This window comes from Gorilla gorilla, chromosome 11 (genome assembly GCF_029281585.2).
Source record: "Gorilla gorilla gorilla isolate KB3781 chromosome 11, NHGRI_mGorGor1-v2.1_pri, whole genome shotgun sequence".
In the NCBI taxonomy this organism is placed as follows: domain Eukaryota; kingdom Metazoa; phylum Chordata; class Mammalia; order Primates; family Hominidae; genus Gorilla; species Gorilla gorilla.
In genome coordinates, this window is record NC_073235.2 from 121,532,354 (window position 1) to 121,599,705 (window position 67,352).

The 67,352-nt window shown below is 52.2% G+C and overlaps 2 protein-coding genes and 2 long non-coding RNA genes across 6 annotated transcripts; 2 read left to right on the forward strand and 2 right to left on the reverse strand.

Moving 5' to 3' along the window:
* Positions 1–21,085: 21,085 nt before the first annotated feature.
* Positions 21,086–35,823, forward strand: WNT6 (Wnt family member 6). Of its 2 annotated transcripts, XM_004033224.5 has the most exons (4): positions 21,086–21,325; positions 32,263–32,483; positions 32,721–33,055; positions 34,620–35,822. In XM_004033224.5, exons 1-4 carry the CDS (start codon positions 21,246–21,248, stop codon positions 35,079–35,081), a joined length of 1,098 nt encoding a protein of 365 aa, XP_004033272.1. In that variant the 5' UTR covers positions 21,086–21,245; the 3' UTR covers positions 35,082–35,822. The 2 variants fall into 2 exon arrangements, with proteins under 2 accessions (XP_004033272.1, XP_055235578.1); XM_055379603.2 differs by lacking the exon at positions 21,086–21,325 and having other exon boundaries at positions 32,155–32,483; positions 34,620–35,823.
* On the reverse strand, positions 27,907–34,768 carry LOC109025820 (uncharacterized). The gene is made up of 5 exons (XR_008677490.1): positions 34,688–34,768; positions 32,296–32,473; positions 29,450–29,504; positions 28,335–28,576; positions 27,907–28,080 (listed from the first exon to the last, which is right to left on the reverse strand). It is a non-coding gene; the product is annotated as an uncharacterized lncRNA (long non-coding RNA).
* A 6,189-nt stretch (positions 35,824–42,012) lies between the features above and the next one.
* On the forward strand, positions 42,013–55,409 carry WNT10A (Wnt family member 10A). The gene is made up of 4 exons (XM_004033225.5): positions 42,013–42,590; positions 43,639–43,901; positions 51,480–51,859; positions 54,261–55,409. Exons 1-4 carry the CDS (start codon positions 42,478–42,480, stop codon positions 54,756–54,758), a joined length of 1,254 nt encoding a protein of 417 aa, XP_004033273.4. The 5' UTR covers positions 42,013–42,477; the 3' UTR covers positions 54,759–55,409.
* A 346-nt stretch (positions 55,410–55,755) lies between these two features.
* LOC109025881 (uncharacterized) lies at positions 55,756–58,554 on the reverse strand. Of its 2 annotated transcripts, none has more exons than XR_002004831.4 (3): positions 58,223–58,554; positions 56,189–56,392; positions 55,756–56,053 (listed from the first exon to the last, which is right to left on the reverse strand). It is a non-coding gene; the product is annotated as an uncharacterized lncRNA (long non-coding RNA). The 2 variants fall into 2 exon arrangements; XR_008677491.2 differs by having other exon boundaries at positions 56,189–56,403.
* Positions 58,555–67,352: the final 8,798 nt, after the last annotated feature.

The following is a 67,352-nucleotide window of genomic DNA, read 5'->3' on the forward strand; positions in this document are numbered from 1 at the left end:
GTTTTCTGGAACTGATGAAAAATAACAATGTCTATCTTTGAGAAGCCTATGAATCCATAGGGGGATAAATGAGAAGAAACCATACCTAGAAACATTGCAGTGAAAAATGCAGAAACCAAAGAGAGAAAAAAATTTGAAAGCAGCTGGAAAAAAAGACAGGTTACTTCCAAAGAAATGGCAGTCTAATAGCTGACTTCTCAATAGAAAATGGAAACCAGAAAATGGTAGAATATTTTCAGTGTGCTGAAAGTAACAACCAACTTGTAATTTTAATACCGAGGAAATTTACAAATAAGATAAAAAATTTGTTTTATGATCAAAACAAAGTTTATCACCTCAACGAAGAAAAATTCTGAAAGAAGAAAGTGATCATCTCACATGTTGGATGTAAGAACTAAGAAGAACTAAGAAGAATTAAAGAAGAAGAAAAGTGGTAAAAATGTAGATAAATCTACATGAATACTAACTGCAAATACACACACACAGACTCACACACATATTTTATTTATATATATATTTATGTATAAGATAAAAATTATGTTTTTGGGGGGTAAATAATTAAAATATTGCCAACTATAATATATAAATTAGGGGCAGGGGAAAATGGAGTTAAAGTATTTGAAAATCCTAATGTTATCTAGGAAGAGGAAGTGATTTTGATTAACTTTTTATTTTGATATATTAATCATCCAGACTTCTGTGGCTTCTGTCTCCCTTTTACGCCAGCCAACAGAAACTTTCCATCTACTTCTTCAGATCAGCTACTTGAAAAAACATTCCCACAGCTAACCTACTGGTCCCTAGTAATACTCATCATTTCCTTATATCATAGTTCTCTCCTTCCCAGAGTCCCAGGGTGTGGGTGTGAGGGACAGAGCTGGGTTACAGTGACGGTCAAGTGCAGCCTCACTTCTCACCTGGATTTACAGCCTCTAATATCCCAGCTCTGCTGCCCAGTAAAGCCTTCTCTACCAGATGTCTTTTATACACAGTGACTTTGCCTCAAGGGCCCATCCTCCTTCCTCCCGTATGTCCCCTCACTCCTCCTTTTCCTCCTCTTCCTCTTTCTCCTCCCTTCTTCCTCCTTCCTCCTCCTCCTCCTTCTTCTTCTACTTTTTCTTCTTCTCCTTCTCCTCTTCCTCCTCTTTCTCCCTTTTTCCCTCCTTTACCCCAGTTTGACCTTCAGGAAATTCCACTCCACCAGCTGCACATGTTTAAACGCCAATAATAGGCCAATCTCAAGTTCTCTACCACAGAGCTTCTGGGTAGCTTGCAAACCAGAGTGGACATATGTCTTTAGCAGTCTTATTTTACCTAGAGCCCTCAGAGAACCTTTCTTTGAGAAGAGTGTTGCCTCATTCTATCAGGGAGGGTTTCAACAGAGCTCCTGTTCTGCCCAGCCAAGAAACATTGCCACACTAGGCGTGTGACTTTCAGCAAATCATCTACATTCATTGAGCCTTGATTTCCACATTCCTAAAATGCGAATAATAATGTCTACCTGACAGAGTTGTTTCAAGAATTAGAAAGAACGAATATGAAAAGAGTCTGGTACAGGGGATGTGGAACGTGGAAACCCTTGTACACTGCTGATGAGCATACAAATAGGCACAATCACTTTGGAAAACTGGTGTTATCTACTAAAGCTGAACAGATGCCTATCCTATGACCTAGGAATTCTCTTCCTGGATATGCATCCAACAGAAATGCATTCATCTGTGCACCAAAAGATATATACTAGAATGTTTAGAGCAACACTATTCATGACTGGTTCAGAGAGAACATATTCCCAAACTGGAAACAGTTTAAATGTCCCAGTAGTAGAATGGACAAATACATGTTGGTATTAATCAACTCATATAGAATAGTAGGCAGTCATGAGAATGAGTGAACGACATACAAGTATATGCAATAATACAAATGAATTGCACAATGAAAGATGCCAGACACAAAATAGCATATGCTGTCTGACTGCATCAAATCCAGACAAAATTAGTTTATAATATTAGAAGTTATAATGAGGCCAGGTATGGTGGCTCATGCCTGTAATCTCAGCACTTTGGGAGGCCAAGGCAGGAGGATCATTTGAGGTCAAGAGTTCAAGACCAGCTTGGCCAACGTGGTGAAACCCTGTCTCTTCAAAAAAAATACAAAAAATTAGCTGGGCATGGTAGCGCATGCCTGTAATCCCAGCAACTCGGGAGGCTGAGGCAGGAGAATCACTTGAAACCAGGAGATGGAGGTTGCAGTGAGCCGAGATCATGCCACTGTACTCCAGCCTGGGCGACAGAGTGAAAATCTGTCTAAAAAAAAAAAAAAGTTAAGATGGGAGGAGGAAAGGGTGGTGTCTGGATGGGTCACTGGGAATGAAATGTATGCTGAAGACACAATTACAACGACAGTCCTCCCTTTAGTTGCCCAAATTTGGCAAAAGACATAAACCTACAGATTCAAGAAACTGAGAAAACGCCAAACAGAATAAACCCAGTGAAACTTGTGCCAAGGCACATCATAGTAAAACTTCTGAATCTAAAGACAGAAAAAAATCTTGTTTTTTTAAACCTTTCTGTTACCTTAAGATTTCTTTTTGTCTTTTTGTTGTTGTTGTTAAGAGAAAAAATCTTGAAAACAATAAGACAGAAAGGACACCTTGCCTATAGGAGAAAAACAGTTCGAATGACAACAAATTTCTCCCCAGATATCATGAAAGCCAGAAGGAAGCGGCACAACACATTTTTTTTTCCTTTTTTTTTGAGATGGATTTTGGCTCTTGTTGCCCAGGCTGGAGTGCAATGGCACCATCTGGGCTCACTGCAACCTCCACCTTCTGGTTTCAAGCGATTTTCCTGCCTCGGTCTCCTGAGTAGCTGGGATTATAGGCGCCTGCCACCAGGCCCAGGTAATTTTTGTACTTTTTAGTAGAGATGGGGTTTCACCATGTTGGCCAGGCTGGTCTTGAACTCCTGACCTGGTGATCTGCCCGCCTTGGCCTCCCAAAGTGCTGGGATTACAGGCATGAGCCACTGCGCCTGGCCTGACACAACATTTTTTAAGTGCAGAAAGAAAAGTACTGTCAACTCAGAATTCCACGTCCAGTGAAAAATTATTTTTCAGGAATGAATGAAAAAACAAGATTTTCAGATAAAGGAAAATTGAGAGAATTTGTCACCAGCAGATCTCCCCTAAAAGAACAGATAAAGGAAGTTCCGTAAACAGAAAGGTAAAGACACGTAAAGGAAGGTAAGGTTTCTATACTTCATTTGTCGTGGTACTATGCTCAACCAGTAGACTGTGATAATTTAAGTCTATATATTGTAATACCTAAAGCAATTACTAAAAAAGCATAAAGAGATATACTCCAAAACACTACAGATAAACCAAAATGGATTTCCAAATAAATGTTCCAGTAACCCCTTTTCACAACAAGGTGCCAAAAGTGAAGAAGAAAGCTCCTGCCCCTCCTAAAGCCAAAGCCAAAGTGAAGGCTTTGAAGGCCAAGAAGGCAGTGTTGAAAGGTGTCCACAGCCACAAAAAAAAAAAGATCTGCACGTCACCCACCTTCCAGCGGCCCAAGACACTGAGACTCTGGAGGCAGCCCAAATTACCCTCAGAAGAGTGCCCCAAGGAGAAACAAGCTTGCCCACGATGCTATCCTCAAGTTTCTGCTGACCACGGAGTCTGCCATGAAGAAGATATAAGACAACAACATACTGTGTTCATTGTGGATGTTAAAGCCAACAAGCACCAGATCACACGGGCTGTGAAGAAGCTCTATGACATTGATATGCCTAAGGTCAACACCCTGATTAGGTCTGATGGAGAGAAGAAGGCATATATTTGACTGGCTCCTGATTACAATGTTTTGGATGTTGCCAACAAAATTGGGATCATCTAAACTGAGTCCAGCAGGTTAATTCTAAATATATGTATATCTTAACGTTTCACCATAAAAAAGTGTTCTAGTAACTAACAAGGAAAAGAAAACAGAAAGATAAAACAGAGGAAACAAACAGAAAACAGAAAATAAAATGGCAGGTAAACCATTAGACATAAATGGTTTAAATGCATCAATTAAAAGACAGAGATTGGTAGAGTGGAATAAAAAACATGACCAATTCTATATTGTCAACAAGAAATTCACTTCAAATATAAAAATACAGGCAGATTGAAAGTAAGCAAATGGAAAAATATATCATGCAAACACGTTCATCAAAAGAAAGAAGGTACCACTTGGTTGAGTTTATGGGGGAAAAAGAAAAGAGGAGTGGTTATATTAATATCATATAAAGTAAGGCCAGGTGCGGTGGCTCACGCCTGTAATCCCAGCACTTTGGGAGGCCAAGGCGGGTGGATCACCTGAGGTCAGGAGTTTGAGACCAGCCTGGCCAACATAGTGAAACGCCGACTCTACTAAAAATACAAAAAATTTGCTAGGCATGGTGGCGGGTGCCTGTAATCCCAGCTACTCGGGAGGCAGAGGCAGGAGAATCACTTGAACCCAGGAGGTAGAGGTTGCAGTGAGCCAAGATCCCGCCATCGCACTCCAGCCTGGGCAACAAGAACAAAACTGAGTCTCAAAAAAAAAAAAAAAAAAATCATATAAAGCAGTCTTGAGAAAAAAAATTCCAGGGACAGAGAGGGATATTACTTACTAATAAAAGGGCCAATCTTATCTACAAAGAAGACATAGCAATTCAATCTACCAAGAAGACACAGCAATTCTAAATGTGTTTACATAAAACAGCAGAGCTGCAAAGCATGTGAAGCAAAAACTGATCAAACTGGAAAGAGAAATAGACAAATCTACAATTCTAGCTGGAGACTCCAACACCCCTTCATCAACAATTGATAGAATAAATAGAGAGAAATAGAAGAATATAGAAAAACTCTAGCACCGTCGACCAACTGGAGCTAACCAACACCAACAGAACACGACACCCAACAACAGCGAACATACATTCTTTTCAAATGCCTACAAAATATATATCAGATACACCACATCCTGGGGCATAAGACAAACCTTAACAAATTTAAAAGAATTGAATTTGTGGGCATGGTGGGCCTGTAATCCCAGCTACTTGGGAGCTTGGGAGGCTGAGGCAGGAGAATCGCTTGAACCCGGGAGGCGGAGGCTGCAGTGAGCTGAGATCGCGCCATTGCACTCCAGCCTGGGCAACAAGAGTGAAACTCCATCTCAAAAAAAAAAAAAAAAAAAAAAAAAGAAAGAAAAAGAAGAAAAGACGGAGATGGGAAAAGACGTTTCTTTAGTAAGGTAGAAAGATATCCAGGACATATTATTAGGTGGGAAAAGTAAGGTGTGGAGCAGTAACAGAGTATGCTACGTTTGCATAAGAAAGGGTGGGCATGGCCGGGCGCAGTGGCTCATGCCTGTAATCCCCGCACTTTGCAAGGCCAAGGAGGGTGGATCACAAGGTCACGAGTTCAAGATCAGCCTGACCAACATGGTGAAACCCTGTCTCTACTAAAAATACAAAAATTAGCTGGGCATGGTGGTGCGTGCCTGTAATCCCAGCTACTCAGGAGGCTGAGGCAGGAGAATCGCGTGAACCTGGGAGATGGAGTGAGCCGAGATTGCACCACTGCACTCCAGCCTGGGCGGCAGAGCTAGACTCGGTCTCAAAAAAAAAAAAAAAAAAAAAAAAAGAAAGGTGGGCAGAACGCTTATACACTGCTGGTGGGTGTGTGAATTAGTTCAACCATTGTGGAAAACAGTGTGGCCATTCCTCAAAGACCTAAAAACAGAACTATCATTCAACCCAGCAATCCCATTACTGGGTATAAAACCAAAGAAAAATAAATTGTTCTATCATAAAGACATATGCACGCATATGTTCATTGCAGCACTATTCACAATAGCAAAGACATAGAATCAACCTAAATGCCCATCAGTGGTAGATCAGATAAAGAAAATGTGGTACATATACACCATGGAATACTATGCAGCCATAAAAAAAGAACGAGATCATATCCTTTTCAGCAACATGGATGGAGCTGGAGGCCATTATCTTTAGCAAACTAACACAGGAACAGGAAACCAAATACCACATGTTCTTACTTACAAGTGGGAAATAAATGATGAGAACACGTGGACACATAGAGGGGAACAACACACACCAGGGTCCATTAGAGGGAGGAGAGTGGGAGGAGGGAGAGGATCAGGAAAAATAACTAATGGGTACTAGGCTTAGTATCCGGGTTATGAAACAATCTATACAATAAACCCCCATGATACAAGTTTACCTATGTAACAAACCTGCACTTTACCTGTGAACTTAACATAAAAGTTAAAAAAAAAAAAAAAAAAAGCCAGCCGCGTTGGCTCACGCCTGTAATCTCAGCACTTTGGAAGCCTGAGGTGGGCAAATTGTTTGAGCTCGGGAGTTCACGACCAACCTGGGGAACACGGCGAAAACCCGTCTCTGCTAAAAATACAAAAATTAGCCGGGCATGGTGGTGCGCGTCTGTAGACCCAGCTATTTGGGAGGCTGAGGTGGGAGGATCGCTTGAGCCCAGGAGGTGGAGATCGCAGTGAGCCGAGATCGCACCACTGCACTCCAGCCTGTGTGACAGAGCGAGACTCTGTCTCACAAAAAAAAAAAAAAAAAGAAAGAAAAAAAAAAAGGAGCGGGGGCCAGAAAAGACATTTGTATTTGCTTGACTCTGCATAAAGAAACGCTGAAAGGATACGTGAACAATAAAAGTGCTTACCCACAGGATCTAATGGGAGGTCCGCTGGGAGAGGGCTGGAAAGAGTAGAGTGCATGGGGGGATGATGGTGGGAGCAAGATTCTTCCATCTATGTTTGGTTATATTGCCATGATTTGTTGAGCTTTATAATCTATTACCCATTTAAAACAACAAAATATTCTTGTTAAAAACATTTTTTAAGCATAAGGAAAACGTGGTCCACAATCTTTCCACCAGATAATTCTTTTCCACCGTTCAAAAGTAATAGCACATTGTTAGAAAATTCCAAATCAATGTAGACAGGTGTAAAATTGAAGAATAAATCTCCACTTTCTCAGAGTCCCAAGGTAATCTGTAACAGTTTCTTATGTTTTCTTCCAGAAAAGTACCCATTTATAGGATTTATCCTGGATATGCTGTTCGTGTTTCCTCATGAACAGCATGTCTTCACTGTGTCATTATATGTGCCAATTTACGGTATTTGCTATGATATGTGTAATTATTTATCTATTGATGGGCATTCGGGTTGCCTCTAGCTTTCTGAAAAAATTTTGTCTGTTTTGCTAGTACCAATAATGCCCTAACAGGCAGTGCTGTTTAAACATTGTGAAATTACAAATTCGTTTTGAACTTAGAAGTAAAAATGATGCATTTGGGTCTTCTGTAAAATTCGATAGTTTTGCATGATGCCAGATGTCTTTTCCCCAAGAGGCATTTAAAAACACTTTTGTAAGCAGAAAGAGAAAGAGTGAAAGACAAAGTCTCATCTTAAGCTCTCCCCCCCACTCCCCTATCCCCAGAAGCCCCCTCTCCTGCACCCTAGAGTCCCCAAGGGAAGATGGTGCTGGAATGGAATGTTACTTTTTAAATACCAAGGGTTTAGGCTGTAATTGCTACTAGCCCAGAGAGGTAAAATGCTTAGCCCTAAACGAGGCCTGGGACCTGGCTCCTTGCCCTGTCCCCAAGCCGAACTCTTCTGAGCAGCGCTGTCCCTGCAGTCAGGCCCTGGGGCACCTCAGTCTGATGCTCACTTTTCCTGTCTCATCTCAGCTCTTTTCCGCCCTCCGCTGGAAGGTCTGAAGAGTGACTCAAATCTGCTCCTTAGGCTCTGGCGCCCTCTGCTGGCTTCGATGATTCACGACAATCCTTAAAAGACGGTCGGAACTACACTCAACCATTCCTGCTCTTCACTGCCATATGGGGAAACTGAGACAGCAAGTGGGGAAGTGATTTGGTCAAGAACTCAAAGCAGGCCGGGAGCGGTGGCTCACACCTGTAATCCCAGCACTTTGGGAAGCAGAGGCGGGTGGATCACCTGAGGTCAGGAGTTCAAGACCAGCCTGCCCAACATGGTGAAACCCCGTCTGTACTAAAAATACAAAAATTGGCTGGGCGCCGCCCCGTCCGGGAGGGAGGTGAGGGGGTCAGCCCCCCGCCCGGCCAGCCGCCCCATCCGGGAGGTGAGGGGCGCCTCTGCCCGGCCGCCCCTACTGGGAAGTGAGGAGCCCCTCTGCCTGGCCACCACCCCGTCTGGGAGGTGTACCCAACAGCTCATTGAGAACGGGCCATGATGACAATGGCGGTTTTGTGGAATAGAAAGGGGGGAAAGGTGGGGAAAAGATTGAGAAATCGGATGGTTGCCGTGTCTGTGTAGAAAGAGGTAGCCATGGGAGACTTTTCATTTTGTTCTGTACTAAGAAAAATTCTTCTGCCTTGGGATCCTGTTGATCTGTGACCTTACCCCCAACCCTGTGCTCTCTGAAACATGTGCTGTATCCACTCAGGGTTGAATGGATTAAGGGCGGTGCAAGATGTGCTTTGTTAAACAGATGCTTGAAGGCAGCATGCTCGTTAAGAGTCATCACCACTCCCTAATCTCAAGTACCCAGGGACACAAACACTGCGGAAGGCCGCAGGGCCCTCTGCCCAGGAAAACCAGAGACCTTTGTTCACTTGTTTATCTGCTGACCTTCCCTCCACTATTGTTCTATGACCCTGCCAAATCCCCCTCTGTGAGAAACACCCAAGAATGATCAATAAATAAATAAATAAATAAATAAATAAAAGAAATTGTGAAAGCATAGATCTTTGCCTTATTCTCAAGTATAGATGGAAAGTATTCAGTTTGTCATTATATATGATGTTAACTATAAGTAATTTGTAGATATCTTGTTCAGTTTGAGGAAATTTCTTGATATTCTGTTCACTAAGTTTTTTTATTGTGATGATTTGATATTACATTTTTGTCAATTGCTTTTTTAACAGCTATTGAAAAGATTGCATGAGTTTTGTCTTACATTCTGTTACTATAGTGAATTATACTGAATAAATTCTTTGAGTATTAAAAAAAAAAAAAAAAATTGGCTGGGCGCAATGGCTCAGGCGTGTAATCCCAGCACTTTGGGAGGCCGAGGCAGGCGGATCCCTTGAGCTCAGGAGTTCGTGATCAGCCTGGGCAACATAGTGAAACCCCATCTCTAAAATAAATAAAGAAGTTAGCGCGCCTGTACCCCCAGCTGCTCGGAAGGCTGAGGTGGGAGGATGGCTTGGGCCCAGGAGGTGGAGGTTGCAGTCAGCCGGGATTGCACCACTGCACTCCAGCCTGAGCGACAGAGTAAGACCCTGTCTCAAACAACAACGACAACGATAGCAACAACAACCACTCGAAGCAAATCATCTCCTAGGATCAGGATTTGGACCTTCTGACCCTTCTTCCAGCACTGCTTCCAGCACACCATTGTTGGAAGGAATGGAGAAGGCACAGAGATGTCATCCACTGGGGCGGTATGCCTTTCTACCTATTCAGGCGGAAACCCCTGGACTGGAGAAGTAAATGCTCAGCTGAACTCGTCCTTTGTTGTGCTCAGAAGCGGTGGGTCCTGCTGCTACCTCTGGGATGCTTCATTCCTCCCCTCTGCATATGGATGGGTTTAATAGCCCTCGGCATAGGCTGCGCGTCCCCAAATGCAGTTATTCATAGGCCCTTTTATGTATTTTTGCCATATCTGTGTACCACCTGCACTACTATAATTATTTTATTTTATTTTTATTTATTTTTTCTGAGACACAGTCTCACTCTATCGTCCAGGCTGGAGTGCAATGGTACAATCTCGGTTCACTGCAACCTCCGCCTCCTGGGTTCAAGCAATTCTCCTATCTCAGCCTCCTGAGTAGCTGCAACTACAGGTGCCCACCACCATACCCAGCTTGTGTGTGTGTGTGTGTGTGTGTGTGTGTGTTTCCTGAGACAGAGTTTCATTCTTGTTGCCCAGGCTGGAGTGCAATGGCGCGATCTCGGCTCACTGCAACCTCTGCCTCCTGGGTTCAGACGATTCTCCTGTCTCAGCCTCCTGAGTAGCTGAGATTACAGGCGTGTGCCACCATGCCTGGCTAATTTTTGCATTTTTAGTAGAGACAGGATCTCACCATGTTGATCAGGCTGGTCTCGAACTCCTGACCTCAGGTGATCCACCTGCCAATTTTTGTATTTTTAGTAGAGACGGGGTTTCACCATGTTGGCCAGGCTGGTCTTGAACTCCTGACCTCACGTGATCCACCCGCCTCTGTCTCCCAAAGTGCTGGGATTACAGGCGTGAGCCACTGTGCCCGGCCCTATTTTATTTTTTGAGATAGTGCTTCACTTTGTCATCCAGGCTGTAGTGCAGTGGTCTGATCATAGCTCATTGCAGCCTTGATCTTCTGGGCACAAGCGATCCTCCCACCTCAGCCTCCTTAGCTGGGACCATAAGCATGCACCACCATGCCTGACTAATTTTAAAATTTTTTTTAGAGATGGGGTCTCGCTATGTTTCCCAGGCTGGTCTCAAACTCCTGGGCTTGAGCCATTTTCCTGCCTCAGCCTCCCAAAGTGCTGGGATTACAGGTGGGAGCCACTGTGCCCAGCCAGACTATGATTTCCTTAGTGTTTTTCTTTAAATGGTCTCATTTTAAACCTGAAATTCCAAGTAAATGTGTTATCCTTACCCTGGGTAAAGATGCACAGGTGCATCTGGTTTCCTGAGAACTGTCTTTGACTGCTCATTATCCTCACCTAGTGTGAGAAGACTTGATCCTCACTCTGAATTCTTCACTTAAAAAAATAACCATTATTTACCGGCCAGGCGCGGTGACTCACACTTGTAATCCCAGCACTTTGGGAGGCGGAGGCGGGCACATCACTTGGGGCCAGAAGCTGGAGACCAGCCTGGCCAACAAGGTGAAATCCCTTCTCTACCAAAAATAGAAAATTTAGCCAGATGTGGTGGCACATGCCTGTAATTCCAGATACTCAGGAAGCTGAGGCAGGAGAATTGCTTGAACCCGAGAGGCAGAGGTTGCAGTGAGCCAAGATCGCACCACTACACTCCAGCCTAGGCGACAGAGTGAGACTCTGACAAAAAAAAAAAAAAAAAATTACCCAACCCAAAAAAGCCACCATTATTCATGAAGGAGAACCTGGATTTTTCAGCACTGGCCTCGTTCGGTGGCTCAGTGTCTTCACATCACTGTTACGTCTTCATTACAGCTCTGCGGGGAAGGCATTCTTATCCTTGTGGGAAATCGAGGCACAGACAGGCTAGTTACTTGCCCAAAGCCCCATGGTTCTTAAGAGGTTGAGCTGAATTCGATCACTTTCTATTTCCAAAGCCAACTAATACGACCTTGCTTGCCTTCTAAAATTAAAAGCAGGATGATGCAAAGCTATAGTTAAGAAATCATGGGCCGGGTGAGGTGGCTTATGCCTGTAATCCAAGCACTTTGGGAGGCCAAGGTGGGCAGATTGTCTGAGGTCAGGAGTTCAAGACCAGCCTGGCCAACATGATGAAACCCTGTCTCTAGGAAAAACACAAAAATTAGCTGGGCATGGTGGCGGGCACCTGTAATCCCAGCTACTTGGGAAGCTGAGGCCTGAGAATTGCTTGAACCTGGGAGACAGAGTTTGCAGTGAGCCAAGATCACGCCACTACCCTCCAGCCTGGGCAATAGAGTGAGACTCTGTCTCAAAAAAAAAAAAGAAAAGAAAAGAAAAATAAAATAAATCATGATGGGGCAGATTCTGTGCCATCGGGGGGACTCAGTATGTAGTGGGGGCAGACAGAGATGGTGGGAGGTAGACACGTGAGTGCAGTGGGTGGACCACGCTGTGATAGAGGCATGGGCAGGATGTCAGACCTGGATATACAGGAGGTTCCAGGAATGTGTGGGCCATAAGTCCTGGAAATAGTGGGGTGGGGAGTGGAGGGTGGTAGGAGGAGGAGTGCAGAAGAAGGAGCATTAAAGGGTCCTGCCTTTGATGTCATTGCCCCTGCTGGGTACCTGTGGCTCCCTTTGATCCCTTATAGGCCATCTAGTAACATTCTCTTCTTGATGGGGTGGCTCTGTCTGGGGCCTTGGGTTGGGGAGGGGGTTGTGCTGGACCATTGTGGGATAGGCAAGGTGGGAGTGCTCAGGTGGGGGTGGGGGAGCTACGTGCAGAGGCACAAGCTGGAATGATAATACCATTCAATGATAATGATCTTGGCCTCAGTTTCCTCATCTGCCAAACATCCCAGAGTAAACACAGAGTGCCACCCAGGTTCCCCTGCAAGGAAGGACGTGCTGACCATCTGCAGGAGTGTGGTCAACAGACGGTCTCCAGCTGTCAGCTATTTCAAGGTTGGCCTCAGCTGCAGAGCCCCTTCTCTGCAGGGGCTGCCCACATAGCTGGTGACAGAGTGAAGAGAGGTACAAAGGCCTGGCCATTTCAACCCAGTAAGGGACACTCTAATGGGCAAAACTCCCTCCAGAGCTCAAGGCTCCTGGGTTGGCAGAGGTTTGTTTGCCTAGTCCTGCTTCCTCCCTTTCTGCCAACAGGTGTTGATTCCAAATAAACCTCTTGCACCCCAGTCTCCATCTCAGCATCTACTTTTGGAGAACCCAGCCTGTGATCTACCCCTATTATTATTTTTATTTTTTAATTTAATTTTATTTATTCATTTATTTTGAGACAGAGTCTATCTCTGTCGCCTAGGCTAGAGTGCAGTGGTGCAATCTCGGCTCACTGCAACCTCCACCTACTGGGTTTAAGTGATTCTCCTGCCTCAGCCACCCAAGTAGCTAGGATTACAGACTCCCGCCACCATGCCCGGCTAATTTTTTTTCTTTTCTTTTCTTTCTTTCTTTCTTTCTTTCTTTTTTTTTTTTTTTTGAGACAGAATCTTCCACTGTTGCCAGGCTGGAGTGCAGTGGCGTGATCTCGGCTCACTGCAACCTCTGCCTCCCAGTTCAAGCGATTCTCCTGCCTCAGCCTCCCGAGTAGCTTGGACTACAAGTTTGCGCCACCATGCCCAGCTAATTTTTGTATTTTTAGTAGAGATGGGGTTTCACCATGTTGGCCAGGATGGTCTTGATCTCTTGACCTTGTGATCCGCCTGCCTTGGCCTCCCAAAGTGCTGGGATTACAGGTGTGAGCTTCTGCGCCTGGCCAACACCCAGCTAATTTTTGTATTTTTAGAGATGGGGTTTCGCCATGTTGGCCAGGCTAGTCTAGAACTCCTGACCTCAGGTGATCCACCCGCCTTGGCCTCTAGTTCGTCTTTAATATAGAAAATATATTTATAATTGTGGTTTCATGTATGGAGTAGGTTTTTTTTTTTCTCTTGAATAACTTCCTGGTATCCATCCAGAAGTGAGATCCTGCAAAGCAGTCCATCGGTTTTGTCGGCATTTCTCTCCAGAAAGCATGGTCAAATTTATAGCTTCATGTGCATTTTTCCACATCTCTGTCGGCTTAGAGTTTTACACCTTCTAAAAGGTTTTTAGTTTAACAAGTTGATGTTCTTCCTGATTCTAGTTTTTGTTTTATTTTTTATTTTATTTTATTTATTTTGAGCAAGGTCTTGCTCTGTCACTCACACTGGAAGGCAGTGGCGCGATCTCTGCCTCCCGGGTTCAAGCGATTCTTGTGCCTCAGCCTCCTGAGTAGCTGAGACTACAACGGACTATAAGGCATGTGCCACCACGCCTGGCTAATTTTTGCATTTTTAGTAGAGAAGGAGTTTCGCCATCCTGGGCAGTCTGGTCTCGAACTTCTGGCCTCAGATGATCCACCCGCCTTGGCCTCCCAAAGTGCTGGGATTACAGGTGTGAGCCACCGCGCCCGGCCTCTAAATTTTGCATTTCTCTGGGAAATAGACTTTCAGAAAGTGTTTTCTCTTGAGGTGTGATATCCCGGGAGGTGCCAGGAGATGGCGCTGTGACCCTGTACTTAGGCTCCCTCAGAAAGCGCTGTGGATTTAGTGGTGGGGTGTGTGTGTGTGTGCATCAGGGGAGGGGATATCAAGAAATCCAGTGGGCTTCCCTGCAGCCCCAGTTTCCCACCTGAGTTCAGAAGACCTGGTTTGGGGGATGCGGAGTCTTCATTTCCCTGCCCTGCCCTGTGGCGAATCTTTCACTCTACCCAAGTTCAACAGAACCTAAGTCGATGAAGTGTTCACTGAAGAAGCCAGACGTAGTTCGTGCCCTCCAAAACACTCATTCACAAGCAGGTGGAGTGAAAATGCTTCATTTCCTACAAAACAGGTTCAAAGTGCTATGAGTTACTGGTAATTGGAGAGGTTGCCTCCAGCTACAGCGCTGGGGTCTTGCTGGGAGTGGGGATTAGGCTGGGCTGGCTGGGGAGTTGGAGTGTGAACAGAGCGTGGAGGGGAGGGAGTGGAGGCCAGGGTTTGGGGTCTGACCAAGAGCCGCTATGAGCCTGGATCCTTCCCGGAGACAAAATGGAAGTTGAGACTGGGAAAACAAGCAAAAGACATACTATCATGGAACCATGATGCCAAGCCAAGAAGTATAAACTTCGTTTTACAAACACCAGTGTGCCTGTGGAAGTTTTACAGCAAGAAAATGGTAGGATCATGTCTCTGCTTCGGCACAATGAGCCTGAGGTTTAACTAATTCAGTGCTTTTCCTTCTGTGTTCTACAGATGCATTGTCTTCATCTGACTGACCTCTCAGGAGTGTGGCTGGTAGGGTCGCCCACTTTCCTCTTCCTGAAGCCCTCTCTTTCTTTGGCTTCTATGAAGCCCCTCCTCTATCTCCCTTGCAGCCTCTTCCCTTCATCCAGCCATTAGACTGCACCTCAGCAAGGCTCCGCTCAGCCTGTACTCTCCCCTGGGCCATCTCAGGTTAATTACACCCTACACCAAGATGACTCAGCCCAGGCCTCCCTCTGAGCTCCAGACCCATTTATCCAACTGCCAACTTGACAGTTCCTCTTGACTGTTTTGGAAGCATCTTTAACTCAAGTCCCAGACTCCCCCACCCAACCTTGCCTAATGCTGGTCGTCTTCCGGTGTTCCTTGCTGTGGGGACAACCAACACCAGCATCCATCCAGTTAATCAGGTTAAAACTTTCTGAGGCATCCTCCACACCTTCACCTTTCTCACTCCCTTTTCCAACCCATCCCCAAATCCACTGGACCCGATTTCCTTGACATAGGTCAGAACTGTCTGCTCTTCCCATACTCCTCTGCCATTCACCTAGGTCAAAGCCACACCATTTTTCACTAGGACCGCTACAGAGCCTCCTAACTGCCCTTCTGTGTGGCTCCTCTCCAATCCCCTCTTCACACTGGCCAGAGCCATCTTTTCAAAGTATAAAATTGACCATGTTGCCAACTACCTTAGTGAAATCTCTACATTGGCTTCCCATTGCTTTTTTTTTTTAAACCCCATATTGTTGAAGTAATAAATACAGAAAAAAGCGTAAAACAAATGTACAATTGAGGACCCTTGAAACAAACTGCCATGAAAAGAGACAACCTTGACAGCCATCCCTCTCCATGTGTCCCTCAAAATAGAACTGCCTCCTTCCCCCACCTCCAGGCCAACTCTCCTGATTTTTATGGTAAGTATCTTTTTTTTTTGGTCACTCCAACATACATCCCCTAAATACTATAGTTCAGCTTTGCCTGCTTTTTAAAAAAGTTATCTGTCTGTTAGGTCTTCATTAATCTAGAGATCCTCCTCTATCTCTTTTTTTTTTTTTTTTTTTTTTTTTTTTGAGACGGAGTGTTGCTTTGTCGCCCAGGCTGGAGTGCAGTGGCGCGATCTCGGCTCACTGCAAGCTCCGCCTCCCGGGTTCACGCCATTCTCCTGCCTCAGCCTCCCGCGTAGCTGGGACTACAGGCGCCCGCCACCGCGCCCGGCTAATTTTTTGTATTTTTTAGTAGAGACGGGGTTTCACTGTGTTAGCCAGGATGGTCTCGATCTCCTGACCTCGTGATCCGCCCGCCTCGGCCTCCCAAAGTGCTGGGATTACAGGCGTGAGCCACCGCGCCCGGCCTCCCTCTATCTCTTTTACCTTCCCTCTTGCAATAAATTTGTCCTGTAATGTTTCCATTGCTTTTAAAATAAGAAAAAAAAAAAATCTTTTCCATTCCTGTAAGGCCATTCTTGGTCTGATTTCCCCCAAATCCCTCCAGCCTAATCTGCCACCAGGCTCTGCTGTTCACTCTCATTCCAACCTCTTTTTGCCCACTCCCCCACTCTCCCTCCATCACTCCCCTCCACTCTCCACCGCACCCGCCTCCTCCTCCCTGCAGGACTTTTGGAAAGGCTGCTCCTTCTGCCTGAAATGCTCTTCCCTCCCTGTGTCTCCCAGTTAATGCCAACTTATTTATTTTACATTTCAGCTAGAGTGTTCCCTCCTTAGAGAAGCCCTCCCCGCCCCCATGACCTGGTCAATCCTCATCCCACAGCCTCTTACAGGCCCCTCCCTTCTTTTCCCCAGCACGGTCAAGGTTGTTGGCTTTCCTTTTGCTTGAGAGATGATGTGATTAAAGACTGTCAGCTCCATGTGGGTAGGAGTTATGTCCGCTTTTGCTCACCATTCCCCCCCCCCCCCCGCCCCGCTACCCAGCTGGGAGCCTGGCACACCAGTGTCCGATTACAAATTTGCTGACTGCTGCCCAGGGAGAGAGACAGCAGACAAGACATCAATAGGGAGGCTGGCTCCGGAGACCTGGATTTAGGAGCCCCGTTTCCCGCAGAAGTAAGAGCTGAAGCAGCAGGGACAGGTGGTGTCCCAGGAGCAGAATGGAGCAGTGAGACGAGAGGAGGGCAGAGGCTCTTCCCTAGAGCGCTTGAGACCAGGCCAGGACCCTTTGCCCACCCCACGTCAGTACCACAGGAGCCAGCCTGGGCCAGGATGGCTGGAGAGGCTCCTGGGGCCAACCACTCCCACTTGGGCCCATGGGGCTAAGCTAAGTGGAAACAAATGTTCCCTGGCTTTCCCCCAGCCCAGTTGTGGTGGGCGAGCAGCAGCCCCTCCTTCCCTAGCCCGTGCTCTCCTGCCCCGTTCAAGCTCCCCCTGGGTTCTTGCTCCCCGGACTGGTGGGGGCATGGATAGGCTTGAAAGAGGTGGAAGATGGGAGGCAGGTGGGCTCTGCAGGAAGCTGGGGCCTGGTGTAGGGGATTCTCTTATCCCTGCCTTGACTAAAGCTGGGAACTTGCTCTGGAAAAGCACACTTTCCTGACTTCAGGTGGGCTGCGGGCGTGGGAGTAGAGCTGTCTGTGATGCAGAAGGAAGAGGAAAATGAGCCTCTCTCCTCGCTCTCTTTTCTTTTTCTATCTTTCTCCATCTCTCTAAGGGGCTGGCCTTTCCTCTCTCTGTTCTCCAGGGACCCAGAAACCCAGGGCTCTTAGGAATTCTCAAGGCATGTCACCTCCCTGAAGGAATAGGAGTTCCTGGGGACAGAGAGAGGGGAGGACAGATAGGAGTTCTGGGGACAGAAGGAGGGAAGTAGGGAGGGAAAGAGGGAGGTTCTTGGGAGGGGAAGGGTCACAGGCCCAAATTCCTAGGCTCCTGCAGCCTTAGCCATTCCGAGAAACGACAGAGAAAGTGATTTAGAGACAGACACAAATAGAGACCGAATTATGAACATGGGAGAGATGTAAAAAGGCACAGAAAGACAGTGAGAGAGAATCCGCCAGAGACAGAGGGCTTTGCTTTCGCCCGCAGCGATTCTGATGTTATCTATTTCCAGCTGCCTCTCCCCCCCCACTCCACTGCCTCCACTCTGCCCCTCCTTCCTCCTCAACCTCAAGTCTCTCCTTCCCTGTCTCTCTTTTGCACAGGGCCTAGACATAGTATGAGTGGGTTCCCGGGATTTAAGGCGGAGCGATGAAGGAAGGTGGGGTGGGCAGGGCCTAGAGGATAGGGAGGGGGGTCAGACTGTCACCTCCCCATTCAGGCCACCCATTTCCGGGCTGCTGTCTTCCCACTCCAGTCTCTTGTGAATGTTCTTCTGCATGCATATCTCTGCAGAGGTGATGTGTGTGTGTGTGTGTGTGTGTGTGTGTGTGTGTGTGTGTGTGTGAAGTGTTTCAGCCTGAGCCAGCCCATCTGTGTGTCCGTCCATACCTGTGTGTAAAAAATCACAGCACCGTCTGGGGGAGGGAAGATGTCCTGTGGTTTCTGTGGGGTTATCTGGAGGCCTGTGCCCAGTGATTGGTGTGTGTGAGGGGGTATGTATGTCACATATCTTGATCTATCTTTGTGCACCATGATCTGTTACCTCCTGCCACCCCCTCTCCAGCTCCTGCTCCTTTGTAAGTCTTCTAAGGTGATAGTGGTGGGTTGAAGGCTCAGGAACATCTGAATTCATCTCTTTGGAGGTTTGGGGGCAAAACAACAGAAGTCATCGCTCTGGCTCTGCCCAGATGCCAGCCAGCCCCTTGATGGGGATGCGGAGAGGGCAAAGGAGAGTGAGCAGAAGGGTGCTCTTGGGGCAGAAGCCCTAGGAATTGGGACTCCAGGAGTCCTGCCTGTCACAGATTCCAGCCCACCTCCCCCCCACCCCCCAACCCTACAATGCTCTGCAGGCACTACTGGGCCAACTGATTCTGGAATGGGACTGTGTGCTGGAGGGACAAGGGCTTGGGGAGTCCAGAGATGGCAAAAGATTCTGCAAGATCTGGCTAGAGTGAGTGCTGCAGGAGGGGTGGGGCCAGCTGTGTATGTTTGCAGGAAAGGTGGGGGGTGGGGGCAGAAAGGCCGCCTGCGGGGGAGAAGGCTTCTTGGCAAACGCCCCAGTTTCCTGAGCTGATCCCTGCTCCCTGCCACTGCTCCCAATTCTGTTGTTTCAATAACATCATTTTTATCCACCCCACAGAGAGACTGTGTCTTAGGAAGGGGAGGCGAGGGGCAGGGCTAGGGCATGGGGGAGGGGTGGTAATGGAGAGAGGCTGGGTCTGGAGGCAGCAGGGACTAGATTTGGGGCGCTCCCTCCTCAGGCAGAGGCAGGGCGGTCTCAGAGCCCAGGTCCCCTGATGACAAAGACAAATACATTAAAATTCTTGCCTCGGAGAAGAATGCAGGATAGGGAGAGCATTTCATAATCTGCAATAACAGTAGCAGGGTGGGAGCAGGGCTGGGCAGGGGTTTCGGAACCCAGACAGTGGCTCCCAGGAGGCTGGCCACTGGCCACCTGCAGCCTCCAGGGACCCCCAGAGCCCTCTAGCTGCCTATTTGGTACCACATGGCTGGAGTGTGCACCCAAACTGGGTATGTCTTTGAATGTGTAGTGTCCAGAATTGGCATTGACCTTTAGGAACTGTCCAGATTGGCATTGCCCCGTAGAAACAGCAACTGTGTGCAAAGTTACTAGGTGCAGGGGCTGTGCGTGGCATTTGGATACTGTTAAAGGCTAAAATGGGAGAGGGCAGTGCTTAGACCAGACCCTCTCTCTATGACTCTTGCCACTGCCCCCTGCCCCCTTCTCCTTCCTTAGTGTGTCCTAGCCCTTTCACCAGAACTCTCTGTATCCAGTGCAAGGGATTGAGCTGATGCAGCCTGGACACCAGGGCCCTGACATGGAGCTTGCTTGCTGGCAAGTCCACACTTCTCCAGTTCTCTCACCTCTGTCTGCTCATTCCTTCCCCCATCAGCCTCCTCCCCTGGGGTCACGTCCCTTGGCCCCTTGGCCTCATCTTGATCTACTTGTCCCCCCTCTCTGGGTGACTCAGGATCTTGTCTTCTCTCTCTGCTCACCAAGGTTTGGAAGTGACCTCAGTCCCCACATTCAGGTCCCCCTCTCTCCCAATAACCAGGAGCTTTCTTCTGGGCGCCTGACGTTTCTGCCATAGGGACTCGATCTGTCCTCCCCACTCCAGGACAGCTTTAAAGGTTGATGGTTGCTCTTGATGGTATGGCAAGGAGAATGTCCCACACCACCTGTCCCTTGGCACCCCGGGGCACGTCGGGGACGGGAGGGGCAGGGGCTGCTGCCCACTGCCAGCCGAATGGCCTGATGAATGGAGCTGTCCCTCTTCCCCACGGAGCCTTTGATCTCCCCCTCGTGGGGAGGGGGCCAGGGGCATCAAAGACATTTTTGTGGCATTAGAAAATCTGATAAACGCCATCTCACCTGCAGCTGGCTCTCCCACCCCTTCTACCCGGGCCAGGTTGGGGGAGGAACTCGAGGCAGGGACTCTTGGACACGCGAGGCCGGGCTAAAGCGAATTCTGACCCCTCGATCTCTTGAAAGTCTGCGACCTCCATTCTCCCGCTCGCTTACAAGTGCCAGCGCTTGCGCGCACGCCCTGGAGCGGCTACTCTTGCCCTCTCATTTCCCCCACCTCCCCGCCCTAGAACGCGGGCTTGAGAGGTGGAATGGCTGGGGGAGCGAGAGCGGAGGCCCAGGGCTTCCTCCCTTCTTCAAGGAGAGGCTGACGAAGGGGCATGCGGCACCGAACAGGGACACGGAAAGAGATGACCCCTCCAGCATCCGCCTGTCGGGCGGTCCAGTTTGACAACCCTCGCCGAAGCACCCCGCGCCCCAGGCCAACTTCCTCTCTTGCCTCCGCGCCAGCATCTCCCTCCGCACCGCCCCCCGCCCCAAACTCCCTCATTCCTGGGAAGTTTTCTCTCTTTACAGTCAACAAACCTGTCAAACGTCTCCCTTCCAGCCCGTCCCCCATTCCTCAGCTCCTCTTTCTCCCCCCTCACCCCTCTCTACTCTTCTTCCCCGCCCTTCCTTGCCCCCGACTCCAGGCGGCCGCGAGCGGCGGGGGGCTCCAAGTCCGGGAGAGGCGAGGCGAGGGGGCGAAGCGGGCGGGTCCCACAGCCCGAAGCGCGCTGGGGCCCCGCCCCGGCACCCCGCTCCCGCCCTCCGCTGAGCTCCGCGCCAGCCGCCCCGGGGCGCACGGCTCGCTCCCGGGAGTCCCGCTGCCTGACTGTCGCAACTGCCACCTCCCTCCGGCCCCCTGCCCCCCGCCCCCGCCTCGGCCTCGCTCCCCTCCCACCTCCGCCCCCGGCTCTGATTTCTTCTCCCGAGCGAGCTCCGCAGGAGACACAGGCGCTGGCTGCCCCGTCCGCTCTCCGCCTCCGCCGCGCCCTCCTCGCCCGGGATGGGCCCCCCCGCCGCCGCCGGATCCCTCGCCTCCCGGCCGCCGCCGTTGCGCTCGCCGCGCTCGCACTGAAGCCCGGGCCCTCGCGCGCCGCGGTTCGCCCCGCAGCCTCGCCCCCTGCCCACCCGGGCAGCCGTAGGGCGGTCACGATGCTGCCGCCCGCACCCTCCCGCCTCGGGCTGCTGCTGCTGCTGCTCCTGTGCCCGGCGCACGTCGGCGGACTGTGGTGGTGAGTCCGGCTGTCCTGGCGCGGCTCTGGACGCTGGAGGGTGGGGACCCCGGGGCCCAGGACAGATTGGGGTGTTCCGCAGCCTCCCGGCTCTACCTGCTCTCCGAGCCCAGCTTTCTGGCCTCGGCCGGGGGCGTTTCTGAACTCCACTTCGACGTTCCTAACCCCCGGGAACATTCTATTGTGTTTCCTCCTCCCGGGTTCTCTCCCACCCCCCGCCAAGTTATGCGCTCACCCAGCTCACCAAGGAACAGGCGAGTGGGTAGGAAATATCTTTCTGGAAGACACATATCCGAGGAAAAGAATGTGTGAGGAGGGCCCTGGATTCAGGGTATGGGGCTGGATTTGGAGAAGACAGGAACAAGGTGGGAAGCCACAAGGCAGAGAGGGCCACACAGCTGCCCCTTCCCCGCCCTGCTTTGCCTACCAACCCACCGGCTTCTCTCTGGGCTCCTGAGGAGTGGGCCTTAGTGGCGAGAGAGGGAATATAAAGGGGAAAGTGAGTCAGGACCCTGGTTTTCTCTACCTCGTCCTACCCGAGCAAGGAAAAGGAGGAGCGGAAGGAACCGGACCCAGGCGCCCGGCCCTTCCAGACGTGGGGGTCATGAATGAAAAAATATGTGCAGCCCGGGAGATACGGGACCGGGAGGGTCCTGCGGGAAGGGAGAGGGGCCTGGCCAGCCAAGGGAAGGGGGCGTCTTCCCAGACTTGGCCCTAGCTAGAAGGGACACCTAGGCAGCGAAGGTTGCGGGAGGTTTGAGCCTTGGGGGTGGGGGTGGGGGTGGGGCCGGGGCGGGGAAGGAGGGTGCCCGACCGGGACGGCTCAGAGATCCAGATGCAGAGGACTTTTTTCCCCCTAGGTCTCCAGAGCCGCAAACCCTCGCCCGGAATAGCTCAGTGTTTAGAGAGGAGAGACTTGGACAATAACGCTGACGGGTTAGCCAATCCTAAGAAGGCAGAGTCGTGTCTATTTGCATATTGCCACGTGATTGGCTGGATCGACCCTCCGCTCCTCCCTCGCCCCCCAGATTTGGAAGAGAGGCAGATCCCCGTGCTCTGGAGAGATAGGGAGTAGGATGTCCACACAGGGAGCGGCGGGCAGCAGTCCCTACTCCGTGATGCGGAGTGCCGTCCGACGCGAGTGTCACGGAAAGGGCGAACCGAGGACGACCCAGGTCCTATCTAGGGAACATATGCCCTTTGATCCGGCTTAGTATAATGCAGTGGCAGCTTTGAAGCAGATAGATCTAAGATCTAAACATTATGTTTGTGATCTTGGGCTAGTCACTTCCTTTCCCTATCTCTCAGTCTTAACTGGAAATAGGATAACAGTCTCCCTACCTGGCAGGCTTGCTGGGAAGGTTAGGTGGGAGGACGTGTAGAATAATAGGACCTTAGGAGGTACTCAGTATGTACAGCGCCCCCCTCACAACCCAGCTTCTCCTGGCCAGGGTCCCCAGGAGTGAAAAAGGGGATTCATTTACATTTAAAATCCAGAGTTCCAAGGAAAATGTTGTAAAGGAATCTCTTCCCCATAAACACCTAACTTTGCCCTTTTTCAAGGTGTGGGGATGGAGTCCCTCCCTGATGGCCATTGTCTTCCTTCCCCTCCCTCCCCCTCTGTCTAAATCATTCTTATCCTTACGGTTAAAATACCACTTCCTCCCTGAAGCTGCCCCCTTGTCCTCCTTCCATTGCCTTCTCTGCGCTCCCACTGTATCACATACATTGGGCAACTATGCTGGTTACTGCATTTGGCTGACAACAGTCATTTAGGTCTCTCTTCCCTGCTCCTGGAAGGCAGATACCTTGTCTTTAGGAGCCCTGAGGCCTAGGAGTGTGTTGGTGCTGGAGATGGGCTTGCAGAGTGTCATTGGACTGGCTGATTCACCTTTCTGGCCTCTGTATCTGTGGGGCTTCCTTTGTTCAGGAAGGACTGCTGGGTGGCAGCCAAGCCAAAGGAGAGCGGCCTGGTCCCTGAGAGACTGACCCTGAAGCTGGGAAGAAGGGAGTGGGGGAGGAGGTGACACGGGCAGGTGTGGGAGAACACAGAGGCCTTCATGGCCACAGCTGCAGGGCGTGCCGGGTGAGGAGTGAGGGGTCCCAGTGATAACGTGTCTGACTGCCTTGCTCAGATGTGCCTCAGAGGGAATGAGGCTCTCCTCCCTGCCCTGGCCCCTTCACTCTCCTCTGTCTATTCATTTTGTTTTTCTTTCTTTATTTCTATTTTTATTTATTTATTTATTTAGAGCAGAGTCTCGTTCTGTCGCCCAGGCTGGAGTGCAGTGGTGCGATCTTGGCTCATGGCAACCTCTGTCTCCCCGGCTCAAGTGATTCTCCTGCTTCAGCTTCCCAAGTAGCTGGGACTACAGGCACCCACCACCATGCCTGGCTAGTTTTTGTATTTTTAGTAGAGGTTTCACCATGTTTAGTAGAGGTTTCACCAGGTTTCAACAAGGTTTCACCATGTTGGCCAGGCTGGTCTCAAACTCCTGACCTCAAGTGATCTGCCCGCCTCGGCCTCCCAAAGTGCTGGGATTACAGGCCCAGCCATTACCATGGCATTACCATGCCCAGCCTATTTTACTTTTTATTTTTTATTTTTTTGAGACGGAGTCTCGTTGTGTCGCCCAGGCTGGAGTGCAGTGGTGCAATATTGGCTCACTACAACCTCCACCTCCCGGCTCAAATGATTCTCCTGCCTCAGCCTCCTGAGTAACTGGGATTAGAGTTGCCCACCACCATGCCCAGCTAAATTTTGTATTTTTAGTAGAGACGAGGTTTCACCATGTTGGTCAGGCTGGTCTCAAACTCCTGACCTCAAGCAATCCGCTCACCTTGGCCTCCCAAAGTGCTGGGCTTACAGGCATGAGCCATTGTGCCTGGTCACTTGTCTATTTCTGACACTTCATCTCTTTGGTCTGAGCCCAGATCCCCTTCCCCTGGATCTTTGACTCTGCTTACACTCCTGAGCTCTCCCCACCCTACCAGTGCCCTCCAAGATCAAGTTTGGGTTGATGAGCTGGACCAATAATTCCCACTGGCCTGAGGCTCTTCCACTCCCCTAAATCCCCAGTCTCACTTCAGCTGGCAGCTTTCCCAGTAAGGGCTTCCAGGCTGTTCCCCGATGCCCAGGACCTGCTTTCCCTGGCCTTCTTCTCCCTAGTTGTCAGAGAATCCTGGCCAGGTCAGAGCTCCAGTGCTGGCCAGGAAAGCAGCTGCAGCAGCCTCCTGCATCCCACTCTGACATTCTAGCAGCAGCCAGGCTAGAAGCAGAGAGGACCCCAGGACCTTTGAGTGACTCGACTATCTTGGTCAGGAAAGGGGCTCATGCCCTTGGAATTGGCTCAGAGACCTGGCTCCAGGTTCCTAAGAAGTTTCTCTCCCACCTTCTTTTTCACTTCCCTTCCTTACTCCAATGTGATGCATGCTTTCTAAACTCTGTCTCCAGCTCAGGCACAGAGGCTCACTCCTGAAATCCCACCACTTTGGAAGGCTGAGGTGGGCGGATCACTTGAGGTCAGGAGTTCGAGACCAGTTTGGCCAACATGGTGAAACCCTGTCTCTACTAAAAATACAAAAATTAGCCAGGAGTGGTGGCAGGTGCCTGTAATCCCAGCTACTTGGGAGGCTGAGGCAGAAGAATCACTCGAACCTGGGAGGCTGAGGTTGCAGTGAGCCGAGATCCATGCCACTGCACTCCAGCCTGGGTGACAGAGCAAGACTCTGTCTCAATCAATCAATCAATAAAAATAAACTCTTCCCCTAGCCTCTCTGTCTTTCTCTTATTTGTAATCATATCTTTGTGAATTACAGAATCCCAGATTCAAGGACATTGGCCAGGCTCTCTGGAAGTCATCTTGTCCAGCCTCATTGCATCCAGGTCATCCAGCCTATCCTGTGGCCCTGACAGACCCTGTCTTGGGAGTGAGGCAGAGGGGGAGAGCTTCCCAGTCACCAGTTCCCTGCTTCCGCTCTGCTCCTTGCTCCGGTCTTGCCCATCCCCAGGAAGTTCTTTACAACATGTGACCCATCATTATTTATACCTCCAATCGGTGGATGTAGAAAAGAGCTCACTCTCATAGAATGGTCAAATCAATCTCCTTCTTCTCTCTTCCTCTTTCCTCTGTTTTTTTCTTTTCTTTTCTTTTCTTTTTTTTCTTTTTGAGACAGAGTCTCGCTCTGTCACCCAGGCTGGAGTGCAGTGGTGCAATCTCAGCTCACTGCAACCTCTGCCACCCGGGTTCAAGTGATTCTCCTACCTCAGCCTCCTGATTAGCTGGGATTACAGGTGCCTTGGCACCATGCCAGCTAATTTTTTTTTTTTTTTTTTTAGTATTTTTAGTAGATATGGGGTTTCACCATGTTGGCCAGGCTGATCTCGAACTCCTGACCTAAAGTCATCTGCGTGCCTCAGCTTCCCAAAGTGCTGGGATAACAGGCGTGAGCCACCGCGCCCAGCCCTGTTTTATATTTTCTATGAAAGAAACTAACCCTCCCCTTGTTCCACTAGGGAAAACACCACCCAGTGTCACTCCCTTCACCCATCCCATCTTGTCTTTCACCCACCCCCCTCCTGGAAAAGGAAACAAGAGCCAGAGGCCTAGGACAGCCTCATCTGGCCCCACAGGGAGGCAGGGAAAGGACCCTGGCTTCTTTGTGGCACTCAGGTTTTCTAGCTGCCACCCCCAACCCAGGCTGGGCCTGACCACCCTTTCCCATCCTGTCTTTATCTGGGGCCCCTGACCCATCGTGGGCAGTCCTGTTGCTGGCCCCTGCTGAGCTCCAGGGTGGGGTGCGGAAGGGGGTGGGTTGGCCATCCATTCCCCCCTCCAGGCCTCCCGCCTTGGCAGCTTCCCCTGGAGGGAGACAATGGGGCTGTGAGCAGAAAAGGGCAGGGGCAGAAGGAGGCTGGCCCAGTCCAGGCCAGAGCATGCCCTGAGCCCACCAGAGTTCTGGCACTGAGACATTTCCTGGGGGGTGCAGCCCCCTCCTGCCCTGTTCTCATCAGAAGCCAGGAGTTGGTAGGGAGAGGTCAGTAGGAGGTTTGCTCATCAGGCCCAGCAAGGGGGGGTTCCAGAATGTGCACTATGATGGAGAAATGCCACTGTGGAGGGGATGAGGCGAGGGCAGTGTGGTCAGGCTGGCAGGAGGGTGGCCGCAGGACGCCTGTCCTTTGTGCGTCAGTGAAAGCACCCCCAGCCTGCACCCTCCTTCCTGCCTAGGCCAGGCACTCCCTCGGGTGCTTCTCCAGAACTGCCAGAGGAGGAGCTGAGGGAGAGAAAGGGCTCTGGGAGGCTTCTCCACCTTGGCCTCTTTGGCTGGTTCCTCCAGTTCCTGAGCCCTCTGTTTAATCTAGAAAGTAGATCTAGAAAGCACTTAGAGATAATCAGGTCCAATATTTTCACTTACATGTGAGGGCAGCAAGGTCACAGACAGGCGGTGAGAAGATGACTTGCCCCTGGCCACTCGGAATGCAGGCAGCTCAGAGCCAGACTGAGAGTCCACCTCTGGCTCAGTGCCTCATTCTTGTGAGGAGGTGGGGGATCAGGAAAGGGGCACAGGATCTTCCACAGGCCTCTCCTGCTCCCCTGTCCCACCCTCAGATAGGTGCTCCCCACCCCAATATGGGCGAGCAGAGGGCCCAGGACAGTCTCCTGGGGCACCTTCGCCTGCCACAGCCCTGACCAATAGAAAGCCCTTTTGTACAGAGAAGTCTGTCAGGGAAGGGAATGCCTCCACCTCTCCCAAGAGTGATGAGGAGAGATGGTGAGGAAGGGCAGAGGGAACCAAGTTGGGTTAGGGGTGGTGAGGTGGGGAATGGGGTGGCTGGGGGGGCAGTGGGGAGGCAGGGGTTAATGGAGCTGGGCATCACTGGCTTTGATGTGGTGGTTTGGGTGGGGGTAGGGGCTGGGGGAGGGGAGCAGTAATTACCGAGTTAGACAGAGCAGGACAGGACAGGCGGGCGGGCACAGGCCCGGGCCCAGCCGCCTCAGCAGCAGTCAGGCAACATTTTTCTGCCCCTTCTCCACCACCCACCTCCCCCACCCCTGTGCAACCCCCACCCACAGCCCCAGGGCTCAGGGCTCCCTCTGCTGGCTTGCGGGAGGTGGGGTCAGTGTGGGGACCTTGGGAGTAGGGGTGGGGAAATAGAGGGAGGCTGGCTTGGAGACCCTTCAGAGGGCGTTGGGCAGCCAGTGGGCTGTGATCCCTTTGGCCTCAGTGATCCACCCAGGAGTGCCTGCTGGGGAAGAGGAGGGTCCTAGAGGGTGCATTTGGTCCAGGAGCAGGGCTGGATGGAGGAGGAGGAGACACAGGGATCCAGGCTGAGAAGAAATAGCAGAGAGTTGGAGAAAAGGGTGTTCTCAGGAATCCACAATGCTGCCTACACCCTACTGTTTGTCCTGAACTGGGCAGGCTCAAGAGATGAATAAGGGTGTGGTGGGAAGACAAACACCAGTTGTTGGAGGAAGCCCACTCTCTGGACAGGTCCTCTGCATCTGTAATCTGGGAGGGAGGTGGGTATTACTAGTTTCATTTGACAGTTGAAGAAACTGAGGCTCAGGAGGTTAAGTCTCATCATCCATCTAATGAAGACTAAGTGCCAGCTTCACATGCTAGGGACTCACTCAACATCATAGAACAAGCAAATGGCAGAGCCCAGATCCAAACTCAAGTCTGGTGGATCCCAAAAACCCTGAGCGTACTCCATGAATGTCCATGCATGAGCTTATTGTCTTCGATGAGTTTTCTACCTAGTTAGAAAGATAAGACAAGCAAACATGAAAAATTAATTATACCACTGGCAGGATAACAGACGCCCCCAAATGAGAGGCACCCCGGGTGATGCATGGAGGAAGGTCTGTGGGGACTGGGGCCCAGGGAGGCTCCTTAGGGCAAGTGGGATCTGAGGTGAGTTTGGAGAGATGCTAAGATTTTGATGACTTAGGGTGGGTCTGAGTCCAGAATTTTAGCGATGTTATCTGGAATAGATTCAGAGTTAATCAACCTTGCTAGGGGTACGGGGCTGTGTGGAGGATGGTGTGGGAGGCCACTGGAAGTCTTCTGATATCTCACGTGCCCATTTCCCTCCAGCACTGTTTATGTTTGAAATATTCATCTACTGTGTCTTGCAATAGGGATCCCTCCACCAGTGGCCAGAGTCAGTCGCCTCCTGTCTTGCTCATCTGCATAACGAGGGTGAAGTGGGTGGGGCTGAACTGGGTGATCTCTGACATTGTTCTTGGCCCTCTGACTCAAGAGATGGAAAGGTAGGTTAGGCCAGAAACCTAGGACATCCAGGGCTTAGGTCTACAGATGTTGCCAATAGGGACTGGCTGGCCCCTGATACCACCTCCCTAGGCAATTGATCCTACCAACCATGGTCCTTGGTAGAGAGACCTTGGCGCAGGCCAAGCCAGTTAGAATGACCATCCATTGCCTTGTCCCTTCTTATCCGCATACTGATTTCTTTTAGGGCTAGCCTCATTTTTTTCTATGCCCAGGAATGGCTGTTTGATGAGGATCCCAGATCCTATATATTGTGTATTCCCTACTACCACTATGCTTCAGGCCCCAAAACATGCAAATTCTCCCAAAGGAGCACATCTTCTCTGGGCTGATCCTAGGCCAATGCTGACCCAAAGGCCTGAAAAGCAGAGTTCACTCCCTAAGGAAGCATAAAGCGAGGAAGGTGAAAGGTGAGTGGGGATGGGGGAGTTATTACTTGATGTGGTGTCAAAAGCCAAAGTTATAGGGGGTATGTGAGTCTCTCATGCTAACTCCTCAGTTTTTCTGAAGCCCACAAAGGGGAACGACTTGCTCAGAGTGGCTCAGCCCACACAGAGTTGACAGAAACCAGAGATCGGAAGCGAAGCTTGGTGTTTTGCCCAATGCCCCCTGCCACGCCCCTTCTGGAGTTTCATTTCCTATGTATTTAGGATGGGAGCAAGGACAGGAGGGCAGGGAACAAACTGGTCCCTTGGGATTCTAGCTGCTACTACTGCCCATCCCTCCCCCTGACCAGCTTGTAAACAAGTCTAGTTCCCAGGCAGCCAGCCAGCCTGGGGAGCCAGACCCAGACCAGGAACTGGCTCTGGGGCAGTCCCCCAGCCCCAGCCCTACCTCCTGAAAGTCCCTGGCCTCCATACTCCTCGTGATTCTCCCCTGTCTCTAGTCCCTGCGAAACAGAGAAGGTCAAGAGGTTTTTGTCTTTCTGTCTTGCTCATCTCCACTCCCTCCTGCCTTCTTAAGGGAGGAGGAGGGAGAGGAGAAGGATGGGGCAGAGTAACCTTGGGAAGATAAGGCCAGTCAACCCTGGGAAACTAGGGAGTTAGCAGAGGGCAGGGTTGAGGAGGAGGGACTGGGGAACTTAGAAGTAAGGGCAGTGGGGGTGGGGAAGATGAGCTTGCAGAGCCCCCGACTCACAGGTGGAGCCTCAGACATAAGGAGCTGGACGACTGCAGAGAGGACTCATTCCCTGCCTGATTCCCAGTGGGGGAAAAGAGCATGTTTGAGGAAATGAATTAGGAGTCATGAAATAAGATGTGGACAGGGGCCTGGGCTCAAGTGAGAACTTTCTCTTAGATGGCTTACTTACTCATTCAAAACCACATATTAAATGGTGTTCATTGTATAATATACTACAGGTATTACATGTGACACAGAATTCATACTATGCAATTTTTTGTAATGAAAATTGGGGTTGGGGGAGGATATAAACTAAGTACCTAAGTCTTCCAGGAGATGCAAAGGAAAATAAGGCAGTCTTAATGCTCAAGAAGCTCATAGTCTTATCTCCTGACCCTGCACAGCCATGTTGGAAGCTGCCTCCAGTCCTTCTTATAATGAGATGGGATATATGGGCAGAGGAGGGACAGATAGATTGATGGATCAATAGAGACCGATCAGCTCTCAAAAGTCACTGGGTCATTGGGGTGCCCTGACCCACCCTCCATTGCTTTACTTATCTAGGCTGGGAAAGGGTGGGGGCCAGTGCTGGGCTGGTCTTAAGCACGCAGGAAAGATGTGGACTGTGGCCTCTCCATTGAGAGACATCTGATTCCTGAGCTACTTGGGTACGGATGACGGCAGCAACCTGATTTTGTGTGTGTGCGTGCGCATGCGTGCACGCATGAGAATGCACATGCACACACACGTGTTTGTGTTGTAGACCATAAAGGACTGAGCTTACTACACATCTTCCTGCACCACCTCTTCAAGCATCTCCATCCTTAGTGTTGAGAGTTCTACCTTAAGACCTAAATTCCTCTTGCTTCTATTTAAGACCATCACATTTCACTGTTGTGGAGCCAGAACATGCCTGGGCAGCCTGTACTTGCGGAGCAAATGGGGACAGTGGGGCGGATATGCACTAAAGCAAAACTGAAAAGTAGGCCACCTTGACCTCTGGCACCACCTACCACCATTCTCTATGTTTTCTCTCTCCTGGGACCCCTACCCCCACCCAGTTTTTTTTTCTGTCCTCTGCTGAAGAGCTTTTGGGTGGTCTCTAATTACCCTCTGCTCCCAAATGCTCTACTCATTCATTTGAGATGGGAATCCCAGCTAAGTGTTCAAATAGGAGCATTCTGATGAGAGCGGTTCCCCCAGGTATGAATCCCTAAGGAATTAACCTTCAGGGGTCTGGTGTACCAAAACCAAATGTCAGCTCTCTCCTTGGGCAGAACGAAGGCCAGGAGTTGAGGGATTTCTGGAAGTGCGTGAGACTTCCCATGAAGTCTTCCCCTACCAAGCCAAATATTGCCTGCACCCAGCAGTGATGTCACCCTAATGCGCAGGGCTTGGTTCACTGCCATTCTGCTCAGAGAAGGCAACAGATACTTGGCCATGTGTGGTGGCTCATGCCTGTAATCCCAGCACTTTGGGAAGCCGAGGCAGGCAGATCACCTGAAGTCAGGAGTTTGAGACCAGCTTGGCCAACATGGTGAAACTTGTCTCTACTAAAAGTACAAAAAAATTAGCCAGGCCTGGTGGTGCACACCTGTAGTCCTAGCTGTTTGGGAGGCTGAGGCATGAGAATTGCTTGAACCTGGGCAGTGGAGGTTGCAGTGAGCTGGGAGCCCGCCACTGCACTCCAGCCTCGGTGACAGAGCAAGACTCCATCTCAATTAAAAAAAAAAAAAAAAAAAAGAAAGCCACAGATCCTGGAGCAGGAGAAGGGTCAGTATCACCTACTTTCCAACAATGCTTCAGAGACCTGGCCCCCAGCTCCTTCTTCCTGCTCTCCAGTTCAGGGACACAGAAGATATCAGGGTAGGAGGGCCCACCTTAGAGATGAAAGCCCAACACATCCATTTTATAGAAGGAGAAACTTGGGCTATGGAGCGGGTGTGACTTTTCTCAGCTAGGCTCCATTCCCTAGCCGTTCCGACATCTCGTGGCATTCTCTCTCCCTGGGATTGTTCTTGCCTTTCATCGGGGCTGTTCAGCTGACACATATCCAGCTTGTGGTCCACTAGGACCATATCATTCCTTGATACTGCTTACTTTTCTTTGGTGTCTCTTGACGACACATGCTTTCTTTTCCTTGACGGCCTTCTTGATCTTTCTTCTGTTATTTCTTTTCCTTGTCACCCTTTTGGGCTAGAAGTTTGAGTTTTAACTTTGACTTACCTGATGCCAGCTGCCTTCACCTCGAGTAAAATTTCTATAAGAATTTATTTACAAAGATGTGTGCAGGAAGATAAATTTGAATCTTTGCTCTGTAGCAATTATCAGACTAGATTCTAGTTAGAGGGGACACAGACATGGAATAGCAGGAGAGCCAGACAGGACAATCTCAAGCTCAGTTTGGAGGTAGGGTGGGAGGGCATGTCACAGCTCCCGCTGTGGGCTGAGTGGGGCTGGTCCCCCTCCCTTCCACCCCAAGCCCTTTTTTGGGTTACACCCCTGACCTGCTATTCTCTGCTTTCCAGGGCTGTGGGCAGCCCCTTGGTTATGGACCCTACCAGCATCTGCAGGAAGGCACGGCGGCTGGCCGGGCGGCAGGCCGAGTTGTGCCAGGCTGAGCCGGAAGTGGTGGCAGAGCTAGCCCGGGGCGCCCGGCTCGGGGTGCGAGAGTGCCAGTTCCAGTTCCGCTTCCGCCGCTGGAATTGCTCCAGCCACAGCAAGGCCTTTGGACGCATCCTGCAACAGGGTCAGTGTGGGGAGGGGGCGGAATTGGGGCTGCTTTCTCCCTGCTGTGGGACCCCAGGAGAGGAGAACTGGTTCGCTGAAGTTGCCTGAGCCCCACTTCCCCCTCACATGTGTCTGGGCACCCTGCAAGGACCCTGCCTCCCAGGCCCCTGGGGCAGCCCTCCCGCCGCAGGTTTCAGGTCCCAGGCCCCAGCTGACCGCCCCAGCCCGCGCTGATTGCACCTCTCTGCATTCACAGACATTCGGGAGACGGCCTTCGTGTTCGCCATCACTGCGGCCGGCGCCAGCCACGCCGTCACGCAGGCCTGTTCTATGGGCGAGCTGCTGCAGTGCGGCTGCCAGGCGCCCCGCGGGCGGGCCCCTCCCGGGCCCTCCGGCCTGCCCGGCACCCCCGGACCCCCTGGCCCCGCGGGCTCCCCGGAAGGCAGCGCCGCCTGGGAGTGGGGAGGCTGCGGCGACGACGTGGACTTCGGGGACGAGAAGTCGAGGCTCTTTATGGACGCGCGGCACAAGCGGGGACGCGGAGACATCCGCGCGTTGGTGCAACTGCACAACAACGAGGCGGGCCGGCTGGTGCGTACGGGCAGGATGGAGTGAGTGTGTGCGGAAATGTGAGTGTGCACGCAGGAGTGTGCTTGAGGAAGTGTTGGCAGGAGTGAGGGTGTGTAGGTGGAGGGGGGCGTTAATGTGTGGGGGAGTGAGCACGGGCGGAAAGATGGGCTGCAAGCATGGATGGACATGTGGGAGGAGAGGTGTCCAGCCTCCAAGAAGGAGTCACGTGGGGGTCTGAGAAGGCCAGATGCTGGACGGTACAGCGGGCAGAATGGGGGAAGGGACACTCAGGGAATAGGACTGAGGGTCTTTAGTGACCCCAGGCAGAGAGGGCAGAGCTTCAAGACAGGACAGGTGAAGCAAAGCTTCCAGTGGGTAGGAGGTCTGGATGCCTAGGCAGGGGCAGGGGAATAAAACAAAGGTGGGGATGAAAGACAGGATAGAAGCTAATGCAAGGTCTGGGGTTTTGGTACAGGGAAGCCAGGGGAAGTGATAGAGGCCTAGAAAGAGTTAGAACAGGTCTGAGGGGCAATGGAAAAGAGCGAAGGACAAGGAACCAATCTTAGTGGAGGTTGGAGGGAGTCAGGTGGAGGCCAGGACAGCTGTGGCCAATTCTGGGCATTTGCCAACTGGCTGCCCAGCAACGCCAGCCCAGGTCTCACCTGCCCAGAGCCGTGGCAGCCTCTCCTCTCCCCTCTGTAACGAGGAGAGCCCCAGGAGCTCTCATTCAGGGGCAAGAAGATTGTCTGGGTGTGATGGTTCCAGGAGGTGGCAGGGCAGACTCAGGAGGTGGGAGTGGGACACACGGTCAGGTTAGCCCCTGGACTCTGAGCTTCCAGAAATGACTTTCTTGGGTCTTCTGAACCATCAGCGCTTGGTGGGTTTGGGAATCTTAGACCCTGCTTCAGACAGTGAATAGGGGAGAGGCCGCCTGGGTTCCACTCTCAGTACTGCATTCCCAGCGGGCCCTTCTGCACCCTATGCCTCAGTTCTAGCGTTCTCCAGGGACATCGCCATACATACCGTGTCCTCTAGGGTTCGGGCCTGAGGCATCGGGCAGGGGGAGGAGGGGGCCTGAAGAGGAATGTCCGGACAGGCCCACATACCTGCCGAGAGGGTTGGGGAGGGGTGACGGAGACAGACGCCCAGGCGGCTGGCTCTGCGTCTGTGCTCAGCCCGGCCTGGGGGCCGTGAGGGGTAGGAATGAGGGGGCCAGGTAGGCAGGAGGGCTAGGCTTCGACAGCTGCCACCTCTCCCCTCCTCCAAAGAGAATCTCACCCCTGCTGTCCATTCTGCTTTCTCCCCCACCCCCTGGCTTTGGACCCTGGAATCTCTGCGCTGCATATTGTCCCCGTCTCCCCGCTTCGTCATCATCATATTCCTCCATCCTCACCATTCCTCCTGCTCCTCCCCTCCGAGTTGTCCTTTCCTTGATTTCCTCCTCCTGAACTTGCGGTCCCCTTTTGTCTGCATTTTCCTCTCTTCCTTTCACCTCCCATTCCCAATCTTATTTTCTGTCCATCCGCTGGGCCCTTCCCTGCACCCCCTATCTGTCCACATGCGTCCGCCCCTCTGCTTCCCGCAGGCCGTGCGGAGCCACACGCGCACCGAGTGCAAATGCCACGGGCTGTCGGGATCATGCGCGCTGCGCACCTGCTGGCAGAAGCTGCCTCCGTTTCGCGAGGTGGGCGCGCGGCTGCTGGAGCGCTTCCACGGCGCCTCACGCGTCATGGGCACCAACGACGGCAAGGCCCTGCTGCCCGCCGTCCGCACGCTCAAGCCGCCGGGCCGAGCGGACCTCCTCTACGCCGCCGATTCGCCCGACTTCTGCGCCCCCAACCGACGCACCGGCTCCCCCGGCACGCGCGGTCGCGCCTGCAATAGCAGCGCCCCGGACCTCAGCGGCTGCGACCTGCTGTGCTGCGGTCGCGGGCACCGCCAGGAGAGCGTGCAGCTCGAAGAGAACTGCCTGTGCCGCTTCCACTGGTGCTGCGTAGTACAATGCCACCGCTGCCGTGTGCGCAAGGAGCTCAGCCTCTGCCTCTGACCCGCCGCCCGGCCGCTAGACTGACTTCGCGCAGCGGTGGCTCGCACCTGTGGGACCTCAGGGCACCGGCACCGGGCGCCTCTCGCAGCTCGAGCCCAGCCTCTCCCTGCCAAAGCCCAACTCCCAGAGCTCTGGAAATGGTGAGGCGAGGGGCTTGAGAGGAACGCCCACCCACGAAGGCCCAGGGCGCCAGACGGCCCTGAAAAGGCGCTCGGGGAGCGTTTAAAGGACACTGTACAGGCCCTCCCTCCCCTTGGCCTCTAGGAGGAAACAGTTTTTTAGACTGGAAAAAAGCCAGTCTAAAGGCCTCCGGATACTGGGCTCCCCAGAACTGCTGGCCACAGGATGGTGGGTGAGGTTAGTATCAATAAAGATATTTAAACCACTAGGGCTGGACCCACAGTTTTGGGGGAGACCGATCTTCAGGCTGCCAGGCTCCAGAAGAAGGTGGTTTTGCTAGAACTAGCACCTCAGGGGCTATCACCTGGGTCCCTATCTCCCGACCAGGTTGGCCTCTCCTGGAAACCCGCTATCTCCCCTTGGCACTCTTCTTGTTCACTCCTGTCACACATCTAGGGCCTGGATCTGCAAGCTGGAGAAGAACTAGCAATTCCTCTTTAAAGGGACATGGGCATCAGAAGCTTCTGATGGTATGCTCAGCTCTCAAACTCGCCCTTGTCTTAATTTTTAGGGGATTGTGTCTGTTTCTGTGACCCCTGGGGAATTTCTGGGTAGACTTTTGGGGATGCCTAAGCCCATGGGATTAAAGCACTTTATGAACTGTAGAATGTGATGAACACATGTTATTAGCTTCACCAGGTTTTGTTACCATCAAAACTAACTTCACTCCCATTCGCATTGAAAAGACTGCCCAGAACAGCATTTCTAATCACACTTAGAGGGAGAGGAAGCAAGTTTGTCCCAACATTTCTCTTGGCACCCAACAATATTTCCTTCCTTCTGGTTCCTCTTGGGAAGCTACTGGTGAAAGTGAGGAGACAGAGGGCAGTTCTGGATTCTCCAGAGCTGAAGCCTGAGCTCTCATCTTCCTCCAGAGAGAAAGAGGGAGGGCATAGCCCAACTTCCAGGACCCAGAGCCTCCAACTTTCCTCCAGTCCAAATACTGCAATGGGGAATGACTCCCCCATCAAGGTATGGAGGATAAAAAATGAGCTTTGGGGTCAGACACTCTGGGTTTGCAGTTGGTGCTGCTGCTTAGAACTTTACAACAGAGGCCAAATTAGCCTCATTTTCTTTATACAAAGGGATTTCGCTCTGTTTCAGTTATCCATTGCTACATAACAAACAACCCCAAAGTAATCACTTCTCAGGATTTTTGAGGTCATGACTGGTCAGAACTCAGCTTGGTAGGTCTGCTCTATATAGCAGAACCATTGGCTTGGGTTCACATGGTTGCATTCTGCTGGAGTCTCCACTGTGCTGTGCTGGACAGTCCAAGAAGCCCCCACTCACATGTCTAGGGCACAGAGCTTCTCTTGTGCTCTCATTCTCTCCATGTGGCTAACCTGGGCTTCCTCGCTGCATGTTAGCCTTAGAATAGTCAGACTTCTTACATAAGACTGACTTTCTTTCTTTTTTTTTTTTTGAGATGGAGTCTCGCTCTGTTGCCCAGGCTGGAGTGCAGTGGCGTGATCTCAGCTCACTGCAAGTTCTGCCTCCTGAGTTCATGCCATTCTCCTGCCTCAGCCTCCCAAGTAGCTGGGACTACAGGCGCCCACCACCACACTTGGATACGTTTTTTTGTATTTTTAGTAGAGATGGGGTTTCACCGTGTTAGCCAAGACGGTCTTGATCTCCTGACCTTGTGATCCGCCTGCCTTGGCCTCCCAAAGTGCTGGGATTACAGGCGTGAGCCACCGTGCCCGGCCAAAACTGACTTTCAAAGGAAAGTGTACCAAACTTGAAGGCAGAAGCTGTAAGTGTCTTCTCAAGTCCAGCTTTGGAAGTTATATAGCATCACCGTAACTCTGTATTGGTCAAAACAGTTCACAGAGCCAGGCAAAATTCAAAGGGAGGGAAAATTAATTCCACCTCTCAATGGGAGGAGTGGCAAATAATTTGCAGCCATCATAGTCTGTCCCACACCCTCACAGGATTGTTGGGAGAATTTTTTTTTTGAGATATGAAAGCCTTTAGCATAGCTCGTGACACATAATTTGTCAAACATATGTTTAATAAATGATAGTTACTGTGAGAATGGGGACAGATGTATGATGCTTTGCAGATATTGGGCAGGCCCTGATTGCAAATGAAGATACCTGACTTTTAGCTGAGGCCAAACAGAAATAATGAATGGCTTTTATACCAGGGAAGTCCAGAGGTTAGTCTGAATTCAGGTACAGCTGAACCCAGGGGCTCACATGGTGTCACAGGCTTCTTTCTCATCTCCTTCCCTCTCCCTCGCCTCTGCATCTATTGTTTCTGCTTATCTCTGCCTCTCTTGGCATACTGTCCTCATTGTCTCCTCCTGCAGACTTTCTCCATGACAGCTCTATATGCAGTCTTAGATCCAAAAGCAGAAGAATGACTTTCCCAGTTGTCTCCAACAGAAGTCCCAAGGAAGACCTTGCTTAGTTCAGCTTGGTCATTTGCCTATTCCTGAACCAATAATGGTGTCTAGGGAGATGTACTACCATGCCTGGGATTGACAGCCTCTCTAGAACCACAGGGGGGTGGGGCAGGCACAGGGAGCAAAGCACAGTTCTTCAAATGAAACAGAAGGAAAGGGAGCTCGTTCTGGATGTGACAGACCCTCACCGTGGCTTCCAGGACCCCTGTCCTTCCCCTGCAATGCCCCTGCATTCACTCGGTGACCTAGCCTGCTTCAATCCTCAAGGCTCATGGTGGGGAGGGGTGTCAGGCTGCAGTGGGAAGGTTGAGGCACCAGGGTTTTCCTTTCTGCCTCCTCTTGGCTCCCTTGGGTCAAATGTCTGGGCCTCAGGGAAGTCATGGAGAATTTGGACTTAGAACTCCTCGACCAAAGGAAACTCTGTTAACTTACCAAAGGAGACAGTGGAAATACATTATGATCAACATAGAGGAGAAATGAAGCTCCCTGAGGGCAAGGTTTATATTCACAGATCTGCCTTCCCCAAAGCTCTGCTCTTATCTTCAAACAAAAAAACCAAACAAGCCCAAAACCCAAACTCCTGCACTTCTCTCAGAGACCACCAGAGGGCATGCGGAGCCCAGCTTCTCTATTAACAGGGAGCGACAGACAGGACCTGCAGGACATCTGGGAAACTCAGAGAGTGGTGGGCAGGAGAGGATAGGACTGAAAGGAAGCAAGGAGACCTACAGACAGCTTAGGTCAAGCTTCTAGGGTTCCAGACTGTCTGGGACGTCTGGGCTGGCCCAGACCTAGGGCTGGGATGCCAGCCTCCCAGACTCTACCACTGCTGGGTCCTGCAGGGGGTGAGATAGGGTGGAAGATGCTGGACATCTTCCTCCACAATGCCAGGGAGGGAAGCTGGGGAAGTGACATGAACTGGCACCATTCTAGGCAGGTTAAAAGGAATTCAGAGGAAGTAGTATGGTACAATGAAAAATGCCTTGTTTGCTAGCTTGACCTTGGTCAAGTCAGTTAACCTACCTGAGCACTTCCTATCACCTAATAGGGGTCCCTGATTGCTTTTTAGCACATTGTGAGAATGCACTTCCATCTTTAAGCTGCTGGCCACATGTTACTGGTCCATCTTCTGTGACCAAGCCCTGAAGGCATCTGGGCACTGCCTTCTATGAACGGTGGGAGTGATTACCAGAAGGCACCATTGGGACTTCTAGCCTTATCTTCTTTGAGCCCAGAGATAGATCTGTGCTGTTGCCCTGCTGCCTGGGAAGGGGCCGGAAGTAGAGCTCCCACCACCACCCACCCCTGCTCATCCAGCTGCTCAGCCTCAGGCAGTCTGAGCCATCAAAGTCCCCTGCTGGCTGAATGGCAGGGGACATGTGGAACTGGGGAGATGGGGGAAGTGCACAGAGGCACCCCAGATGTGTGTGTGACCACATCAGGAACAGGCGGAACACAGGCAGATGGGTGAGGAGGCCGAGTGGAAGGCCTAGGATCAGCCTGAGGCCACGGGCTCGGGGAACATTTCCCTTCCCTTTCAATGACCAAACACATTGGGAGTTTGGGGAAACTGCAGCAGCAAGCCATTCCCCCTTACCTTGCTGAGGGTTGGTGGCCCCTGAGGCCTGGACAATGGAATGAAGAGCCTCCTTATTGGTCTGTGGCTCCTTGGCGTTCTTCAGCAAGACAAACTTCCCCAGCTGGGCACCAGGACTGAGCTGGGGCTGGACTGGGCTAGGCTGGGGCTGTGAGGGTCCCACCTGTTCTCACCCCCGTGCTTCCCCGGCCCTTCCTCCCTGTGACCTTCTCCAGAGCTGCCACAGCTGGAACCATTCTCCAAGCTGCCTTTCATCCCCAGTGCTCCCCCGCCCCCCAGTGGCCCCTGTAATTGTGGTCTTAGGCGGCGGCTGCGGGGGCTGGGGCTGGGCTGAGGGCCAGGGCCCAGGGCAGGGCCAGCGTGGGGACTAGGGGGTGCTGATAGGGGCTTGGCCATGGTGTGGGTCATTTGGGGCTGGGACCCCAGGGGCAGACAGTCTCTGGGCCTCACCTACATACATGCCAAGGCTCTGGACTGACACACTCTCCCCTCCCTTCACTGAGAAGTGCTCTGACTTGGGCACTCCTAGACCCTCCTGACACCAGGGCAGAGCCACGCCTGAGTGCAAGCCTCAGTATCACTATTTGCCTCCTGAGGCTTTTTTGTTTTTTTTTTAAGAAAGGGTTTTCTCTGTCTCCTTTGCACCTCTGTATTTCCTGGTGCCCAGACAGTGGAGGTGGGGAAGCAAAGAGACCCCCTCATCAGAGAGATACCAAAGGAAACTAAATCAGCTCCTCAACCAGGTCAGCAGAGTTTCCCAAAAGGAGTCCCCACCAGAATCACTGGGGATGCTAGCTAGAAAGACAGACACCCAGGCCTTTCCCTGGAAAGGCTGATTCAACTTCATGGGGCCTGGAATCCGCATTCCCACAATGGCCCACCCCAGGGGATACTTGTGCTGCATCAAGCATGGGAAATGCTAGTGTGAGCGCGTGATGGGGAATAAGGACATCTGTAAGCTGATTATGAGTCCCTTCCCTGTATCACGTTCCTAATTCTTTCTGGGCCTCAGTTTCCCCAACAGCCAATAAGAACATGACTCTCCAGCTTGCTGGTGTCCTCTCTCATCCTGGGCTGGTGCCTGTCTCCTGTCTTGAGTCTGGTCCCACCCTTACCCTTACCGCTTACCCTTCCCAAATGCTAGTCCTAAGCTGTCCCCGTTTCTGCAGCATGGTAGGGAGAGTGGGGAGGGCAGGGGGCAGTTGGGGTCAAATAAGGCTCTAGCTGACGCAGTCTGCTTGCTGCCCCTGGCTGTTTTCCTGCAGTCCAGCCAGACTGCTCCCCCCACCCCACTGCCCCACCCCCACCCCCAGCAGCCTCAAGCCCTTAATTCCTGACAGCTGCGGTGGCTGCCGGCAGAGATGAGGGGGAAAGGAGGGGGGAGTATGCCGTCAGCCTGCTGTTGCTCAGGCCGCCCCCACCACCTGACAGTCTGGGGACAAGGAGAGCCCCACCCCCTCCTTCAGTTCCCCAGGGATGGGCAATTCCAGGAATGGGCCTTTTTTGTCTCTGAGCCCAGAGGCTCCCATAGTTTTGTTCCTAAGCCAGCAGGGGCTCTCTTCAGAGAGAGGGGCATGTTTGTGTAAAGGCTTGTGCCCATTTTACAGAGGAGGATGCCGAGGGCACAGGGCAGGAGCACGATCCACTATCAGGGCCCAGGCTAGCACCAGAAACAGACGGCAGAGCTGCCTTTCCCCTGCCCTCTGGCTCTCAGGCCCTTGCTTGGGCCCAGCACACTTGCACTATATCGAGGAGGGGCCCAGTGTTCAGTTGGGGTGGAGGGACAGGAAGATCTCAGCGAGAAGTAGACCTGAGCCAGGAGGCTGGTATTAGGGAGCTCCTAGAGGACCATGTGCAGGTGGGGCCAGGGAGGGCCAGGACAAGACTGAGAGTATCTGCGGGCACAGGCAGGCAACACTCAGTGTTGGGGCGGCAGCTGCTGCGCTGGGAGTCAGGAGAGCTGCGTTCGGTTCTCGCTCTTCCGCTAATTTGCTGTGTGACCTCTTTGAGCCTCGATACTTTCTTGCGAAATAAAGGGGAGCTAAATAAACTATCTCAACGGCCACTTCTAGGGTTAAAAGTCTCTCTAACGCCTCCTCCCAGGGCTTGCCACCCCGGGCGCTCCTACGCAAGCATTTTCTGGGGGCCTGACACTGCTGCCTCCCCGGGCTCACTGAGGAGACAAGGTGGTCCCCATGAGCCGCATTCCGCAAAGGGGCAGAGGAGGTCTCCGTGAGCAGGAGCAGGAGGCACCTGTTTAAGGTCACACAGCAAAGGGGAGAAGAAGCCAGAGGCTGCCAAACTCCTCTGCAGGAGCCCACACCTGCCTCACACCAGGCAGGCCTGGGGGAAGTCCCTCCTCTGGCGGAGGAGGCGAAACACAGAGGCCAGCCCCTCCCCTCCAGCCCCTGCAGGTGTGTGTGTTGGGGTGGGATGGGGGCACTCCCCAGCAGCTGCGTCTCTGCCAGGCACACACACCTCGCGGTAACACATATCCCCCACACAACCCAGCGCGCTCCACACACAGGCATCTTCCTGTGCACGCGCGCACAGACCCCACACCTTTCCCTCTGTTGCCCTCAGCAGGGACGCTCCCACCCCCAGTCCCCAGCGGACGCAGTGGCCTCGGGACTCGTACACGCCTCCACGCCCCGCCGCGTGACGTCACGTGGGGTAGAGCCCTGAGACACTAAATGGGGGGGGGGGGGGGGAGGAAAGGGAAGGCGGCAGAGCTCCCCGAGCCGGGACAGTCACTTACTCTACAGGCAGTGGGGCCCGACACAGACAGCGCCGCCCCCGCCAGCCAGCCTCGCACGCCCTCGGAAGCGCAGGCTCCCGGCGCTGCGCTGGAGGGTTCCCCGGCACCCCAGCCTCCCGTCCCCAGCCCGCTGCACCTCCGGGCCCCCCTTACCCTTGAGAGGCACCGGGAGTTGTCGCGGGGGGGCCTCGGGAAATTCCCCGGACCCCTGTGCCAGGAGGTGCCCGGTTCGCCCGCTCTTCACCCCCCGCCCCCCCCGAGGGCGGTGCCCGGGGGTGCTGCCCCATGGAGCGGGGAGGCGGGCGCCGTCTGCTCCGGGAGCCCTGACCCGAGTCGGAGCTGTGTGTCGCAGCCGCCCCGACCCCCCGCCGATCATGCGCCGGCGCCCCTGGCTTTCCAGTCCCACTGGGCTGTGAGCCCCCCACTCCCAGCCCGTCAGGGCCTGCGCGCCATGGGCAGCGCCCACCCTCGCCCCTGGCTGCGGCTCCGACCCCAGCCCCAGCCGCGGCCAGCGCTCTGGGTGCTCCTGTTCTTCCTACTGCTGCTGGCTGCTGCCATGCCCAGGTGAGCCCTCACCTCATGCTCCGCCCTCCTAGAGAGTTGGGACCCCGGCCCACAGGGGCCTCTGATGCTCTTGCTGGGGTAGAGGACCCTGGAAGAAGGGAGGGACAGGGTCATAGGAAAGTGCTGGTGCCCAACCAAAGGCAGTGAGCTCCCTCATAGGAGGGGGTTGGACTGGTGACAGGATATGGGCAGTCCAGGGAGACAAGGCAGTGCCCAGGAGCATGGTGGCAACTAGGAGGGGAGGTGTGTGTGGGGGGAGAGCAAGTGCCAGTCTGGAGTTCCTGCCCTGTTGGGGGAATGCACCCCCACCCCAGGAGTAAGCACAAGCTGCCTCACTCCTTCCTGCAGCTCAGCCCCAGGTAGGGGCAGGTGTTGGGAGGCTGGAAGGGGGTAGCCCAAGTGGGGTCAGTGAGAGACTGCAGCTGCAAGAGCTGTGTGTGTGTGTGTGTGTGTACGCGCGTTCAATCGAGCCCAGGATCCCAGCAAACTGTGTTGGTAAACAGCAGTTTGTATGTGTGCCCATGTGTGCATGTGAGAGCTCATGGGTCAATGTATGTTAAGATAAACACATGTGTAAATGGGAGTGTCTTTGTGTGTGTGTCTGTAACTATGTCTGATGAAGTGTGCATGTGCGTAAGTGTGCTGGGGTTGGGTTTGTGTGTCCACCACAATGTGTGCCGAAGTGTGTCTATGTGAATGTGACTGAAACATATCTGTGGGAGTGGGCTCCTGGGGAACCCTGTGTGTGTGGGCATCTATTCCTGGGGATGTGCATAGGAAATACTGTGGCCACAAGCATGGTGGATGTATGTGCATTTGCACGTTTACCTGTGTGGGTGTGCAGCTAGCTGAGTGAGTTGCATTGGGCAGGATGATTGTGAGGAGGTCAAGGAGAGAGGAATGTGTAGGAGTGTACTGATGGGCCCAACCTTTAGAAGCAGAGGTTGGAAGAGGGAGTGATTATGGCCTTTGGGACAGAGTGTGTGTTGTTAGATGGGGCTCTCCTGGTACCCCCAAAACACGTACCCACTCCACCCCATGTCTGCAGGTCAGCACCTAATGACATTCTGGACCTCCGCCTCCCCCCGGAGCCCGTGCTCAATGCCAACACAGTGTGCCTAACATTGCCAGGCCTGAGCCGGCGGCAGATGGAGGTGTGTGTGCGTCACCCTGATGTGGCTGCCTCAGCCATACAGGGCATCCAGATCGCCATCCACGAATGCCAACACCAATTCAGGGATCAGCGCTGGAACTGCTCAAGCCTGGAGACTCGCAACAAAATCCCCTATGAGAGTCCCATCTTCAGCAGAGGTAGCTGCCCCTCACCCCTGCCCCTGCCTGCCCCATCCAGCATCTCCACCTCAGAATCTATTCCCAGCCATTTCTAACCCACTGCCTCAAGCTGGCATCCTCCCACCCCCACATGCCCATCTGCTGGCCCTGCTGCTCTCCTTCCTCTTTCTGATCTCAGGCCATGGGGGCAGAGAAATTGGGCAAATGTGTCTCCAGACTGGGCTGTGTAGGCTGAGGGTGGCAGGTTCCATGCCTGAGAACTGGACTCCTGGGTCATCCTGCCCTATCACTGACACTGCATATCTCAAACCCAGGAAATATCTGTACCTGTCACTTGCCTCTACTTACCCTCTACTTAGTAAACCACATTTAGGATGGGGAAACCATGAGGAAGAACCCAGAATCAACATGAGGAGGGGTTGAGGACTTTGCCTAATCGTGCAGTTGGAGGCAGCCTGGACAGGTAAAAAGTCTGCCCTTCTGCAGAAGCTCTTCCCGGCGGGGGACACCACCAGCCTGTGTGTCATCCCTGCTGCCTCTGGAAAACCCTCTCTGAATCAGAGGTGCTGGGTGTGTGTGTGCCTGTGTGCAGTGGCTCCTGCCAGCAGGCCTGGTAGTCCTGTCAACTCCTCTTCCCCTAACAGCTCAGAGAAGCTGCAGTCCATTCCCTGTCCTCCCTCTCCAACTTCTGGGTGACCCACCCTGACAATCCCAGAGTGGCTTGGGCTGGGGATGGCAGGAGGTTTTGTCACTCACTTCTGCTCACACCCACCTCCTGGCCTGGTATCTCAGGCCTTGACTCATATCTTTTGGGAAGGATGGGGGCCCTGCCTCTGGGATGGGCCTAGCTGGGTATCTATCTCTCTTCTCAGTGGATTGTGTGGGACATTGTGGGCACCCCGTAGCCCTAGCTCCTTAGGTCTTGTCCAATTTTCAGTGGAGGTGGAGTGGGAGAGGTACACATACACCTTGTAGCCTTGGGTCTTGAGGCTTCTTGGGGAGTCAGGCTGTACCTCAAATTCGGAAAACTCAGAAAGCCGCGGCCCTTCCCTTTTCACCAGGACCCCTGCTTGCATCCCCTGGGCCCCCAAGTCAGGGGCCACCCCAGCCTCCACCAGCCCAGCCCCAGGCCTCCCGCCCCGCCCCGCCCCGCCCCCGCGCGCTCCCTCCTCCCTCCCCCGCGCGCCCCGGGCGCTGTTTCTACCCGGCCGAGCCCAGCCCGACGCGTGTGGCGGCATGCAGCCGCGAACTAATCCCCGCGGGCCGCGGCAGACGGCTCCCGGCCCCAGCCGCGCCGCTCTCAGAGGGCAACCCCCTCCCTGCCCCGCTCTCCCGCCCCCTCCCGCCCCACCGCCGCCCGGGCCCCTCTAGCCGTCCAGAAGCGGCTGCCCGGGACCCCCGGGTCCTGCCCAGCTCGGGCCGCACGCTCCTCCCTGTCCCGCCGCCTGCGCGCCGACACGAAGTGACGGGCCTCTGCACCATTCATGCCCCGGCTGGGCCGGGCCGGCGCTCACCGCCGCCGCGCGCCCGCTCCTACCCTCGGGTTTCTAGGTCGCCCGCGCTCCCCGCAGCCGCGTTTCCCTTCGGGGCCCTCGGGTACCCCATGAGGACTCCGTAGCCCTGGCTTTGGTTTCTGCCCGCCGGGGACTGGGATAGGCGCGGAGGTTCTCACTTCTGCCGCTTCGGGTGAGGCAAGGCAAGCTCTGCATCCCTCTCCTCGGCCTTGGTGTCCCCTCTGTCCTCCTGTTCCCTCTAGACCGAGTGAATCCAGGTGCCCTGAGTGGCTCGCTGGGTCAGGCCCGCGCGGCCTGCTGGAGGACCTTGGGGTCTTTGAAGCCTGGGGGAGAGTTCAGAGCGGCAGAACAGCGCAGGGCTGGCTGGGTGCCAGGCGCTCCCGGGTTCACCTGCAGTTTAATAAGCTCGAGGTGAGCTGGGGGGACGGGTGGAGGGGGAGGTTAGGGCTGGAGGGGGACGACTTGCCGGGGCTAGCCAGGGCAGGGAGGCACTCAGCATGGGGAGGGAGTGGGACAGTGGCTGGGCACTTTCCCTTGGCCTCAGGACACTGGCCTACCTCTGGGGCTTCCGCTCCCCAGCTCCCTATCAACGCCCCTCGTTGCCACACCTCACACCTCATTTCTACCTCTACTTCTACCTTCTACCTTCTACTTCTCAGAAGGGACTCTGTGCTTCTGGAAATAAATCTGCCAATCCTCTCCTCCACTGGCCACCACGGCAACCCTGACTCCACCTGCAGGTTCATCCTCCTGGGGGGCAGTCATTTCCCAGTCCATCTTGGCCCATCTTCTGGAGGACTAGCTAAACTGGAATCCCATGAAGCCACTCAGGGTGTCAACCAGCCCCTGGTCTACTTCCTTCCACCAGGAATCTCCTTTCTTTCCAAGTTATGGATGTCCATTGTGTGGGGTCAGGTGACCTCCGTTTCCTCAAAGTGGAATATCTGGGTGCTGACCCCCTTTCTGACCCATGTTATCAATGGGTTAGGATCCTCTTAAGTGTGGATTCTGCCATGTTTAAACTTCAGACACTGATTGGGTTGGGGTCCCAGGTCCCTTGGGCCTTCTTTAATGCTGTTACTATCACCTAATTGTCCTGACACCTTCTCTGTAATAAGCTGGGCTGGAGGGATGGGGTTTTGATAAAGGGAGGGTGAAGAGGGCTTGAGCATCTGAAGTGGACAAGCCTGAAAAGGTGAGGCATGCAATAGGGCTTTGCCCAGCCAAGGAGAGGGGATGAGGGGGTGCTGGAGCCTAGGCCATGGGGGACAGGGACAGGGGCCTCCCGTGGGAATAGAGAGGGTCAGAAAAAGCTGTGGGAGGGCACCAAGCCCATGCTAGCTGCTTCCCCTAGTCCAGGAGCAGTAATGACCTTAGTGCCAATGGCACTGGTAGCCCCAGCTTTTTGTGCTAAGAATCTAGGTGGTTGGTTCCTGGGCTGGGTACTGGGCAGAACATCTGGTAGAGGGGACTGGATCACTGTGAGGAACAGAGAACCCCTTCTTCTCTCACTGTGGACATGAGGACAGGAGGGAAATTTGAGGAGGGGGCTGCTGGGAGCTGGGCTCAGCACTGGAGTAAGAGGGGAGGAGAGGTCAGGGAGAGGCTTGATGGAGGGAAATGTGGTAGATTCACACAGCAAGCCCTGGGAACTCCCACACAGTTTAGGTACTGTCTTCCCTAAGGCCCAGACCCATCTGGAATGGATGGAAAGAGAGGGCATGAGGCCCTGCAGCCATGCTCCCAGCCCAGGGGAAGCCAGTAGTGTGGGTTTCCAGGCTCTGCTCTCCACAGCCCTGGCCCATTTTTCTCCCACCTCCTTTTTACATTTATCCTCTTGGTTTTATGCCTAGGCCTCCAGGGATTGGGGTGGTGCTCAGATGGGGAAACCAAGGCATGGGCACTGATATCCCAGGATCACCTAAGGTTCAATTATTCTAATGATACCCAATTAATTAGCCAACATATACTAAACACCTGCTGTGTGTTAGGCACTGCTCTACAGCATTTTATCCATGCTTTAGGACCCTCAAACAGTCCCCATGTGGTAGGTCCTATTATTATTATTGTACAAATGAAGCTAAGAGAAGCTGGGTAACTTGCCATTAGTCACACGGCTTAAAAGTGAGCCATAGATCTAGGAGTCAAATGCAGGCCAGCTGACTTTAAAGTTTGCACCCAATCCCCTTCTATACTATCTCCCAAGTTGGAAGGCCAACACTAAGTCCCGCTGTGTACCCAGAGAGGTGAGCTGGTGCAATGGGGGAGCATGCCAAGAAATGAAACTGATATGCATACGTGCATGCACACACACACACACACCAAACACCTACTCCTGTTTTTGCATATGTGTGGCTCCATTCGGTGTCATGCCTAAGTGTTCCCACATGCACACTAGTCTCTCTCTCTCTGCCCAGGCACATGAGCAATGCACAGATTATTTGCATGGAGAGAATGGAGACCAGACCTCTCCCCTTCCCTCCCTCTTTGACTTGAATGGGTAGGGCTCAAGCTTCTCTAACCCCTTCTAGTTCCCATTGGCTCCTGAATCCTCTCTCCTCCACCCTCCCCTCCCCTCCAAACCTCCTCCCCCAGCCCCTTCCCAGCCGTTGGCTGCTGTGGCCTGTAGCAGCAGCTGACTCCACTTAGATGCTGGCAGTCCCTGTCCCAGATCAAAGGCAGGGCGGCTAATTGTGTGTCTTAACGAGCCGCCCCCCACCCCCCCCACCGCCGCCTCCCTGCTCCGGGCAGCCCAGCTGGCCATGGCCCCACCCGCTCCCCCTCCAGCTGGCCAGATGGCACAGTGCCTGTGTCTGCCCCAGACAGTTGGGGCCAGAACCGAAACTGGGGCCCTGAACAGGAGCTGGGTGCAGACACAGTGGGCTGGGCTTCTATGAGGCCTGGATACTTGCAGCAGAGGGTGGCCACACAGGCCCTGCCTTGTCACCTCTGCACGTGGCTATGACAGCTGTCAGAGGCCACAGGGTGGTGTAGGGAAGGTGTCTTTAGCTGCATGGGGTAGGGGTGTTCTCTGCCGCGGTGGGGTACGTTTCTCCAGTTTCCCCAGGCTTACCCTTAAATGTGACAGGGCCTAGAAGATGGTGGTTGGCACTGTACACATCCCTGGACCAGCCTCATCCTCTTTCCTGGTGCCATGCACAGACAAGTCGGTAGGAACTAGAAACTGAGCTACCTGGGTTTCTTTCTCAGCAGCAGGACTCCCTTTGAGTCACATGTCCTACAATAGAAAGATGCCAGACCTGGGAGCTGGGAGAGCTGGGTCTGGATGCAGCTCCATAACTTCTGTGACCTGTGTTTTCTCCTTTTGCATAATGTGTATGTGTTTGGTAGTGGTGGCAGTGTGTGTGTGGGGGTGATTTCTGAGGCCTGGGCTGCCTCTGGAGGTCTGAGTATTGCCATTGTGTCCTAGGAGCAGGCTGATGACTCCCCGGCAATAAGAGAAATGCTCGAAGTTCCACAGATAAAAGGCAAGGGATAAATGCAGGGTGTGCTTCCCAGGAGCTTGGTTCCATCCTCCTTCCCCTTAGGTTCCACTTCCCCAGGGCAGTTTCTACTCCTCTGCAGCTCCTGCTAATTCCCAGCATCCCCATAGAAGGTTCCAGCCCCATCCCCAGCCCCTCTTCTCTGCTCATAGCTGAGCTCCTTATGCAAAAATGTACTGAGATGCCATGAGCTGGAAAGAGAGAGGGACAGTCTGCTTCATAGGCATCTGGTGGCCCAAGTGACCTATTCTTAAGTGGGTCATGAGCTGCTGGGCTTTGTCCCTGATCAGGGTGAAACAAAAAACAATGGCCCAAAAAATGCAGCAGGAGTGAGTGAGGTCAGATAGCAGAAAGAACTTCTCAATAATAGCTAATGTTTGAGTAATACTTCCTTGATTAGTAAGGCACTATTCTAAGCACTTTAAATTTACCAGTTCATTTAATTCTTGGAACAACAATGAGGCAGATAATAGCTCTATTTTATAGATGAGGAAACTGAGGCACAGGGAGGTTAAGTCACTTGGCCAAGGTCACATAGCTATTAGCAGCTAGTAAGTGGAAGAGCCAAGATTTGAAGTAAACTGGTTTCAGGAATTAGTTCTTAACTACTAAACAGCTTGTTCTGTTTCTTTCTGTTATTTTTTGTTTGTTTGTTTGTTTGTTTTTTGTTTTTGGTTTTGTTTTTTTTGTTTGTTTTGGCAGGAAGGGGAGGACAGGGCTCTGTGATGCAGTGGGTGAGGATTAAAGTGGGATTGGCCCAGGCCTCTGGCTTCTCTTGCTGCCTGCCCCATCTCTGGTGTGCGGAGGCTGGTTGGAGACTTGTACCAGAACTTGTTCCTAGCTGGTCCATTCTCAGATGCAGAATAAGCAAAAGATAGCTTGCATGTCTGAGAATGGGACCCTCCTTTGCAAGTAGGCCTCCCCCTGCCACAGGTCCAGGTGTTCCCAGAGAATGGCTCAGGTTGGAGCACCAAGAAGGAAGGCAGTGTGGACAAGCCAGTGGCCAGGCCGGCCTAGCTGCGGCCCCCAAGAGTGGCTTGGTCAGGGAAAATCTGTGCCTCCTGAACATCTGGTGGAAGGTATCTGCCTCAGCTTGCCCTTCCTTCTCCATGTTCAACACTGCTACATGCCAGACCCCACGCAGGACCCTGGGCTTCCCTCTAGCGTACCTCCAACAGCCTCTGCAACTGACCTGGGTGGGTCACAGGCAAGGTGGCTGGGTAGCGCCCATTTCTGAGTGGCTTTCAGGGATGTCCTGTGGACAAGCAAGGGGAAGCTCTGGTGACCCATTTATTTGCCTCTGGAGTCTGGTCATTAGGGAGGATCCTATGCTGTGCCTAAGATGGGCACGCACCCAGCAGGCTATCTTGGGGCAGGGAGCATTAGGAGCTGACTGTCTCCTCTTACTTACTCTGCTGCCCACTGACATCTCCTAAGGCCTGGAATTTCATCATTGACAATTTATTCTTTTTTTTCCCAAAATTGTGTACATTTTGTTTTATGAAATATCATTTTATTTATTTATTTATTTATTTCAATAGGTTTTTGGGGAACAGATGGTGTTTGGTTACATGAATAAGTTCTTTCGTGGTGATTTCTGAGATTTTGGTGCACCCATCACCCAAGAAGTGTACACTGCACCCAGTGTGTAGTCTTTGATCTGTCACCTCACACCCACCCTTTCCCCAAGTCCCCAAAGTCCATTGTGTCATTCTTATGCCTTTGCATCCTCATGGCTTAGCTTCCACTTATAAGTGAGAACATACGATGTTTGGTTTTCCATTCCTGAGTTACTTCACTTAGAATAGTAGTCTCAAATTCCATCCAGGTTGCTGTGAATGCCATTATTTTGTTCCTTTTTATGGCTGAGGAGTATTCCATAGCATATGTATACTGCAATTTCTTTATCCACTTGTTGGTTGATGGGCATTTGGGCTGGTACCATATTTTTGCAATTACAAGTTGTACTGCTATAAACATGCATGTGCAAGTATCTTTTTCGTATAATGACTTCTTTTCCTCTGGGTAGATACCCAGTAGTGGGATTACTGGATCAAATGGTAGTTCTACTTTTAGTTCTTAGAGGAATCTCCACACTGTTTTCCATAGTGGTTGTACTAGTTTACATTCCCACCAACAACATCACTGGCAATGAATTCTTTAGCTTAAATGTTGCCCTCATTCTGTGGGCTTATTTTAAAATTGCAGATACCACTGTGAGAGGTAATAGATTAAGTCCCTGATTGTAAAAAGAATGTGTTTACCAGATACTTTCTGCTCTACAGTAGAGATGTAGACACACAAATTCTGAGTTTGCTAAAGGTGATATTAAAGAACAGGAGAAGGGCGTACAAAAAGCAGAGGGCTATTGGGAAGCCTCCCTCCCACCCCACCAGGTTCTGTTTGCAGAAGAACTGGCTTCTGGCGTGATTTCTGCCCTTCTTTGACTCTGTTTCCTTGTGCCAGACTCTCCTGCATACTGGGCTTCAGTTTCTCCTTGGAATGATGAGAAAGGTGGGCTGGAGAATGGGGTGTCAAGGACCCTCCAGAGTCCATGTGTTCTGGGTCTTTAACCACAGGTTTCCGAGAGAGCGCTTTTGCCTACGCCATCGCAGCAGCTGGCGTGGTGCACGCCGTGTCCAATGCGTGTGCCCTGGGCAAACTGAAGGCCTGTGGCTGTGATGCGTCCCGGCGAGGGGACGAGGAGGCCTTCCGTAGGAAGCTGCACCGCTTACAACTGGATGCACTGCAGCGTGGTAAGGGCCTGAGCCATGGGGTCCCGGAACACCCAGCCCTGCCCACAGCCAGCCCAGGCCTGCAGGACTCCTGGGAGTGGGGCGGCTGCAGCCCCGACATGGGCTTCGGGGAGCGCTTTTCTAAGGACTTTCTGGACTCCCGGGAGCCTCACAGAGACATCCACGCGAGAATGAGGCTTCACAACAACCGAGTTGGGAGGCAGGTGAGAGCCCCACCCCCGGGTCTGCTTCAAATCTCTTTGCCTAGGGCCTACCCCTTGCCCTGGCCTACCTCTCTTCTGAGGACCCCGTTGCTCCCACATGTCACACCTTGGCAATCTTCTCATTGACCCTGTCTAATTCAACAAACATGCACTGAGTATGCACTGTGCACCAGGCACTGGACTAGGCCTGGGGATACAGGGCGGAAACAAGCCCTGTTGCCCTGGATCAGCATACCACCTGCTGAGCAACCTGCTTCTCCTACTTCCTCGGGTGATCACCCAGGAGAAAGGACAGGGGTGCAGTCAGGACTTCAGGAGTCTAGGCCTGGAGCTCCCATCTGACTCCTCCCCTATAGAGTGACAAGGTTGAACTAGATCATCCCTAAGGTTCCCCCCAGTGCTAATGTTCCATGATCCAGTGATCTCTCCCAGCCTTTCTGTGCGGTCTAGAATGAGGGATTCCTGCAAAGTAAGGGGTGTAAGTGAAGTTCCTAGGGGCCACTGGGGAACTGTGTTATGGTGCCTTCCTCCTTTATCCTCTGTCCTCAAATGCTCCTACTACCTCAAGGGTCATTCATTAAAAATAAATTAAATACATACACACATACATAAAAAAGCAGCAGAAGAAAGGAAAGTGGTAATAGCCTGCATTTATTGAGTGCTTACTATGTGTTAGGCACTGTCTTGAGCACTTTCCTACATATTAACCTATTTAATCCTTACAACTACCTATGAAGTGGGCACTGTTATTAACCTTATGTTGAGACGTGGAAACTGAGGCATGGATTGACCAAGAAGCTTGCCCAAAATGATGCAACTAGTGAGAAGGTGGTCCAGGCAGGATTCATCCCCAGGCAGTTGACCTTTGAGCCTGTTCTCTTTTGTTCTACAGCGTTGAGTCCACATTCTGATGCCCTGTTGGCTCTCATGGTAGCTCAGCACTGTCCTTTCCTGAGCATTCCAACTCCATCATCCCGTCTCTTGACTCTGCTCAGCCTGTTGAGGCCTTTTACCTGGCTTCCTCTCACTCTGGCTGGCACCTTCTCCATCTCACTCTCCTTTCTCTTGGCCTCTTAGCCCGCGATGGGTCATCTTCCTGCACAAAGCTGATTCAGCAATTCCCATCTTGACTTAGAGGCGGGGTAAACTGAGGCACACTTACCCTTGGGTCATGTCCAGCTCCCACCCAGCCTGCCCTGTACAGCTCTTTTCCCAAGCCTCACCGCCATCCCAGCCCATACCAACGGTGCCTCCTCCTCCTCCTCGTTAAACTGGTTAATTAATGGCTGCTGCCCGTGGGAAGCAGATGTTCTGGAGCTGTTGGCCTGGGGAGGCATTGGTCTGGTTCCCACGTGTTGCTGACAGCACAGGCTGCGCATGCACGCTGTAGAGCCCTTTCAGACCTTGAGGGGAAGGCGCCCTCTCTTATGGCCCTACTGCCCAAGTTTAAGGGCCCTGGATCATTGCCGTCCCTGTCTCAGGGTGTGTTTTCGGAGTGGACTGAGGGACAGGAGGGGATGTGGCCAACTTCTTACGGGGTTTCTGGTGAAAATGTCAAAGGGTTCTTAGTAAGGAGACTCTAGAGCAGGTTGTGAGCTGGGTTGGGGGCGGCTGGGTTGCGTTCCCATAACCACCTCCCTTGGAGGCCTCAGAGCTTCTCCACTTTCACTGAGCTGGAGAGCCTGGCTCTCTCCGGTTCCGTTCTGTATTAGGTAGAGCTTTGGCCCCTGGTGGCGCTGACTTTTCCTAGGAAGAACCATGGGTCTCAGCATAGTGCAGAATGAGCCCCAGGCAGCATAATCGGGGACAGTTTCCCCAGCACTTGTCCCCCTCCTTTGGCTCTCTACAAAGAGATGTAGGGGGAGCTGGAGGGGGAAGGACTGAGAGGGGGACCAAGGCTTTCTGAAACTCACTGAACACCCCCCACCCACCCCACCACACACACACACACACACACACACACACACACACACACACACACACACACGGCCTGGAGCGACATACAGCGGGGCCAGCACCCTCCTGCTCCTGGCCCCTACCCCAGGGGTGGCAGGAGAGGGAATTTCCCTGCCTATTTGGGATCCCCCTTCAGGAAGCAAGAGCCTCCAGCCCCAAGGGCCCCCTGCAGCTGCTGGAAAGGCGGGCAGGAGAGGAGGGGAGCCGGAAGGTGGGAATTCCCCCGGGGCCTGGCCTGGTGGGAGGTGGGTGGGAGAGGCAGAAGCAGAGGCAGAAGAGCAGGTACAGAAGTTCTTCTGACTGCCTGGTTGTGGGACCCTCGCTCCCGGCCTCAAGCGTTTGCCTCTGTATAATGGGAGTGGGTTTCAGAAGCAGGCCAGGCTAAGCGCTGGGAGGGGAGTGGGGCTGGGCGCCGTGTCACCCCTCACGGTGCCTCCTTCCGCAGGCAGTGATGGAGAACATGCGGCGGAAGTGCAAGTGCCACGGCACGTCAGGCAGCTGCCAGCTCAAGACGTGCTGGCAGGTGACGCCCGAGTTCCGCACCGTGGGGGCGCTGCTGCGCAGCCGCTTCCACCGCGCCACGCTCATCCGGCCGCACAACCGCAACGGCGGCCAGCTGGAGCCGGGCCCAGCAGGGGCACCCTCGCCAGCTCCGGGCACTCCCGGGCCGCGCCGACGGGCCAGCCCCGCCGACCTGGTCTACTTCGAAAAGTCTCCCGACTTCTGCGAGCGCGAGCCGCGCCTGGACTCGGCAGGCACCGTGGGCCGCCTGTGCAACAAGAGCAGCGCCAGCTCGGATGGCTGCGGCAGCATGTGCTGCGGCCGCGGCCACAACATCCTGCGCCAGACGCGCAGCGAGCGCTGCCACTGCCGCTTCCACTGGTGCTGTTTCGTGGTCTGCGAAGAGTGCCGCATCACCGAGTGGGTCAGCGTCTGCAAGTGAGCGGCCCGGGGTCCCCTGGGCCCTGATCGAGGTCCCCTCCTGGAGCCTGGCCCTCTGAGCCTTACGGTCTTGGCAAGGCAGCATCGCCTTGGCTCTTGGGAGAGGAGATTGGACCACATGATCTTATAGGAACCCCTCAGCTCTGAGGTCTGTGATCGCCGGACAGTCCAGGCCTGTCTGAACCCCACCACTCACTTCTGTGGGCTCTAGGACTGACTGGGTTCTTCCTCCCTCCCCCAAGCCCAGACAGTTCAGTTGGGCTGGGGGTTGCTCCATACCCTAAAACAAGCCTCAGCCAGGCAACCCCTCAGTCTGTCTCCATCCTTTCACCCCTTCCCTAGAGATGGGAGGTGGGGAATGAATGGAAGCTGACGGGCAGAGAGAGGAGGATTAAAAAAAAGAAATAGACATAACTGAGCTGAAGTAATTCCATAAAGGGCCCAGACAGCCTCCTCCACCATTCCCTTCATCATTCATTTAACAAATATTTATTTTGCACTCTCTTTGCGGCACTCTGGGGGCGGTGGGGCGTGGGGGTGGCAATGCGAGGCACTGAGGCCACAGATGTGAGTAAGCGAGACACAACACTTGTCCTCTTGGAGGTTACATTCTTGCTGGGGGGAGGCATGGGCAATAAACAAGTAAATATACAAACAAGGTCATTTCAGACAATGCTGTGTGCAGGCTGCTGGGTGTAGGGGGATTTATGGGGAGTGGGGCTCCTCAGACAAAGCCACTGTTTTTTCAGGGAAGGCCTCTGTGAGTTGTGATGCCCATGCTGGGACTTGCACCATAAGCCATGCAAAGAGTATGGGTAAGGGCATTCCAGGCAGAGGCCATGTGAAGGCAGAAAGTGTGAGCTGAGAAAGATCTCTGCCTGCTGGAGAAACAGCAAAGGGGCCATTGTGATTGCAGTGAAGAAATCAAGGGATAGACTAGCAGGAGAGGTGTTCAGAGGGTGGGCAAAGGTCACATCGTGTATCTTTCTAAGCCAAAGTAAGGAGTTGGGGTTTTATTAAAGAGGAATGGGAACCTTGAGATCCTTAAGCAGGGGAGTGTCCTGGTCCAAGTCTCACATGGATCGCTGATGGGGAACTGGCTGAAGGGGGATGAGGTGACAGCTGGTAAGCCAGTGAGGAATAACAACCATCTTCTAAGTCAGAGATGGGGCTTGGACTGGTTGGAAGCAGTGGGGATGTCGAGAAGGGCTCTGGTGCCAGAGCTCTAACCGCCCACCTTGTGCCTGAGCCCTCTGCCACAAGCCAGGACGAGTGGCCGTGCCCAGCAGCAACTGTCTGCAGAGACAGGAGGCACTCAGAGGAGTAATCCTGGGCAAGACCCAGCTCAGCCCAGCCCAGCGCCCCAGGGAGCAGGTGGGGCCAGGAGGCGCGGCTGGGAAAAGGGTGGCGGAGGAGGGCCCGGAGACTCACTGTCTGGATTCTGGTCTCTCTGAGTCCAGGCAGGGTATGTAAGTAAGGTGCAGGGGGCACATTCTTCCTGGGCCTCTTGTGCTCCCAGATCCCCATATCAGGGTGCTCCTTAGCAGGTCAGCAATCCTTCCCCACCTTCATGTCCCTATGAGGACACTGTTGAGCAGTTTGGGTCCAGTGTTGCACTCTCCTTCGCTCTCGGATCTGATGTTTTTCTGGAACAGACCCTCAAGGAGGAGGGTGGTGGAGAGGGGAGTGAGGTCAGGATCTCAGGGAAAGAACACTTTACCTACTGCATCCAGGCCTCTTGCTGCTCACAGTTGAGGATCCCGCTGGCTGCCTCAATTTACCCTAGAATAGCACCCCTCTTGATGAACCAGGCAAGGACGAAGACTTGTTCCTTTCCCCAGTGATCAGCCAGCACAAATCCTCCATATTTTCCACCCCTGATCCACGTCTCTCTACCCCTGAGTAGAAGTGAGAAGGAAATGGGGGCCTCTTAGTGATACACCCCAGTAGGCCCACCAGCTGGAAGATTTGCCTCCATGAGCTTGCCCCTCATCTCCTTCCCCTCCAAATGCCAGCAGCTCGCAGGCATGCCTGTGGCAGAGGGGCTTCCGAATGCTCAGCTCTGCTGCTTCTCTGGAGGACAGGGTTTCTTTCCCCATCCCCCAAAAGACAGCCCCACAGGCGGGCGGGTGAGAGTCCCCCAGGAGGAGGGGTAGGCAGGAGCAGCCAGACACACCTGCCTCATTCCTTTCCTCTTGATCACCTAGGAGAGAGCTGTGGGGGCTGGGTTTTCCACCCCCTTCCTCCCTCCCATCCCAGGGAGGAGGAGAGAAGAGGTGGGGGAAATGGAGGCCTGGGGTTGAGGGGGTGCTGCCATGCCCAGCAGTGTCCACTGCAACATTAGACTTGGCCTAACCCTCCTCTGCCTTCGAGGCTTAAGGAGGACCGAGCTGGGGGAGGGGAGACTGAAGATGAGAGGTAGAGGATCAGGACTGGGATAAGGAGGTGGGAACAGCCATGCTGCAGAGCATGTGTTGAATGCAGAGAGAGGGGTGGGTGGTTGGGTGGGGCAGGGGGCTGGACCCGGAGTTGTAGGGAGGAGACATGTTTTAATGACATAAGTCAAGGTGATCTGATATGTGTTAGCCTAACTTGTGAAGCCCAGAAGCTGACGAGTTCTGGGACCAAAGGTGACGCCCACGGTTGAAAGGGGGTGTATGGGACTTGATAAGGGACCTAAATTAGGAAAATGTGGAGGTGATGGAGGGTGGGAAAATGGGGCCCAAATCGCACTGAGCTTATGCATGCTGGATGAAGGGTGTGGCAGGGATCAATAAACGGACAGGAAATAGGGGAAATGGGCTGGAATAAAGTGGGAGGGTGCAGTTTAGACGGGAGGAAGAACTTGCCAACAGCCTGGGAAGGATCAGAGGTGAGACTTGGAAATGAGAACAGAAGGTGGGTAGAGATCATTCAGAGAAGGAGAGGACCTCCCCTGCCACCAACAACTGTCACCTGATGGATGCTAGGTTACCTCCTTGCAGGAGGGAAAAGTAGGAGGAGGAAGGGAACTAACAGAATGAGGGTGGTGGACAGATTAGAAGGCAGTGGTGGGGTTAAGGGTCAGGGAGAGGCAGCCAGGCTGGGGTGAGATCAGAACGCAGGCATCCCGCTTTGCAGTCACTCAAGGTCCAGGGTAGAGGCACTCAAAGGTAGACTTGGAGTTGTAGGAGTGCCCCGGTGGGTGAGAAACAAGGTCAGGGTCATCCCGGAGCTCCCCCTACTTCCCCCAAATTAATGTGCCCCCAGCTAGCCCCCGGCAGGGGGCCTTCCACGTTGGAGTGTGGCCAGGCTCTAGTCACAACCCCCTTCTCTCCTCCTCCCCCCACTTCTCATGTGGTTGCCGGCAGCTGCCTGCGGTCGCCCCAGCCCCTGCGCTCAAGGCACAGGGACTTTCCAACAGGGGAAAAAATGACTTAATGAGAGTGAGAGCTGGGGGCGGGAGGGACAGGTCCCTGTAATCACCGCTCGGCTGTGGGGCCTGCGCTCCTCCGGGCCCTTCCCCGGCTTCCTGCTGCCAGCGCCTCCCTCGGGCTCCGGTTGGGGAGGAGGACAAGCTGGAGACTGGGGTATCCCTTTTCAGGTGCCAGGCTTTCAGGGGCCCCAGATGCCTTTGCTCCCTAGGCTCGCGGTGTATGGAAGCTGGGACACCCCATGATTCCTCTCTGGACCTTGTCCTTGAAGTTAGGGTTGGCGCATAGGAGGTCTCTCCCTGGAGCGGCTAACCCCTGCTGGTGGGTTGGGGGGTATAGGATGGTGAGGAAGCCCTTTGCCACTTCGCGGCTGCGCACTTTGGAATGCCCCCGGTTACTGTGGTAACCAGGGCAGCCGAGGTGTGTCCTCGGGGCTGGGAGGCGCCCGCCCCCCCCCCCTTTTCTCGCCGCCCGCGGGGCCAGGCCGGGCCGCTGCGGTGCGCGGGGGTGGGGGTGTGCCGTTACCATGGCAAGGGTGCGCAAGGAGGGCACATTCTTCCCCAGGGTGGGAGCGCCCTGGGGATACAAGAAGGGGGGTAACCGAGGCAGCAGAAAGGGGAGGGGGGGTCAGAATGAGGGAGGAGTCTCGGACTAGACTAACCAGGGCTTCTGGGGTTTGGGTGGGGAGTTTGGAATCTGCCCCCACCATCCCCGCAGCTCTCCCGAGGCATCCCACTCCTCCTCCTTTCACCCTCGCTGGGGTTCAACCTCCCCCCAACCCACGAAACCCCAGTTTCCGGGGAAGGGATCCCCTGCTACCTACCCAAAGGCCTCTGGCTTCCTCCAAAGCCGGGCCTGAAGAGCTAAGGGGCCCGCTCCCTTCCCCCCAGTGGAGTTGCAGCCCAGACTGCTGGCCAAAGCCCTGCAATTAAGCCCCTCGCCCGCCCCTGCGCCGCCCGCCCGTCCTCCGCCAGGCCGGGTCTGCGCCGCCAATTACAGCAGCACGCAGCAGCTGATTACCCCTGCCGGAGCCTGGGGAGCGGCCAGGGGTGGGGACAAGCGGGCAGGTCAAGGGGGCGGGGTCCCTGGGGTTGTCCCTGGCCCCGGGGTCCTTCACTGGAGCTTCTGACTCTAGCGCAGCTTCTCCGCCCCAGACAATATGGGGAGAAGGGGTCTGCTCAGTACTCCATCCTGCTGTGCCTCAGTTTCTCACTCCTCCACTGCACACCGCACTCAGAGCAGAAAGAGCTCAGAGACGGTCTGTGTGTATGTGTGGATGTTAGAACATCTGGAGTCAAGGGCTGGATTCTCCACAAGTTCAAGGCCTTAAAATCCAGCTCTCTTTCCCGCTGCAGACTGCCGCGTGGGTCTCTCCTGGCCCTGCGCCCCGCCCTGTGGACCCCTCTCGGTCATGCTGAGGCAGCCTAGGGCCGCGGGCAGCCCAGACTGCACTTTGGTGGGTATCAGAAAACGTCCCGCCTGGGTGGGAGGCGCCCCTCTTCTGCCCTACAGGGGAAGGCAATCCGGGAGTCTGCAGAGCAGCGACAGTGGAGTGCTCTGCCACCACCCTTGCCCCCTGCCGTCCCTTCTTCGCCCATCCCTCCTCCGCCTGCGGGTCTGCAGGGGCTCGGGTAGGGCTTCGCGCCTCCCGCGGTCCAGCTGTCTACATCTGGCCAGCAGCTGGGAGCCGCCCACCGCGAACTGCTGAGGACACAGCGCCCTCTGTTGGTGAGAGGCGGCGGCGTATCAGCTTTCGCGCCTTGGGGCGCGTAGCCCCAGTTAATTGGGTAGGTCTCGGGTTCAACTCATCCGCTGCCCTTTGACTTGGGAACCACCCGCCCTCTGCCTCGCACGGCGCCCAAATCCGACTTCACGGGCCCATTGCTTTCCGCCGGTCGCGGCCTTGCTGGCCCTCTTTCCTCCGTCCCTGTGTGCTTAAAACCCAGCTCAGCGACCTAGCTAGCTGTCCACCAACCTCCCATTTTTCCAGTTGTCTCAGGTTCGTCCCGCAGGTTCTGCGGCACTATCTCTCCGCGCCCAACGTAAAACCCTTAAATAGGAACATGATTACATAAGTCACCGCCCATTTGCTCAATGGAATTCCTCGCCGCGTCCTTAAAAATGAGGCGTTTGAAGTATATTTAGTTCCTGAGACCGTGTTTGCTCTAAATGGATGGGGGGTGGAGGAGAAGATGCAAGACACAAAATAGCACAAGGCAGGGTCCCTCTTTAACGGCAAAAAATTATACATGCGATTTGCATTTTAGAAGTCTAAAATAGACATCAAAATGCTAACAAATTATTTTTGGATGGTGGGTGTATAGGTGGCTTAAAATTTGTTCTCTGTTTATCTGCATTTTCCATTTGTCTATAAGGAACGTGTGTTACTTGGGCACATTAATAATTCTATATACAGATTATTTTCTCCCAAAATGTGAGCATCAAATTATATCATTAGATTACACTAAATTTTATTTAACTCAATCTATGTAATTTTGTTTGGGACAGGGTCTCGCCCTGCCGCCTAGGCTGGAGTGCAGTGGTGCAATCAAGGCTTGCTGCAGCCTCGACATCCAGAGCTCAAGCGATTCTCCCACCTCAGCCTCCCGAGTAGTTGGGACTACAGGACTACAGGCGCATGCCACCACGACCGTCTTTTTTTTTTTTTTTTTTTTAGAGGCGGAGTCTCGCTTTGTATTTTAAGCTGGTCTCTGAACTCCTGGGCTCAAGTTATCCTCCCGCCTCCAACTCCCAAAGTGTTGGGGTTACAGAGACTGAGCCACTGCCCCTGGCCAGAATACACTAAATTTTTAAAAATATCCCGTTTAAAACTAGGAATTGGGGGACCTGGCCTCCTGACAAGAGCTAATATAATTATGTCATTGTGATTTTCTTTTTAAAACTGTAATGGTTTGTAGTAAGAACAGGTTTCCAATCTCTGAATCCCAGGGCCCAGGAAAGTCAAGAAGTTGTTAATTGCTTCCATGCGGAAGCCAAATCCATATGCACATTCAGTATTGTCTGTGAATGAATAATGGGTTTATTTTCCATTGCATTGCACATGTATGAAGATGCTGCCATGATTAATAATGTAGAAAATTTGTAAATAGTTTAATACCTTTTTAAAAATTCTCTTCTGTCTTTTTGCAATATTACACATTATTAGCTGCCCTCTCCTTACACATATGGAACCCTTTGGTGTCAGCGGTTGATATTGCACTGCCTCAACTTCCTCTCATTCTCCACTGCCTCAGGGATTTCATTCACTCCTTCCTTGTCTTTTTCTTTTGAAATAATTTCAACGGTATAGAAAAGTTACAATGATATACAAAGAATTTCCCCCTTTCCTGAACCACTTATGAGTAAGTTGCCTCCATGATGCCTCATTACTCCCTAATATTTTATTTTATTTTATATTATTTTATTATTTTTATTTTATTTTATTTTATTTGAGACGGAGTCTCTCTCTGTCTCCCAGGCTAGAGTGCGATCTTGGCTCACTGCAAGCTCCACCTCCCGGGTTCACGCCATTCTCCTGCCTCAACCTCCTGAGTAGCTGGGACTACAGGCACCCGCCACCACGCCCGGCTAATTTTTTTTTTATGTTTTTAGTAGAGACGGGGTTTCACCGTGTTAGCCAGGATGGTCTCGATCTCCTGACCTCGTGATCCACCCACTTCGTCCTCCCAAAGTGGTGGGATTACAAGCGTGAGCCACCGAGCCCGGCCACTCCCTAATATTTTAATATATATTTCCTACAAATGAGGACATCCTCCTTCATAATCTAACACAATGCTCACAATCAGGAAATGAACATTGATACATTAGTTCAATATAACCCCCAGACCTTACTGGACTTTCATCAATTGGCCCAATGCTATCCTTTATAACCAAAGGATCCAGTCTAGGATTATTCATTGCATTTAGTTGCCACGTCTTTCCAGTCTCCTTCTGTCTGAGATGATTCCTAAGCCTTTCCTTTGCTTTCATGACCAGGACAATTTAGAAGCATAGTACAGTGCTATTGTAGAATGGCCCTTAATTTTGGCTTATTTGTTGTTTCCTTATGATTAGATGTAGGTTATGCAACTTTGACAGCAATATTACAGATGTTGAGTGTTTTCCTCATTACCTCATTATTTATTTTGATGCTCAATTTCCCAGATTTTGTCCAGTTGCCAAGCTGGTTTCTATTGCCATAATTCTTTGAGCACTTGCTTACTTTCTGTCACAGCGAGATGTTCCAGGCTCATCTTGTAATTTCTCTGCCACAGCTCTGGAATCAGCCATTGCTCCAAGCGATGCTTCTTTCTTTTAATAGAGAATGATGTGCAGAAGCCAAGATCTGGGTGCTAGATGTGCTCATTGTTCCTGGAGTGTCATTGTTTCCAGACCTCTCAGTGGACAGTCCTAGGAAATATATGTATTATTATACACACATTTATGTCTACTATGTATCTATGTATCTATGTATCTATCTATCTATCTATCTATCTATCTATCTATCTATCTATCTATCATCTATCATCTATCTATCTATTGATCTTTCCATGTAAAAAACAATGAGTTCACCTTTGATTCCAATCAAACACCACAGGGCTTATTTTTGTTTTCTCCTTTTCGATTTTTGTAACTTCTCTCCTTCTTCTTATTGGATTAATCCTTTGTAAGTAACTGGTTCATCGTCACTGCTGCTGCTCCCTCCACTCCTCTTGCAGACACTGTCTTCTTCCATCTTGGGCTCTCATAACCTATGCCAGCCCAATGTCCCCTCTGCCCCTGCATAGGTGCCTTGTCTTGCTTGGCTCTACGTTATGGCTTTTGAGTGAAATTATTCAAAAAGAAAGACCAGCAGGCAGGCAGGAAGGCTGGAAACAGTTTCACTGTTCTTGGAGCTTTATTTATTTGTTTATTTTAAGACAGGGTCTCACTTTTTGCCCAGCCTGGAGTGCATTTATTGCAAACACAGCTCACTGCACCCTTGACTTCCTGGGTTCAAGAAATTCTCCTGCCTTAGTCCCCCAAGTAGCTGAGACTACAGGTGTGCACCATCACCCCTGGCTAATTTTTGTATTTTTTATAGAGACGGGTGTTTCACTATGCTGCCCAGGCTGGTCTTGAACTCCTGAGCTCTAGTGATCCACCCACCTCAGCCTTCCAATGTGCTGGGATTACAGGCATGAGCCACTGTGCCTGGCCATTCTTGGAGCTTTAGATGTACTTCTTAATCCTCTCTATTCAGTAAATGGCAAATGCTTTTCCAGCTATCCCCGTTAAAAAAATCCTAGAGTCATCAAACCCATTGGCAGATCGTGTTAGTTCCCCATCAGTTTCTATTTAAAGTCTGATCACATGTCACTTCCTCCATCATTCCTTCTTGGTCCACGCTATCATCATCTCTTGGCTTAATTGACTACAACTGTCTCCTGGTTGCTCCCCTTGATTCTGCCATTACACAACCCCAGTCTATTCTATACCCAGCAGCCCAAGTGATCCTTCTAAAGTGTCAGTCATGTGATGTGCCTCCTCTGCTCAAAAGTCTCTAAAGTCTTCCCATCTTACACAGGACAAGAGCCAAAGTACTAAGTACAAATTAGCCGGTGTGGTGATGTGCACCTGTAGTCCCAGCTACTCAGGAGGCTGAGGCAGGAGAATCTCTTGAACCCGGGAGGGGGAGGTTGCAGTGAGCTGAGACTTACAGGTCACCATGACTTACAAGGCCTGATAGGATTGGCTTCCTGCTACCTCTTTCACCTCATTTTCTCCTCCAACTCTCTCTCATCCACTTTACTTTAGCCACACTGGCCTCCTGCAAATTCCTTGAGCAATCCAAACACTGTCTTGCCTCAGGGCCTTTGCACCTCCTCCCTCTGCCTGAAATCAGTTTCCTCCAGATAACCACATGAATGTTGTCTTCCTTCATTCAGGACCTCACTGAAATATCTCCTTATGAGAGGGGCCTTGTATGGTGCCTTATGCCTGGAATCCCAGTGCTTTGAAAGACTGAGGCGGGAGGATCACTTGATCCCAGGAGTTCAAGTCTACATTGAGCTATGATCAAGCCACTTCCAGCCTGATTGACAGGGCAAGACCCTGTCTCAAAAAAGAAAAAAAAAAAAACCCACACAAAATAAACATAGAAAAGAGTAGCCTTGGCAGAACATCCTGTATAACATAGCAAACTTCCTCTTACCTTTACCTTGCTTTATTTTTCTTTATAGTATAGATCACATATTTGACCATATTTGTGTATTTCTTTATGCTCTGCCTCCACACTCTATAATGGAAACTCTACGAGAACTGAGACTCTGTTGTTTTTTGCTGTATTTCTAATGCCAAGAATGGTATTAAGTACATAGTAGGAACTCAATAAATATAAGTGAATGAATGAATAAATAAATAAATGTCTACAGAAATCACTACTAACTTCTGTCTTCAGGCCCAAACTTCCTTCCTAAGATCTTTCTTTTTTTTTCTTTTGAGACAGAGTCTCGCTCTGTCACCCAAGCTGGAATGCAGTGGTGTGATTTCAGCTTACTGCAACCTCTGCCTCCTGGGTTCAAGCAATTCTCCTGCCTTAGCCTCCTGAGTAGCTGGTATTACAGGCGTGCACCACCATGCCGGGCTAATTTTTGTATTTTAGTAGAGACAGGGTTTCGCCATGTTGGCCAGGCTGGTCTTGAATTCCTGACCTCAGGTGATCCACCCATCTTGGCCTCCCAAAGTGCTGGGATTACAGGCGTGAGCCACCACACCTGGTCTCCTGTGATCTTTCTTGAAGTTCCAGCTGCCAGCTAGACATGTTTTGCTGTATGTCTGTGATACCACCCACTCAAGCTTTATTTTATTTTATTTTATTTTATTTTATTTTATTTTATTTTATTTTATTTTTGAGATAGAGTCCTGCTCTGTCACCCAGGCTGGAGTGCAATGGCGCCATCTCAGCTCACAGAAACCTCCGACTCCTCTGCCTCCCAGGTTCAAGCAATTCTCCTGCGTCAGCCTCCTGAGTGGCTGGGATTACAGGTGCCTGCCACCACGCCCAGCTCACTTTTTGTATTTTTAATAGAGATGGGGTTTCACTATGTTGGCCAGGCTGGTCTTGAACTTCTGACCCCAAGTGATCCACCTACCTCAGCCTCCCAAAGTGCTGGGATTACAGGTGTGAGCCACCATGCCCGGCTCAAGCTTTATTAATGCAGATTCATTATCTTATGTATGTATTTGCTAAGGGCTGAGACTTTGTTTTGTTTACTGTTCTTTTCTCAATGTCTAGCACAGTGCTTGGCATAGACCAGGCATTTAATATTTGTTGAATAAGTGAATGAATGACTTTCCCCTCCAAACCAGTTCTCCTTAACTTGCTTGTTTCTCTTTGTCACATCATCATTTTCTTAGTCACTGAACCTCAAAACTGGTGTAAACTTGGACTCTCACCTTCTCTTCTCTTTTCTATATTCAATCAGTGGCCAAGATCTGCTTATTCTTCCACTTCATTCACACGGTCAATATCCTAGTTCACCACACACCTCAAACATCACAACGGCCTTCCAACTAGCCTCTGTCATTCCTCTTTCTTCCTCTTCAATCCATCCCTATCCTATTGTTCTGTTTTTCTCTCCCACGAAGTGCTCTGATCATGTCATTTCCTCTGACTAAAGCTCTCAATGGATCTTTGTACCAATTTGGGTTCTTAATTGCAAACAACAGAAACAGACTCTGGTTCACTTAGTAGAAGAGGAATTTACTGGGATGACATCAGGGAACTCAAAGAATTGACAGGAAGCCTCAAGAATCAGGCTCAGGAAGCAAGCAGGAGCCAAGAGACGCTAGGCAGCTAGAACTTTAGCTAAATCCTGTCCCAAGTGCAGCCTGATTAAGGGGCTTGGGGGCTGCTTCCCACATGGCTACCACCACCCTGAGCACTTGCTGCTGCCACCTCTGGGATGAATTATAAACAGTCCTCTTCCTCCTTGGGTCACTTCTTGAAGATTTAGAGTCCTGACTGGGAGCATTGATTTGGCTGTGATCTTCCTGCTAGGGGCCAGGTGAGCAAGTATCTGACTTCTCACTAAGACTCACATTAGGGAGGCTCCACCAACATATGAAGGAGGCTCAGATGCTGGGCAGCTAAAGACTCCAGTGTGTATCCATATGCAGGTTCCTGAGCATTGAAGCCCTCTACCATCTGCCACAAACGATCATCTCCAGTTTTTTCTCACTTGCACACCGTGTTCCACTGAAGCATGACTGTGTGCAGTTCCCTGAGCAGTCCCTTCCTGCCTCAGCCCCTGTAATAGCTGGGCCCCAAAGATGGTCCGCCTTGAATCATGCTTCACACCTGTGTATTGTCCCCTCCCCTTGAAAGGGCCAGTCCATGCTTCCTTTTCACTGAGTGTGCTGTGGAAGCGAAGCTGCATGACTGCTGAAGAGAGGGAATAGGAAGCTTTGCAGTTTTTGCCTCAGTCGCTCGGAATGTTCACTCTGGGCAAGCCAGTCACCGTGTATGAGGTCTGTCTACCCTGAGACTACCATGCTATGAGGAACCCGAAACAAGCCACATGGGAAGGCTGTATAGAGAGAGTAATGCCTGGGCAGGCCCCTTCAGTTCCAGTCAATTCAGATGAGGTGCCAGACATGTGACTTTAAAAAGTCATCTTGGGGCTGGGCTCAGTGGTTCACACCTGTAATCTCAGCACTTTGGGAGGCCGAGGCAGGCAGATAACTTGAGGCCAGGAGTTCAAGACCATCCTGGCCAACATGGCGAAACCCCATCTCTACTAAAAATACAAAAAATTAGCCAGACATAGTGGCACATGCCTGTAGTCCCAGCTTCTCGGGAGGCTGAGGCATGAGAATCACTTGAACCTGGGAGGTGGAGGTTGCAGTGAGTGAGATTGCGCCACTACAGTCCAGCCTGGGTGACGAAGTGAGGCTGTGTCTTCAAAAATAAATAAATAAATAAATAAATTTTTAAAAAGTCATCTTGGATATCCAGCCGAGTTGAGCCTTCAGATGACTCCAGCCTTAGCCACCATCTAACTGAACTGCTTGAGAGACCCCACGTGAGAACTGCCCAGCTGACTGTAGTCAACCCACAGGACTGTGGGATGTAAATGGTTATTTTTAAGCCACTGAATTTTGGAGCGGTTTGTTACTCAGTAATAGAAAATGGAAACAGC

What these genes read in the sequence shown, in the direction of transcription:
- WNT6 (XM_055379603.2), top strand. Translation starts at nt 32,159, where the DNA reads ATGTCACAGCTCCCGCTGTGGGCTGAGTGGGGCTGGTCCCCCTCCCTT. An exon ending in TGGACGCATCCTGCAACAGG is followed by an intron (nt 32,484 to 32,720) that starts GTCAGTGTGGGG and finishes CTGCATTCACAG; the next exon opens with ACATTCGGGAGACGGCCTTC. An exon ending in ACAACGAGGCGGGCCGGCTG is followed by an intron (nt 33,056 to 34,619) that starts GTGCGTACGGGC and finishes TGCTTCCCGCAG; the next exon opens with GCCGTGCGGAGCCACACGCG.
- WNT10A (XM_004033225.5), top strand. Translation starts at nt 42,478, where the DNA reads ATGGGCAGCGCCCACCCTCGCCCCTGGCTGCGGCTCCGACCCCAGCCC. An exon ending in GAGTCCCATCTTCAGCAGAG is followed by an intron (nt 43,902 to 51,479) that starts GTAGCTGCCCCT and finishes CTTTAACCACAG; the next exon opens with GTTTCCGAGAGAGCGCTTTT. An exon ending in ACAACCGAGTTGGGAGGCAG is followed by an intron (nt 51,860 to 54,260) that starts GTGAGAGCCCCA and finishes CTCCTTCCGCAG; the next exon opens with GCAGTGATGGAGAACATGCG.